The sequence below is a fragment of the Tachypleus tridentatus genome, chromosome 8, assembly GCF_004210375.1.
Source record: "Tachypleus tridentatus isolate NWPU-2018 chromosome 8, ASM421037v1, whole genome shotgun sequence".
NCBI classification, from domain to species: Eukaryota; Metazoa; Arthropoda; class Merostomata; order Xiphosura; family Limulidae; genus Tachypleus; species Tachypleus tridentatus.
In genome coordinates, this window is record NC_134832.1 from 118,346,301 (window position 1) to 118,409,601 (window position 63,301).

The 63,301-nt window shown below is 33.4% G+C and overlaps 1 protein-coding gene across 1 annotated transcript; it reads right to left on the minus strand.

Moving 5' to 3' along the window:
* Positions 1–25,576: 25,576 nt before the first annotated feature.
* Positions 25,577–60,653, minus strand: LOC143223313 (protein phosphatase inhibitor 2-like). The gene is made up of 4 exons (XM_076451145.1): positions 60,496–60,653; positions 41,011–41,193; positions 30,882–30,982; positions 25,577–29,520 (listed from the first exon to the last, which is right to left on the minus strand). Exons 1-4 carry the CDS (start codon positions 60,576–60,578, stop codon positions 29,285–29,287), a joined length of 603 nt encoding a protein of 200 aa, XP_076307260.1. The 5' UTR covers positions 60,579–60,653; the 3' UTR covers positions 25,577–29,284.
* Positions 60,654–63,301: the final 2,648 nt, after the last annotated feature.

Sequence of the window (63,301 nt, forward strand, 5' to 3'; positions counted from 1 at the left end):
CACTTATTCGCCGTTCTGTATACTAGTGTTATTGTTAGTATTATATTATTAGTCAGGTTATCATGCCATCTTCACCGAATCTATAAATTAGTGATATTGTTGGTATTATTAGTCAAGTATCACACTTATTCGCCGTTCTGTATACTAGTGTTATTGTTAGTATTATATTATTAGTCAGGTTATCATGCCATCTTCACCGAATCTATAAATTAGTGATATTGTTGGTATTATTAGTCAAGTATCACACTTATTCGCCGTTCTGTATACTAGTGTTATTGTTAGTATTATATTATTAGTCAGGTTATCATGCCATCTTCACCGAATCTATAAATTAGTGATATTGTTGGTATTATTAGTCAAGTATCACACTTATTCGCCGTTCTGTATACTAGTGTTATTGTTAGTATTATATTATTAGTCAGGTTATCATGCCATCTTCACCGAATCTATAAATTAGTGATATTGTTGGTATTATTAGTCAAGTATCACACTTATTCGCCGTTCTGTATACTAGTGTTATTGTTAGTATTATATTATTAGTCAGGTTATCATGCCATCTATAAATTATTCGCCGTGTATACTAGTGTTATTGTTAGTATTATATTATTAGTCAGGTTATTGCCATCTTCACCGAATCTATAAATTAGTGATATTGTTGGTATTATTATCAAGTATCACACTTATTCGCCGTTCTGTATACTAGTGTTATTGTTAGTATTATATTATTAGTCAGGTTATCATGCCATCTTCACCGAATCTATAAATTAGTGATATTGTTGGTATTATTAGTCAAGTATCACACTTATTCGCCGTTCTGTATACTAGTGTTATTGTTAGTATTATATTATTAGTCAGGTTATCATGCCATCTTCACCGAATCTATAAATTAGTGATTATTGTTGCCATCTTCACCGAATCTATATTAGTGATAGTCAAGTATCACACTTATTCGCCGTTCTGTATACTAGTGTTATTGTTAGTATTATATTATTAGTCAGGTTATCATGCCATCTTCACCGAATTATCATGCCATCTTCACCGAATCTGTATCAACTTAGTGTATATTGTTGGTATTATATTATTAGTCAGGTTATCATGCCATCTTCACCGAATCTATAAATTAGTGATATTGTTGGTATTATTAGTCAAGTATCACACTTATTCGCCGTTCTGTATACTAGTGTTATTGTTAGTATTATATTATTAGTCAGGTTATCATGCCATCTTCACCGAATCTATAAATTAGTGATATTGTTGGTATTATTAGTCAAGTATCACACTTATTCGCCGTTCTGTATACTAGTGTTATTGTTAGTATTATATTATTAGTCAGGTTATCATGCCATCTTCACCGAATCTATAAATTAGTGATATTGTTGGTATTATTAGTCAAGTATCACACTTATTCGCCGTTCTGTATACTAGTGTTATTGTTAGTATTATATTATTAGTCAGGTTATCATGCCATCTTCACCGAATCTATAAATTAGTGATATTGTTGGTATTATTAGTCAAGTATCACACTTATTCGCCGTTCTGTATACTAGTGTTATTGTTAGTATTATATTATTAGTTAGTGATATTGTTGGTATTATTAGTCAAGTATCACACTTATTCACCGTTCTTATACTAGTGTTATTGCCATCTTCACCGAATCTATAAATTAGTGATATTGTTGGTATTATTAGTCAAGTATCACACTTATTCGCCGTTCTGTATACTAGTGTTATTGTTAGTATTATATTATTAGTCAGGTTATCATTTATTGTTAGTATTATATTATTAGTCAGGTTATCATGCCATCTTCACCGAATCTATAAATTAGTGATATTGTTGGTATTATTAGTCAAGTATCACACTTATTCGCCGTTCTGTATACTAGTGTTATTGTTAGTATTATATTATTAGTCAGGTTATCATGCCATCTTCACCGAATCTATAAATTAGTGATATTGTTGGTATTATTAGTCAATTATCATACTTATTCGCCGTTCTGTATACTAGTGTTATTGTTAGTATTATATTATTAGTCAGGTTATCATGCCATCTTCACCGAATCTATAAATTAGTGATATTGTTGGTATTATTAGTCAAGTATCACACTTATTCGCCGTTCTGTATACTAGTGTTATTGTTAGTATTATATTATTAGTCAGGTTATCATGCCATCTTCACCGAATCTATAAATTAGTGATATTGTTGGTATTATTAGTCAAGTATCACACTTATTCGCCGTTCTGTATACTAGTGTTATTGTTAGTATTATATTATTAGTCAGGTTATCATGCCATCTTCACCGAATCTATAAATTAGTGATATTGTTGGTATTATTAGTCAAGTATCACACTTATTCGCCGTTCTGTATACTAGTGTTATTGTTAGTATTATATTATTAGTCAGGTTATCATGCCATCTTCACCGAATCTATAAATTAGTGATATTGTTGGTATTATTAGTCAAGTATCACACTTATTCGCCGTTCTGTATACTAGTGTTATTGTTAGTATTATATTATTAGTCAGGTTATCATGCCATCTTCACCGAATCTATAAATTAGTGATATTGTTGGTATTATTAGTCAAGTATCACACTTATTCGCCGTTCTGTATACTAGTGTTATTGTTAGTATTATATTATTAGTCAGGTTATCATGCCATCTTCACCGAATCTATAAATTAGTGATATTGTTGGTATTATTAGTCAAGTATCACACTTATTCGCCGTTCTGTATACTAGTGTTATTGTTAGTATTATATTATTAGTCAGGTTATCATGCCATCTTCACCGAATCTATAAATTAGTGATATTGTTGGTATTATTAGTCAAGTATCACACTTATTCGCCGTTCTGTATACTAGTGTTATTGTTAGTATTATATTATTAGTCAGGTTATCATGCCATCTTCACCGAATCTATAAATTAGTGATATTGTTGGTATTATTAGTCAAGTATCACACTTATTCGCCGTTCTGTATACTAGTGTTATTGTTAGTATTATATTATTAGTCAGGTTATCATGCCATCTTCACCGAATCTATAAATTAGTGAAATTGTTGGTATTATTAGTCAAGTATCACACTTATTCGCCGTTCTGTATACTAGTGTTATTGTTAGTATTATATTATTAGTCAGGTTATCATGCCATCTTCACCGAATCTATAAATTAGTGATATTGTTGGTATTATTAGTCAAGTATCACACTTATTCGCCGTTCTGTATACTAGTGTTATTGTTAGTATTATATTATTAGTCAGGTTATCATGCCATCTTCACCGAATCTATAAATTAGTGATATTGTTGGTATTATTAGTCAAGTATCACACTTATTCGCCGTTCTGTATACTAGTGTTATTGTTAGTATTATATTATTAGTCAGGTTATCATGCCATCTTCACCGAATCTATAAATTAGTGATATTGTTGGTATAGTATATACTTATCTTCGCCGTCAAGTCACCGAATCAGTCACTTATTCGCCGTTCTGTATACTAGTGTTATTGTTAGTATTATATTATTAGTCAGGTTATCATGCCATCTTCACCGAATCTATAAATTAGTGATATTGTTGGTATTATTAGTCAAGTATCACACTTATTCGCCGTTCTGTATACTAGTGTTATTGTTAGTATTATATTATTAGTCAGGTTATCATGCCATCTTCACCGAATCTATAAATTAGTGATATTGTTGGTATTATTAGTCAAGTATCACACTTATTCGCCGTTCTGTATACTAGTGTTATTGTTAGTATTAGTGTTATTGTTAGTATAGTCAAGTATCACACTTATTCGCCGTTCTGTCTAGTGTTATTGGTTAGTCAGGTTATCATGCCATCTTCACCGAATCTATAAATTAGTGATATTGTTGGTATTATTAGTCAAGTATCACACTTATTCGCCGTTCTGTATACTAGTGTTATTGTTAGTATTATATTATTAGTCAGGTTATCATGCCATCTTCACCGAATCTATAAATTAGTGATATTGTTGGTATTATTAGTCAAGTATCACACTTATTCGCCGTTCTGTATACTAGTGTTATTGTTAGTATTATATTATTAGTCAGGTTATCATTGCCATCTTCACCGAATCTATAAATTAGTGATATTGTTGGTATTATTAGTCAAGTATCACACTTATTCGCCGTTCTGTATACTAGTGTTATTGTTAGTATTATATTATTAGTCAGGTTATCATGCCATCTTCACCGAATCTATAAATTAGTGATATTGTTGGTATTATTAGTCAAGTATCACACTTATTCACCGTTCTGTATACTAGTGTTACTCATTATATATATTATTATTATTAACACATTTCAAAATGTTCGTTGCACATTGAGTGCAATAAAAGTACACAAAGGCATCAATAGTGGAAAGACAAACATACCCCTTTTCTCGAATTCTGTCAATATAAAATTAGATGAGGTTCTAACTCCTACTTCTTCATGTCATTCTCAATCGCTGTGTCAAGTTTGGCGCTGATTGATACGTTTGTATAAGGAACAGATAAACACACATAACGGCATTTATTTATATGGATTCAAACAGTCACAGTGTTCACAAACACGCAAGACGCTCGTGATGTTGTATGAATAATAATACTTGTCTCCAGCAGGGACAGCGACAAGACTACGGATGTACATCGCAGAATTCAGGGATTCGAATCCTCTCGGTAGACACAGCATGCATTCCGATGTGGCTTTGCTATAAGAAAAACACACGTGGTAATAATTTGTATTTCAATCGTCTCCTACTGGAATGTAGACCAAGTTTTGGAGCTCAACGAGACGATCAGCGAATGCAGATAACATGGTTCATTTGCCTTTCAGCCTTCATCTTCCAGTCTTATTTAAATAACAGTCTGAGACCTGGGGCATGATCTGTTGATAAGCTGATTTATTGTCAACACATTTAAAACAATCAGTGTGTATTTGAAACTATTCATATGATTTATAAATTTAGTTGATTAATGGCATACTACTGTATTACGTGAACATCAAAGACACTCACACCTGATAGAAGAAGTGTCACTGTCCTCTCACTTTCAAGTAATCTCAATAAAAAGAGACCAATAAACAAACAAATAAAATAGCTACAGCTCCTTTCCCATCCCTTAACCAGAACAACAACTATTCACTTTTTACCTGTCAAATGTTGAATTATATAATCCACTCATGAGGCAGTAATGCCTTTCTTTCTTATTTTAACTGAGCATGAATAATCATCCAAGCATAAAACTGGAGTAAAGCCATTTCATTAGCGCTACCTTTAATTCTCGCTCCGTCACTGGGACCGAACCTCTTATAAAGATAACTGGGAGAAGTTATTGACCATGGTCAACGTCCAGTAGGCAGGTTGTCTGGTGATCAGGCATGATGCCAATAGACAAACGTTTACAGTGACGTCTGGCTGGTAACAGGTGGAGGAGACAATAAGTTTGAGCTATAGGACGCCGATCCTTAGTAAATATAAACTCTCTAACTTTCTGTGAATCAGGATTTCCTCCAGAGCTTAACTAGTTAACCAGGAAGTTACTTCTGACACTTGTGGAATACCTAATCCAAATATGATAAGAAGAAATAACCACAGTCATAACAGAAATAACCTATTTAACAATTTAATTTCACACCTAAGGACAGGAACCATCCAAATGATGAAATCCCAAAGAAAGGCACTTATTTACAATAAACTGTCCAACTTCTTCTCTTTACGTCAAAACTTTTCTTCTCAGTACTTGGTTTACTATCCTCGAAAAAGGCTGAAGAAAAGAAGAAAAAGAAAACTATGAGAAATCATCAAATATCTTTCAACAAAGAAACAAGAATCAAAAACTGGTCGAGTGCCACTCGCACCAAGGATAACTATGTCCCTGCCTTACTCTCATCCTCAGATATCCACTTTCAGATATTTTACCGATATATCATGGCGGTGGTGATATAATTAGTAAAAGAAAAGTCAGGAAACTCCTACTTCTTTCATTAATCTGAATGAAGTGTGATGCTCGAGTTACCAGTAGGAACATTGGATATTGTCAAAGCTTCACACCGAAATCTCTAAAAAGCTGAGAAGAAAGTCCAATGATGGAAGAAAACGTTGTGTCAGATCATAACAGAGAACACCCAATAAGTGTATTTAAAATATACCATAAATGATTGCTAATGTTGCATTTTCACAATTAAAAACAGGGAAAGCTGTGTAGAATTCATACAATGACGAGGCTTAGGACAGTGCTTTGTGATAAAGAACGTATTATTGGATGTTACTTTGGTGTAATTTTTTTTTAACACAGCTTTTAATATACCTTATAGTTAACAATATAGATGCTTATTCGTAGGCTTTATTTTTCATGAGTTACATTAAGGAGGTGACATATAGTTTATTTGGTCCAGTTCGGTTACACAAAGGCTCCGAGTCGTTTCAATCTCTGTACATTTATTTTAAGCTCAGTTTCATTTCTCTGTCTTTTTCTTGACTATTATATTATATATCAGAGTGAAGCTAACCTAGGAGTTGGTCTGATAATCGAAACACCACAAGCTCGAAATGGAAATGTATTTGAGGATTTTACTCTTAAAAGATTCTCCATAAGAAACTATTAAATATGTTTTTCTAATTATTAAGGAAATTTTAAGACCCGTTTTTATTGAAACACCGTTAATATTTATTTCCCTATCATGTTACATTAGTTAAAGTTAGGACATTATAAAATTTAAATTGTTATTGAAATAAATACAACGCTCTGAAAATTGCTTGGTTCGAAATAAAACAATAACGTAGCTAGCCAAATAATGTAATATTTCAGACTTCTGACGATTCGATGTAAATTATTTAACAAACACCTAATTTCTACATAAAAATATAATTATATAGTATATGTTCTAAACAAAAGAATATTTCCTCATTTCTTTCCAACAATTTTAAAATTCAATTATTTTAGAAATAATAGGATATTCAGTTTCTATATCTTCGTGAGACGCTCATGTAAAAATGGGGAAACCCAAACATTTGTAAATTATAACCTTTGCATCCGTTTGAGATTCCGCAGAAATTACAGTGGTTGTTATCTAAACTAGAAACCTTTACATTAATTTTAAAACAAAGATAAAGTATGATTAAACCATCCTGAAGAACAGTCTCCTACGTCTACATAATTAAAATTCTGAGTTACTGAATTCAATGCTATTTTCGCCGTCTATCCTTTCCCAAAACAAACATTTACTCAGGACAAGAAGGTCATGGACCCAGTAGTTACGTTTTCAGGACTAATACAGAGTTTCTAAAAGCGAGGTAAATTATCGTTTTTCAACTATTTGGTGTTTATTTTTCTTTCACAAACATGCCACAAACGACAAGAATGTGTTATTGAAAGGAGCACAGTAAGTGTGGGCATATCGTATCACCGTTTTGTATGTTTTTAGTTCATTTAGAAACAAATACCTTTCATTTACTCTGCAACGAATGGTTTTTGTTTTCAATTCACTTTTTTTTTTTTGTTCGCGTAGCAACAGCTGTTGTGTTTATTCGGTTCATTAAGAAAAAAACGTTTTTCACTCACATAGTGTGAATCGTTATAGTTTTTACGCAATCTTGTGACGGTTCCGCTTACTTATAAACAACTTTCGTGTTTAATCATTGAATTAAACAAGCAAAGTATATAATTCACTTAAAAACAATTTACATGGTTTCTCAAAGATGGCTCGGCGTGGCCTGGTGGGTTAAGGCGTTCGACTCATAATCTGACGGTCGCAGGTTCGAATCCCCATCACACCAAACACGCTCGCCCTTTCAGCCGTGGGGCGTTATAATGTGACGATAAATCCCACTATTCGTTGGTAGAAGAGTAGCCCAAGAGTTGGCAGTTGGTGGTGAGGACTAGCTGCCTTTCTTCTAGTCTTACACTGCTAAATTAGGGACGGCTAGCGCAGATGGCTCTCTAGTAGCTTTGCGCGAAATTCAAAAACAAATAAATATTCTAATTCAGAAACATGTTTATGTTCTAATGATTGAAGGAGAAGCCTAAACACATAGATCAGCACTGTATAACTAGGAAAACAAACAATAAATAATGAAATGACGGTCAAGTAATACAGAGGGTTAATTCAATTTATTCGAACAACTGTATGTTTATATAACCTTCATGCCTCGGGCAACGAGAATAACTTGTGCAGAGAAGTACCTAGGGTAGTAAAAGTTCCAAAACTACACTCTAAACTGAAGTAAAAGAAATAGTAGTAAAATAGAACCGCAAAATGAAAGTTATGGTAACAAAATGGAACCGCCATGTGAGGATCATAGTAGTAAAATGGAACTGGAAAGCGAAGGTTATGGTAGTAAAATCGAACTGAAAAATAAAGGTTGTAGTAGTACGATGGAACTCTTCGACCCAAAAAGCCATTGCGATAAACCTGACTATATCTGTTGGTACTGTTACAAAATACAAACAAGAATTTGTAATCGGTGGAAGTTCAGAATCCAAAAGTTCGCAATCTTGCCGTCAAAATTCGAAATACGTGGAGTCTTCATAAGAAATATGATGGAAAATATTGGAATCAGAACGATTCTTTCAGACCACGTACCTGCTAAACCCTTTGATGCAGTTACAGTGGACTTTGATGCATTTCGTTAACTTAGACGTGGTTTTGTTGATGTCCACGTGCAGATGAGAGTACGTAGAAGATGGGTAATTTGAAATTGACCTCACAAAAGTTTTTTTGCAACAGGAAACACTACGTCGAGCAATGGTGCTCAGCAACTAGCACTGCACTGGCTGCGTTCAACAATGGAAGAAGTAATTCCAAGAACATCTGGAATATACGCATAAGTACGATTAACTGTTTGTTTGTTTTGCAATTTCGCACAAAGCTACTCGAGGGCTATCTGTGCTAGCCGCCCCTAATTTAGCAGTGTAAGACTAGAGGGAAGGCAGCTAGTCATCACCACCCACCGCCAACTCTTGGGCTTTTCTTTTACCAACGAATAGTGGGATTGACCGACACTTTAGGGCTTTTCTTTTACCAACGAATAGTGGGATTGACCGACACTTTATAACGCCCCCACGGCTGAAAGGGCGAGCATGTTTGGCGCAACCGGGATGCGAACTCGCGACCTTCAGATTACGAGTCGCACGCCTTAACACGCTTGGCCATGCCGGGCCGAGTACGATTAACCTCAGTAAGAGAAATAATGTTCGTCCAGTGTCAACATTTCGACCTTGTGCATTTCCTCGACTCTTGCACTGGATTACACTATATTTAAAATAAAATACATAAGCACTTCAACGAGGTCTGAAAATTCAAATAACTGTATATTTCTTTCTTAAAATGAGCCAAAATATATATGAGTTTCGAAATGTATATGTATTTATATATATGTTCATAGATGTGGTGCAAACCTGAACAAAATAAATACTCTGTATTTAACAAAATTATGTTTGACGCACAGTGAGATTGTAAGATACATTTTAGGTGGTGGACAATGATTTATTTTGTGAAGCTTAACGTTTCGAACTACTAAACCAGTTTAAACGTCGTATCTAAATATACCGTAGCAGACAGATAAAGCTGCGATTTTATTTATTATTACACTTCTGAGAAAGTTTCTTGTTTATTTATTATTACATCCATACATAACTTCTTGGGAAGTGTTTTTAGTGTTTATTTATTATTACACCTATATATAACTTCTAGGGAAGTTTTGTTAATGTTTATTTATCACTAGATCTGTATATAACTTCTGGGGAAGTGTTTTTAGTGTTTATTTATTACTACATCTATATATAACTTCTAGGGAAGTGTTGTTAGTGATTATTTATCACTACATCTATATATAACTTCTAGGGAAGTGTTGTTCGTGTTTATTTATTACTACACTTGTATATAACTTCTAGGGAAGTGTTGTTAGTGATTATTTATCACTACATCTATATATAACTTCTAGGGAAGTGTTGTTCGTGTTTATTTATTACTACACTTGTATATAACTTCTAGGGAAGTGTTGTTAGTGTTTATTTATCACTACATCTATATATAACTTTTAGGGAAGTGTTGTTCGTGTTTATTTATCACTACATCTGTATATAACTTCTAGGAAAGTGTTGTTAGTGTTTAGTTATCACTACATCTGTATATAACTTCTAGGAAAGTGTTGTTAGTGTTTATTTATCACTACATCTATATATAACTTCTAAGGAAGTGTTGTTCGTGTTTATATATCACTACATCTGTATATAACTTCTAGGGAAGTGTTGTTAGTGTTTAGTTATCACTACATCTGTATATAACTTCTAGGGAAGTGTTGTTAGTGTTTAGTTATCACTACATCTGTATATAACTTCTAGGGAAGTGTTTTTGTTGTTTATTTAACACTACACCTGTATATAACTTCTGAGGAACTGCTGTTTATTTTCATCTTTCTTCACATAAGTGTAATACTGTTTCAAATTGCCGAATGATTTTTGACTAATTAATTATTCAGTAAGTTAGTTTATGTATTCTGTAATGTTTAAGACACACATTTTCAAAAATGCTTTTTCACACCAAAATTCAATTATAACTATGATAAATAGATTAGAATATTTTATTACCACCCTTACTAGACTCGACGCGACTTTTTTCAACACTGTAAAAAACAAAACAACTCAAAATTCATCATTACAATCAGATAACCTTAGCCAGTAAATCTAATGCTACGAAGTCGAAAATTGTTAAAAATTATTCACTGTCAACATGCTATTATTTTTATATCAATACTTTTATTAGTGAACAGTTCGAAACATATAAAGTGTATAAACTCACCGAATCAACTGAGGGCCGGCATGGCCAGGTGTGTCTCACAATCTGGGGGTCGTGGGTTCAGATCTCACTACCACTAATCATGCTCGTTCATTCAGCTGTTGTGGAGTTATAATGTAACCATCAATCACACAATTCGTTGGTAAAAAAGTAATTGGCGATAAGTGGTGGCGACTAGTTGCCTTCCCTTTAGTCCTTCACTGATAGCCCTTCTGTAGCTTTCGGCGAAATTCAAACCAAACCAACTGCATACCTCTTTACAGAAATTGTGTAATCCAGGAAATATTATGAAAAACTAACAAAACGAAAGTTAGTAATTATGTTTTTTTATCTATGTTTCTTTTCAAGTGCTGATATTTTCTTGTGACATAATCTCTCCAAAAATCTTTCTTGTTTGTCGAAATTGAAATTTCAGTCACTCGTAGACCGCTGAATTTTTATCGCACTGTCAGAACAGAAACAATGTCCCTCTGTGATTTATTTTTAATTAATTTGCTTTCTCTTATAAATATAAACCCTTCCGTAGATGGTAACGCCATCTGTTGACTTTTTCCACAAGATGATTTCAACTTGAATAGAACATAATTACACAGATATTTCTGCTATTTGTTCTTTTGTGATAAAGTACAAATCTTCACAAAGTGCTATCTATGCTCTTTTTACAACGGGTATCAAACCCGGTATTTAGCTGCAGACAAACCGCTGAGGGGGCAGAGACAATAGTTCAGTGGTAAAGTCGGAGGATTTGTGAGGTTAAAAATCGAGTTTCAATACCAGTGTTGAGCAGAACACAGATAGCCCATTGAGTAGCTTTGCACTTAATAACAAACAAAATTATCGAATTTATAAAAGAATGTTTAAGATTATTATAATTAAAGACATTTTTAATCAATGATGTGAAAATAGAAAATCAAATTTCTTGACTATATATATCGTCGAGTTGTTTATTTGCAGTTTGTGCTGAAGCGAAAATCTGGAAACAATGTTTACAGTTGTTTTACAAGCGTCAAGTTAATAAATTGCTGTTATGTAGAACTGATGTAAAACAAAATAAACCTGGAACAAATTTCACCCTTTCCAGCTAGGTGTCTCCGAGTTTCACAGAAGTAAATGTCTTCATTACGATTCGAAAAAAATGCTGTGTGATATTGTTCCCTCATATTTGTCTGTTCTAATGTCTATCGTATCAAGATGTACGTCAAATAAAGTGATAAAAATCTAAACTGTTAGCCCTATTTTTGATTTTGCCCCTACCTCTCCGATTATATATTTTTCACATTAGGAGAGTATAAAAGTTTAAATAAATTGCAATCATTCAGATAGCATGACCATAGTTAACATATTTAAGTAACGATATTTAAAACAACATTAATCTGTGACGTAGCGCCAGCTTAAAACATGGTGTTCTCGCGGTGATTTTATCGAAAGCAAAAATGGCTTATGGTATCTTGAATGAATTTAATTGTTGGCACCAGTATTTACAATCACATTGTTGTTAGAGAATTTAGAAAATTACTACAAATAATCAAACAGTTGTTTAATATTCATTTATACTGATATGACTGGTTAAATATAAAATAAAAAAAGAGTATGGTAAATTTTATGAGTGCCATATTGTACAACTTTTGTCTTCCTGACAGGATAACACGAACAAATGAAGTGCTCCAAGACATTTGTTAGTAATAAGGATCAGTGGCGTACTTAGGGACCAGAAGGGACTCATCGTCTTAACGGGAGCCCATTGATAATTTTATTCTATGTAAAATTACATGGTATGTAGAGTTCACAAAAATTATTAGCCCTAGGACTACACAGCCTTAAATACTCCACTCATAAGGATATCATAACTTTTTACACATTACAAAGTTTCATGAATACTGTGAGTTTAATGTTCTCATTATGAAAATATTTAATCGTGACGCTTGTTGTTATAATATTATTTATGGAGTAATATTTTTGTTTTGTTAAATAAGTAGCTAATAGATGTCTCTTTGCGTGATTTAAAGAAAAATACGTATATAAGTGATTAAAACTAAAAGTTTATTCACGTATCAGTTTTTAATGTTTATAGAAATGGAAAAAGACTGTTACTTGCCATGAAATACGATAACAAAAATGTCGTGAGTAGCGCGTGATTAGTTATATAAAGTATCAACATCTTCGGTTTGTTATTCTGTTAAATGTTTGCTGTTCTTTAGTTTCCAGTAGCTCAATAATTACGTCAAGAAAGAGTCTTGATTAAGTGGGATTTTGGCAACCTGTGGGTCATAGTTTCGAATTCCGTTATCGAACATGCTCGTCTTTTTAGTGGTGAGAGCGTTATAATGTGTTAATCAATCTCACTATTCGTTGATAAAAGACCACCCCAAGAGTTGAAAGTTTTCAATTTGTAAATTATAAAATGATCTATTCCTGTCTAACTAAGATCTTATCAGTTGTTTATAGAAAGTTTAAATGATTAAGTGTTAATCAATCTCACTATTCGTTGATAAAAGACCACCCCAAGAGTTGAAAGTTTTCAATTTGTAAATTATAAAATGATCTATTCCTGTCTAACTAAGATCTTATCAGTTGTTTATAGAAAGTTTAAATGAAATTTATTAGCAATTTGTTGTTACTATAAACAACGATCTTTTATTTTTCTCCCGAAAACCTTCTTTTAAAGATTAGAAATAATAACATGTATCTTCTAAGACTCGACAGTAAAGACAATGTCAGACAGTGTTTGTTTTTCTTGTTTTTTTTAGCAAAGTTACTTTGAACTAACTGTTGTGTCCGTTAAGGATTTTAGAGTTGCGTGTGTATAGACTAAGTACTGTCAGACCGAGACACCAGCGACGGTGAAAGGAATAAAATCAGTTAGTGTGTCTTAAGAATTACATTAATGTTCCGCTTTTGTTTTTCAGAGCAAAATACGCTCTGCGAAGGACTGATAACACTGTATAACAAAATTTTTACTTTTTCTTGTTCCTGGGCAGAAAGTATTATTTCCCAATTGCTTATGCCTAAAGTAAATGGAAAAGACATATCTTTCTCTTCAAACTTTGCTTTTCTGACCTAGGTAATGAAATTTTCAAATTTACCCATTTTTCAGAACATTCGAGGTAGACTTAGTGCTGAGTAGCTGATAGAGAATTTTCTCGAACTTACAAGAATTTTCAAGAACTTCCTAGAATGTTGTAGAACTTACGAGAATTTTTAAGAACCTTTTAAAATTTTCTAGAACTTTCCACAGTAATATATATACAGGGGCTCACCACTCACCACTTCAGTTTAGTTCTAGCTGCCTAAGTGAACACATAGACCTATCTGATTTTATCAGAGATGGCATCAAGAAGCTGCAAACATTCTCCAGACGCATTCTACTATGTATGTGGCCAATTTATCGAGACAAGAGCGAGAAAGTACTCTGCATCTGCTAAAATGTGTAAAATCTACAAGACACATTTCGGCATGTCGGGGATCAAGACAAACCCTGGGCACCTCATTTTACCTGAGAGCGCTGCAAAAACACTCTAGAAGGTAAGATGGACAATTTTTACTTGCTTGAATAGTAAGATTTTATATTATACAAATTTTAGACCTTTTAAAATTTAAATATCTTTTAATTTATTTTTTCAACTTCTAATAACATAGAAAAAATATCACATATAAAATATTTTACATGAACCTCTTACACATTAGTTGTGATTGAAATAAATTTATTCTTCATAATAACAATTTTATTTTGCTCTTTTGCAGGATGGTACAGAGGGGAAAAGAGAGCCATGAAGTTCGCTATTCCAAGAATTTGGCGTGAACCCACTGACCTCTCAAGCAATTGTTACTTCTGCATGGTGGACCCTTCCAAACGTCAGGGGGCAAGAATGCATCTGTTATCATGTATCTGGACTTTCCATCAACCATCGCCCCAATGCCACACTGCCCTGAGCTCCCTGTACCCACTCTACCAGAGAGAAAATAGTCATCCTCAGAAGAGAGCAGCACATCAGAGGAGGAGGTAGACGTTGATGATCCAAATTACAATTTCAGAGGTGCAGCTGGTGAGAGAAACACATACTACCCCAACCAAAGAGACCTCAATAACTTGATCAGAGATCTTGGTCTAACAAAGTTAAATGCCGAGCTTTTGACATCTAGACTCAAGGAGTGGGATTTGTTAGATGAAAGTGTGCAAGTTGCAAGTCAGAGGAAGCGTCAGTCATTGACATTTTTCAAGCTTCTTCACTCGTTAAGATGGGCTCTTCTTCTGCCACAATGTATCCGGTCTGTGCGAGGCAATTGGAATTACATGTAACCCGAACAAGTGGCGCTTCCTCATTGATAGCTCATCCAGAAGCCTCAAAGCCGTGCTGCTCCATAATAGGAATAAGTATCCTTATAAGGTCAAGAAGCCTTACTAGAAGCCTTGATGTATGATGAGTATGGAGGGGAGGTTATCGGAGACTTTAACATTGTGGCATTCCTGATGGGTCTCCAAGGAGGCTTTACCAAGTTTTCCCGTTATCTTTGCCTTTGGTACACTGTAACGCACTATAACAGGAAGCACTAGCCACAACGGACCGAGTTTTCTGTGGGGAGGCACAATGTCAAGTGTGAGCCACTAGTGGACCTCCAGAGGGTGTTGTTCCCACCAGTGCACATAAAATTGGGTCTTATGAAACAATTTATCACAGCTCTTGATAAGGAGTCTGCAACCTTCGAGTCTTTTTCCCTAAGCTGTCTGAGGCAAAGGTCAAAGCTGTTGTCTTCGTTGGACCACAAATAAAGAAGATCTTGGATTGCACAGAATTCCACAAGAAGCTGAGTAGGAAGAGGAAAAAAGCTTGGGACAGCTTTGTTGCAGTGGTTCTGGTCTTCTTGGGCAATCACAAGGCTACAAATTATGTGGAACTGGTTGAAGCTCTGGTGAAGAACTACGGTAAAATGGGCTGCAGGATGTCCCTGAAAGTCCATATCCTTGAGGCTCATTTTGATAAATTCAAGGAGAGCATGGGAGCATACTCAGAAGAGCAAGGCGAGCGCTTCTACCAATAAATATTGGACTTTGTACACCGCTATCAAGAAGGGGCGTAAAACAAAAACATGATGGGAAACTATATTTGGGAAATGATACGTGAAAGTGATTTACATTACACTTACAAATCTCTAAAACTACTCACTTCTAAACAATCTCACTATTCGTTGGTAAAAGAGTAGCTAAAGAGTTGGGGGTAAGTGGTGATGACTAGCTGCCTTCCCTCTAATCTTGCAGTGGTAAATCAGGGACGGCTAGCGCAGATAGCCCTCGTATAGCTTTGCGCGAAATTCAAAAACAAACAATCTTTCTTTCAGTTTTTGAATAAATGCTGCTAAAAGAAACAGGCAATGTGTGAAAAACTTAAAAGAGATGGAAAAATAATTATATGAATAAAAACAATAAGTGATAGACTATACAACAGCTTGAGAAAAGTGTTTTTACTTTACAAATATTGCTATAAATGTTATTGTTATCTAATCTTACTCGAAGCAGAAAGTATTTCCTTCTCCTATGGCTCAACATGGACAGGTGATTAGGGCGCTCGACTCGCAATATGAGGGTCGCGGATTCGAATCCCCGTCTTATCAAATATGCTCGCCCTTTCGGTCCTGGATGCGTTATGATATGACGATTGATCCCACTATCAGTTGGTAAAACAATAGCCCAAGCGAATGGTTATCTTCCCTCTGGTCTTACACTGTTAAATTGAGGACAGCAAGCGTGTAGCTTTGCACGAAATTCCAATCAAAGTTTCTTTCAAACCGTTTCGTGTTTAAAATAACCCAACAGCTAACTTATCAATGTACTATTTAAACAATATATAAATAATATTACGAAACATTGCTTAGTTGATTTCTTGGTTCAGATTTATATAAAGACGTAATTGTTTATTCAAACTTTTAAAATTGAGAAGTTATCCAGCTTACTGTGAAAGATAAATGTTTCTATATAAAAAAATCAATAAACATTTCAAAGGAATCCAGAGCCTCTAATTTGCACAGTTACAGACTTCTAACAAAAGCCACTGATGATATTTTTGTAACTATAGAAATTTTGTGGTATTTTGCTCATTACAACGATCCTATGTTTATATTTGATTTTAAGAATAGATAACATTGATTTCATAAGGATGCCAAACGTAAGTAGAGTAATTATAGTCCTCATTATTACGTTTATTTTTACCGTGATGTAATTACGTCAAAACATTCACTTCAGACTCAGTCTTATTTCCATCTCTTTGAACTTCTTTTAATCGTCGATTTTAAATTATATTTTCTTCAGAGGCTACTACTTTCCACTTTTCCATAAACATTCATCACGATTTTATAAGTTATATTAAACGTAAGTGAGTGGTGGAGCTGGTTGTTGTTTTACATATTTTAGTAAAATAATTAATACTGAAATCATTGGTTGTCATAATCCTACGTCGCTATCATTACAACTATATACCCTGATTTTGTTTCTTAGCGTAGTACAACTAGTAAGCCCGTTTAACAAAACAATTGTTAGAGGGATGAACTAGAAGGTTATTGATTCGTTTGCGTCATTCTGCCTCATCAAATCAAATTCCTAGAGTCGAGGTGTAGATAAATCTTTAACATTTAAATTTGTTCTTTTTTAACACGTAGAGCTCATATCTTGCAAATATTCGACCAGGAAACCATACTTTTATTGTATTTAAGAGGAAATATAATTATATATGTTAAAAACTGCCTACAGAAAGAGTCAACAAAGCGATACAAAAATTTAGACTCAATTTCTTTCTTTCTTAAGATAGAGACCATTGTTTCTTCTATATGTAATGTTACAACAGCACTACATATGATACATAATGTATACATCAAAATATAAAAGAAAAACAATTAATATTGTGTGAAAAAATTATCAAATTAATATTCCACAAGCCCATATGTTGTTAGGCAAGTGTGTCTTGCTATTTTCCATATGTAACATGCTGTGGAAATATTTAATTAATTTGATCGTTTGCTGCTTTGGTGAAATCTTCAGTTTTGGTTTTTGTTGCCAATTGTTAGAAGAAACACATATTATCAGGTATATTCGAAAAAAGTAGGTAGCAGCTTATTTTGATAAATTTAGGTCTAAAGTAGAAATGTTCTGAACACGCTGCCAGACAATTGGTCTATATATTAGACAACAGCACAAGTTGGTAAAATGCAAGCTGAACCACACGGTGATCACAATCCATCTGTATAACACGACTGCAAAAAACAGTCAAACCACTACCATATGAACCTAATATCGACAGCAATATGTGTTCTCATCAGTTACTGAAAGGTTGTAACAGAGTTCAACTTTCGTAGATTGCAGCACTTAAAGTTTCGTTGTCATCGTCAACACTGATAGCCCCATATCAGATGTTTTCACTCTTCAAAGCAAACTCAAGGTTTTAAATATATACCAATAAATAAAAATTCCATGTCTGGAGAGCTAGAGCTGAACGATTCACTCATTATATTATCGTTGCAATGACCGTTTCATCGGTGGTCCATTTATGAGAAGGGTAGTTATTCATCTAGACAGGTATTTTTTCTTTTTGTTTTTGAATTTCGCGCAAAGCTACACGAGGTGTGTGCGCTAGCTGTTCCTAATTTAGCAGTGTAAGGCTAGAGGGGGGGGGCAGCTAAGTATCGCCACCCAGCACCAACTTTTGGGGAACTTTTTCACCAAATAATAGTGTTATTGACTGGAATATAACGCCCCCACTGCTGAAAGAGCGAGTATGTTTGGGACGGGGACTCGAACTCGCGACCCTTAGATTACGAGTCGAGCGCCCTAATCACCTGGCCACGCTGGGCCAGAACAGGTCTTGTTGTATTTCAATGACGTATTCGATGTATGCTGGTCGTATGAAACGTCGTTGTACAACCCTACGCAGGACGGTCAGACCAAACTTTGTCCTAATGCAGAATAATTCCCCTTGTCATACATTCAGAATCAGGATGGAAGACTTTGAACAAGAAAACACAAAGGTCCTAAAATAAAGTCCACCCGACCCTTCCTTGTACGCCGTGTACATACCGATGTTTTAACCCTCTATGCAACTTCATGGAAGTTTCTGTTTTGCTGAGAAAGCAAAAGAACAAGAACCCGTATAAAATCATCCATCAACTGATCAGACCTAAGATCCACAGATCCAAAAGTTACACTAACAGTAGTAAAGCAGTTCTAATTACTGCTTTTCCAAGCAAAAATTCAGCACTTTGAATTTTAAAATGCTCATGTTCTATTGGCCATAACGAAGGATATATATTCCCAATGAAACTGATTCGTTAACTGTACACAGTAGCCACAAGGAGCTACTTTAATCCTAGCTATGATGCACATATTGCTGAAAAACAAACGAAATAAAATGTTCTGCTTATTTAGATGTTTGGTATAATTACATATACATCTACAGTTTCAATCAGAAAAGAGGTTATAAAAAACACTTTCAATTATAATGAGTTGCAGTCTTTAAAGCTATTGTGACTAAACATAAAAAGCGTTGACTCCCACAATGACGGTTAAGAATTCTCCTCAGAATCTATGTGTAATTTATTATATTATCTGAACTTCAAGCTGTTGGCCTGGACGTCATAAGTATTTTTTGAAAATTCAAGGGAGTTCTGTTATATTTTTCCATAGCAGGTATTTTGGTTTACACTTCTCCACCTTAATAATAGGTGTGGTTGAAAACTAACTAGAGATTCTTAGAAAATATAATTTCCCTTCATCCCGCACACGTATTTATTTAATTAACCAAGTAAGTAAGATAAAAACCCATTGCTTGTTAGAGAATAGCAAAAATGCTCGCTCTTTCAGCCGTGAGAGCGCTATATGTACCGTCAATCCCACTAGTCGTTGGTAAAATAGTAGCCCAAGAGTTGGTAGTGGGTGGTGATGACTAGCTGCCTTCCCTCTAGTCTTACAGTGGTAAATTAGGGATGGCTAGCACAGATAGCCCTCGTGTGGCTTTGAGTGTAATTCAAAACAAACAAACATTAGAGAATAGAGAATTTCAAAAAAATTTCTAATGTGTGGGAGTGTCCAAACGAAGCCCATTTTCGTCTCTCAGCCTCTGCTGGATTTTTCGTTGGAAATGCGTAAGTTTCAATTCATTACTCTTAGATTGTATTTATCTTCTCAATGTCACAAAAGGACCCATATAAGGCTTATGGTTCACCAGGAAGACGGGGATCCGTAAACCCCATGCTTTGGCCGAAATTTTAAAAAATTCTAATGCTCGAAAATTTGTTGTTGGGGTTGGGAGAACTTGAGCACCAAATACTCTATTTGACCAGTGACCGAAATACCCTGAAAAACAGAGAAAAGGGCACAGTTGATAAGCATGCGTGAGTATTGTGATTTTAGGTTATCTTAAGTGGATATAGAAAACGGATGTCTCGTTGGCGAGGTCGTGGGGCGCAGGCTTGAAAAGACGTCTAGTCAGGTGAGTTCTTCTGGTTGGCACTTCATGTGACGCTGCTTCGGGATGAATGCCTGCTTGACTTTCTTTACTCTTAGCGATAAGTCGTGTCTGGATCCGCTGGTCTAGTACTGGTAGATTTCCAAGAAATGTTTCTGTTACCCGCGTTTTTTGAACTGTGTCTGCTTCTCACGAATTGTCTTCTTGTCGTTGGCTGTGGTTTGAGTATTTCGATCTTTTCTTGCTTCAGTTTCATCTATGGGTGTCTGGATTTGTTGGTCTGAAGTGCATCTTTCGTTTTCCTGAAAGTGTTTAGGTTAGTCGCTGGTATTCATGGTTTTCTGTATGGTCTTTCGGCTCTAAAATGAAAAGTAAAATAAAAGAAGCATCATCATAAATAATGTATCCTGCTGTTTGTCACGACTTTCATGAATTGTATTGTTTTTCCTGTTTCCTTTGAAGTGATTCTGTGTACTACGTGGATTCTGGTGTGTGTGTTTTTCTTTACTGCTTATTATATTTCTTGACTGGATATGGATTGGTCCACATTCGTCAGAAAAATAACTGTGTAGATTGGAACTGCTCTTAGAAGGGGCTGAAGTTTCATTGATGGACTGAAGTTCCAGAGCTGACATATATATATCATAAGTCTTCTAGAGCCTTAAGTTTTAAAGTAATTCTCCTCCTTTTCGTAGTCTCCTTGCTGCTTTAGGAATCAGATATACTTTAGTTTTGTTCCTAAGGGTACAGTCTGGGACTTCTCCGAGTAAATAACTGGCGTTATCATCAGAGTTGAGCAAAAGGCTTGTCTGAAAAATATTTTCGCCTCTCTGTCTCATCTCTCTCAGTTACGGGAGATATCCAAGACGCGCTAGTGATTAGTTAACGCACCGAGCTTGACGTTTGTAGTTGTCTAGAAACTTATAGTTAAAACAGTACAATAGGCCTAACTTTCTCCTAGGAATTCTTGATAATTTGCGAACACGTTACGTTAACATTACAACACATAATCTTTTTTTTTTTCTGTTCATCAAGTGTGTTGCAGAGTGATATCACACATATACATTACACACAGTTGAATCCACATAACTAATTACATAAATACAAATATTCGTCAAAGTCAAACAAATATTTTCTTCCAGTAACCGCAGGTAATTCCTCTCCTGTAACTAAAACATTTTCTTTAACTAAGTGCTCATGGTTCTTTTTTGAAACAAGGGTACAACTTTTAGTGAATAACATACTGATTACAATAAACGAGTCAAGGTTGGTTACTTACAGATGATTAAAAAATACAGTATTAATACTCTTATAAATTTACCAGCCTATGTTAAGAAGAAATACACACACAAAACCTATTAAAAATACAGTATTAATACTCTTACAAATTTACCAGCCGATGTTAAGAAGAAATACACACACAAAACCTGTAACGGTAAATTGTTTCAAAACTCTTAAATGCAATGAGAGAGACAGAGAAAAATATACTACAATCTTTCGTTACCATGCGTTGCTACTATCTTCGCGAGGAAAAGCACCGCACTTTTCAGAAATAATTTTGCAGTTTGTACAGTTTAAAAATCATTAATTTAACGTTTCGAATAATTGTAAAGTTTCAACACTACAGAACGTACAATAATTATTGAAATAGATTTAGAATTTCAGTTAAGTTTCACACAGTATTAATTAGTTAATAGCTCAGCGTCGATATTATAAATGTAGTTATTGCAACAATATGTTTTGTTATGGTATCCATACAACATGCAAGCGTTTGTCTGTTTAGAATTAAGTACAAAGCTACACAATGGAATATTTGTGGTCTGCCCTCCACGGGTATTGAAATCCGGTGTGAGTTCGAAAACATACAACTGTGCCACTGGGGAACCCTTCACAAGCCTTTCAAGTGATATAGCTCAAAGAAGAAAGACTTGCTGCTGTAAGAGTTCATGAGTTACATTTACATGTTTCCCAAACCAATTGTTGATGAAAAGCAAAATATCTCCCTTGAAAAACAAAAAGGTGATTTTCTTATCTATTTAATAATCTACTCTCGTCAACAGTGCATAAAATAATTGTTGTAGTGTGTACGCCTTTTACAAGCTTGGGAATTTTATAACAATTGCATTTGTCACAAGACAGCAGTATTAAGCCTATTACATTATTAAATGCTATACTCTTTATATAGTCTCATAGTTTTATATAATATTCAAGAATTAGAAGAATGTATCATGATCACAGTAATGGTTCATAATAGGGATCGCCCCTTTGTTATTCTTTATTGTTATTATTGAATATTTTCTACCAGCCTACAGCAAGCACGACTGTGAGTATTCTAATGAACATTTATTTATTTAATAGTGTAGCGAATTTACTATCACGTCTTTATTTTAATATTGCTATTTGTTTTAGTTAAATATATATATTTACAAATGCATATAAATTATAGTGTTAAATATGTGTTGCGAAATTCCCGCCTTTTCTTTAAATTTGTGTAAAATTCTCGAGGGTAAGATTCAACAATATGTGTTTTACACTGTTGCCAACTGAAATTTTTACTACTTCGCCTTAACTTCTATAAACCAACATACGGAGAGTCAGTTTGACGTTGATGGTTTGCTACAGTTGGTATACTATAAACCGCGGAAGCTATAACTGTGATTAACGCTTATTAATCGGGAACCTATAAATATTTGACCAGAAACTGTTATAGATTTTAAACAGTACAAACCATTTAACTTCAGTGAATTAGCCTCGGACTTAGTATTTCTATGAGGATGTTAGATATATTTTTCGGAGAAAAGTCAGCTTGTAAGTAGTATGGAGCTAGCTAGCTCAAGCGAAGTGTAAAAATATCAACTTAGAATTAATTCGCTCATCGTGAACTGTCGATAAAATATTCAGTTCCATATCAGTTATAAGATTCAGTACTGTTTGAACGTTTGTAAAACTTTTGTACATAAATCATTATTTGTAATAATTGTTACTATAAATTGTATTGCTATTTGTATATTAAAATATATTTGTGTTAAGAAAGAAAATTGTGTATGTTAATCTTGTTGGAAAATATAAATTTGATACATATTGACATTCAATTAACTTCTAAATTAAAATTTCAGCCTATTTGAAATCGTAATATGTAACACCGAACATAACATAATAAATAGGAATCTGGTCCAGGATGAACTTTAGTATGTAACAATAGTTTTAGTTTAGTTTAGAGGATTGGACAGCCGAAATGGACCAACAGAACTCTTGTTGTCCCTGAACGTTGTTATAAAACCTGAGCAATACTACTATAACGGATCATTACGCACTCTGTAGGGTAGATTTCAATCTGTTTGTTAAATCAGAGATAAAAAAATCACTATTGAGATGGATGCAATAACCCCACAACTGAACTAACAAGAAAAATTGGGGTAAAATAAAAAAATTCACATACTGATTTATCAGAGAAGCAAAAGACAAAGATAAGGTTGCCTGATTACTCATCTGAGATGGAAGAAGTAAAGGCATGCTGTAGGAAGAGCTGAAAAGAATCACCCACAGAAACAACAAGACTGTCAGAAGTTACAGGTCCTGAATTTTAGATGTATAATAGTGATAACATCATTCACTGTACCTTCAAATTGCCACTGAAGTAAAATAAATCAACCTGTTGAGGAGTGTCCTTCCAAATTTGTGCTTTGGTTACATAAATAAATAAAATACTAAGGAGATATTTTTTATCAGAAACTTTAACTGAAAGCATTTTTAATTTAAAAGTTAGGTACAATGTAAAAATATTCTTCATTTAATCAAAAGATCAAGAAAAATAACCTATAAACAGTGTAATACTGAGGAAAGGTATCAGGTATTGGTTTACACACTGTTCAGGATATCACTGTACAAGGAAACTGTGTCACCTTCCTACTGGTGAAAAGGTGTTGTCCAATGTTGCTAGCAGTAGACTAGCACAGTACACATTACTATAAACAGGGGAAAGAGTTAATTTAACAACTGGTGCATGTAAAGAAAGTTTTTGATAGTAATATGTGATGATGAAAAAACCCACTTTTTGAGAAAATTGTATATGTCCAAGGATCTTAAAGAGCTTCTGTATTCTATGAAGGTCAAAACGTTTTTCACCCCTCTACATAGTGCTTTCTTTACCATACCAACTGTTTTTACATATATAATTTTGACAGTAATGCTCTGGGCCTCAGCTAACTGTTCTGTATAAAGGCAAACAGTACAGTTTGCATTAAAATTCCATTGTTTTTACACACTAGCAGGGAATTTAAATCCAGAAAGATCAGACTGAAAAAAAGCTCATTTTATGAAATTATACTTAAACAGATTAAAAATGAAAAGACTACCATAGAATACAGTAGCTCTTTAAGGTCCTCAGATTAATATGTGTTGATAACAATGGGATTGAAATACATGCACGTACAAAGACACCATTGGATTTATTCTATTTTAGAGACAAATAAATAGAGTAAACAACAAATTATTCACAATGACCAATTATAAAGAACCTTTTCCTGCTTATTATCAGGTACAAATAAAGTAAATATCCATGTTAAACTTGATGGACAAGCCAAAACTCTACAAAACCACAATAATTAAAAAACAATTTAATTTTTAAGTTATGTATGATGTTCACCTGATAGGTATAGTCACATAGATTATAACTTTACACTTTTATCAGACAAGATTAATTCATTAAGCCTAGAACTTTCAATCAATCCTTATACAAGAAATAGTTTATCAGTATTTCTCAAGTACCTGTCTACAAATTGACACTGGTTCATAAATTCACTCAAACTGGCAGAATTTATTTTTCTTGTTGTACTTGAATTGTAATTGTCCACAGCAGTTTAGCGAGACAGCAAGTCAGCTCCTGGTGTTAAAAAGTTTGAGAAGCAATGGTTTATCAAATAGAAATGGTATCATAAATTTTAAAGGCATTAGATCTCATCTACAACTAGATGAGAACTATCTGCAATAACCACCTATAGAAGAAGCAGTTACCCAACACTACCCACCACAAAATCTCATCACACTATATAGTAGGATTTGACTGTCATTCTTGTAATGCACCTATGGCCTACAAGTTCAAAGTTTTTTTTCTTTTCTTTAGCTGATAAATATGATATCAACCATAAAACTCAGTTAACAAGTATGGCATGCTAACTACTAAGCCACCCTCAGCCCAAATGTTAAAGAGTCACAGATTCAATTGATAACAAAGTTTAAAATTATAACACATTTTACTAGTTTAGCTGTTGTAGGAATTAATATCATAGTGTTGAGATATTACCCACATTTGCTTTGAGAACTCAGATAAATAACAATCTCTTTGACTGTTCTCATTGTTTATTTACTGGATATGTAGGATGCTTTTACATTTAATTTATCTAAGTATTTAATTAAAACAACAACAAATAAAAATAAGAGAGCAATACAAGACATTTATTAATTTTATAATTTACTCTTCTTATGATCACCATAATTGCCTATTACAAGCTGTAAACCAATAAAATAGTTTTAACAAAATTAATATTGAATTTCTATAAACTTACAAAAAGAGACAAAAAATTCAAACTAGAATTACAATTTTTTTGTTCAACTTTTTTCTTATTTCATAAACTGGTCATCGTTTATTAGCAAACAATTTTCTTAACTGTAAACATTTAACAGAAAGATGTAAAACAACCTTTTACACACTTCCAAGATCACTGTGAGAGTCATAAAAAAGTTAATATTGATTTGTTTCTGACTCATCATAAAATTATGTATGCCCAAAAGCCCAATTTTGCAGACTTAGTAATACATTGTTTTGAAGCTACAAAATAACGATCATGTGAACTACAAGGTTTTGATAATACAACAAATGTATCATTTTGTAACTGGAAGACAGTTTTCAGAAAATGTGGAAGAGAACATTCTAGAAATATTTACCAGTAAAACAAATCAGGAAGGAAACAATAGATCTGCATGGTTTTGACATAACACCAATAATATAAAATTTATTTAATACTACATAACACTGTTCAAACTTCCCAAACATATCTTGAAAAATACACAATTCCTTTTGAATGACAATAAAGTTGAACAAAATGAACTGTAACATTCCTTAGGGTCTATGAAACATCTCCAGAACCTTCTCAGGCTGTACAATGTTCAGCATATAATCAATCAATGTAAAAGTGAAAATTGTGTAACATTTTTTAAAGATTTCAAAATTACTTGTAATATCAATGAATTAATACAAGTTTGTGTAAGAGTGACGTAAATTAAAGCAAATCAATGAGAAAATATGCTGAACCCAGTTTGAATTAAATTACATAACATCCAGTTTGAAACATTCTAGAAATATCTCCTCAACACTTAGTATTTAGTCATTTATGTTCCAATGCAACACTGACAGTTTTAATACCTTTCCAACTGGCTTGTTTGGTACTGTTATCAAATATCTTGTGAAAACCATTAGTTGTGGTGTTTATGTGCACTTGTTTACCTTAATCTGTGAATAACCCTGATGTCTATTTATGGAACTTGAATATATGCATACATACACATATACAACATATACACAGAACAGGATTTCTGTTAACTACAAAAAGTCTTGATGTAATCAATTCAAAACACACACACACACACACTTAATTTGATATTCTAAACACAGATTGACTTACCAGAAGAAACATGTAACCTAATATGTCAAAGTAATTACAAAATCACATTTCTATGTTATAATGTGAAATTTGTATTTCTGATTAATAAACTAGTTAATAAAACTGTATCAAGTAATTTACAAAATTAACAACTTGCTGCTCAAAAAATAAATCATCTATATCTTTAAAAACCAAACAAATAACATCTCTATTAATTTTCTATTTCAAATACAAAGTCAAGATATATTTTTTTTTAATTAAAGGACTTCACATTCAACATATCTTAAGGTAATACTTTAATAAATATTATAAGGGAAGTACAGCTTCCAGTGAACAATAACAGCATTCTTTAATGAATGTTTTTGTTTGTTTTATTGCTGTATATGAAATAACAAACAGAAGCAATTCCTTAATTTACATATATCTTCACACAATCATCAACAATGTTAAAACCAACTGCAACTCAAATTCAAAGGATAAACATTTTTGGTTACAAAATATACAGCAGTTTCATTTAGAGTTTCCTTATTGATTAAGTATTACAAGTTACAGCTTTTACAGTATAGAATATTATTTGTTAGAACAGGTTTTATGATTTAATCATTACTACAATTGTTACCAAGTGCAAAAGTTTTAATGATAAAGTATGTTGAATTTTGATTTAGGTACTAAAATCGTCTAACATTAAAACTTGTGTATTTAAGAGTGATTGCCCCAGCGATTGAAATGTTACACCTATTCCAAAACATAATCTTCCTTACTGTAAAATGTGCAACTTGTAATAAGTTAAAAGAAATAATGATGAATTTTCCTTTTTTTTCCCCTTCGACAGGAGTTAAGTACATCATTACCCAACACATTTGCAACCACTATTAGTTACTCACAAGACAAAACTAATTTTATTAAACCACTTGGAAAAATAACCTTCTATGATCTTACTTCTTGAAATTGTGTTTAAAAATTGTTATTCCAACCTTTTGGGTATTTCATGTACTTGTTAAAAAATGTTTTTAAAAACATAAATAACAATACCAAATTTTTTGCAGTTCAACATTAACTTTAAAAATTCCATAAATATATTCTTAATACAAGTCAAAAGGGGATACAATACAATAAACTAGCTTTTTGAGAAGCCCTGTCATTTTTTATTACTGGTTAAGTTTTTTTTCTAAATCTTCCTTCCTGTAAGCACCACAAGAACATATACTGAAAGTCTGCACAATCAAATCCAGAATCAAACAAGGTTGCACACCTAAACACACCCAATTACCAAGCTAATAATCTGAACAAAATATTTGTTTCTCTTGAAAAGTTTAACCTGTGTTTCATAGCTTAATGACTAAAATACCTTTCAATGCTCCTTCGTTTCTAAACCTACAAATAATACTTACTACACAAAGCTTTAGATTTAGTTTACAAATTAATTTTGTTGTTAACCTAAATAAAAATATTAAGCTACCTTTATTGTTTTATAGAATTAGGACAAGAACAGCCAAACATATGTATAAAGATTATTATATACCTCAGAAACTCTCTCATGTGGAATGAATATTCTTAAACAATTGTGACTAATAAATAGAAAGATATATGAAAAAATATCATACTGTTAATTCTAGTTTTGTTGGTCTAAATAATTTATCAGCTTGTAAAGTACATAAAGCTTTTTAATGTTCATCAATGAAAGTGTTAAACCTTTCTTACAATAAAAATACAATTTATCATCTTTTTTGTTTATACTGAAACAACTTTCAGTTATACAACTTCTAATAAAATTAAGTTAGCTTCATTACTTAAGATTTAAAAAAGGTATGAAAAAAGCCATTTTACCCCACTGTTAACTATCATGTTAAAACCTTTCAGTAGACTCCCTGATAAATTCCTCAGCATTAACATTTATTTTGTAAGTTAATAACTAGTATGTAACTGTGAACCAAATAATTTTACAATGGACTACTGACAGTTATTGTAGGAACAATAACTGAGATGGGCACAAAGATACAAAACTTCAGTTGATATGTTTGTGTGTGTGTGAGTGTATAACACTAACCATTAATGGTGACTGCACACAAAAAAGGAGGAATTATTCAAAATTAGCAGTTCTTTTTTCAATATTATTAACATCTAAGCAAACAAGCATAAAAGAGAGAGTGTACATAATATATACATCTCTCTCAAATTAAAGAATGAACAAGTAACACTGTAATCATTCAATAAAACAGTTTGTTAGGCTTTACTGTTCAGAAGCAAAAAATATCACACAACTCTGTGTCTCCCTTCTGTAGCTCTTCACTTAAAATCTCATATCCAGCTCATAAACATGGCAACTCAGGAAAACTAATGACTGTAGACAGTATTGTACATTATTTTACATCTGTTGTAATTCAGTTCATCACAATGAGGTTTCTGTGTTTTCACTAGGATGGAACAGTTCTTCTTCAGAACTTCCTCCATTTGTTTTTGTTGTTTTGGTTTGTGACTCTTCCGTAGCGTCTCTTTTGATATTCTCATCATCATTATCATCTTCATCTTCAAACTCATCTTGGACCATCAACTTTCTTGCTAGCTTTACAGCATAAAACTCATTGTAGTGGATTTTTCTCTTGTATTCAAATGCTTTTCTTTTTGCTGAAAATACAAAAATGAACCAAATTTAGTTCCGATGTTTCAAACACATTCTGAGGAGTGTCATTATATTGTAATAGAAATAAATTTTCTTCAGCTTTTTTTTCTTCTTCTTCTTCCATAATTACATGGAAGATTTTTCAAACTCAATGTTTAATGTCAGTTTCCAAGTGAATTATGACCAAGCTTTTCTGCTTTTCAGTAACTTAATAAAGTAAAGAAAAGCTCCAACTCTAATACAGTATCAATCTAATAATAAACAAATACTGGGTGAACATTTCAAGATGTGGCAATAACGTTAACAAAATTAGAAAGCTTTGATATTATGACAGCAAAGAAACTGTTCAGTATTCAATTACTTTTATATGTTTATGCCACAAATGTGAGTGATAAACGACATCTGACTGAAAGTAAAGTTTGAATCTTTATAATAAGACTATGAATATCTTGTCTCATCATCATCAAGGATGAAGCTAGAATAAATCTGAGTAACACATGTGAGGCAGGTATGTGAGGGGGGTGGACTCTTCACCTCCTACTGTCAGTAATCTAGAAAAGTTTTGAAATTTAAACCTGAAATATCATGTCCTGATGACCATTTTTGTATACATAATTCATAAAAATTAGCCATACAGAAAAAATAAAAAACTTACATTTTGATCACTGCCATTTTTTCTAACTTTTGTTGAGAGAAAAATAGACAGATTAAGGTTTTATATCAAAGAAAATTTGTATTTTCAATTTTTAAAGTAAACACGTGTATCCTAACTACATCTTAGTAACAAGTTTGGATTTCCTTTGCCTGTGCCATCTAATTTTAAGCCTGTTACTTCTTGAAAGATTTTAATATAAAATCAACCGTATAGATAATATAATCCATAGTCTAAAATTCTTATGTAAAATAAACTGCAATTTAAAAATCACAGCCTCTTAAGTGCATATTATTACAAAGTTATTCACACCCTATATCTACCAGTGCTCTAAAGTTGTTAGGAAACATATTTTATTGAACAATTTTATCTTGACTGGATGCACTTCTAGTTGTTTATATTCTTCCCCTGATACTAAAATAAACATACTGTAGACTGTTAAACATGTTTAATATAAAACACCTTAACTATAAATTACTGATCTAACTACAGACACAGAAGCTTGTTTTTACACTGATAAATAGTATCCCCTGATACTAAAATAAACATACTGTAGACTGTTAAACATGTTTAATATAAAACACCTTAACCATAAATTACTGATCTAACTACAGACACAGAAGCTTGTTTTTACACTGATAAAAACAATTATGCATTAAAAGTGACCTTTTATCATTAACTGTTAAACTTTTGAAAATTACACGAACCACTAACCTCTTTCTTCTTCCGTTTCATCTCCATATTCATCTTCATCGTCATCATCTTCATCAGGTTGCATCATGGCTTTTGGCAATTTCTCAGACCCAAGATTAATTCTGTTATACATAATAAAAAGATTTAATAGTATTTTATTCCAGTTTATTTGATTATAATAATGGAGAGAAATATTTTTGATAGAACATTCAAAGTCACATGAGGGTAGAAGTTTTTAGAAACTGACAAGTATGGAAGATATTTATAGCCAAAATATAAACAATAAAGAAATTTAAATTCTTACATTGTTTGTAGTCTCATATGTTCATGTATAACATTATATTAATTTCTTATTATAAACATTCATACATAACATTCCTTCATTCAATGCTATAAGTATCTATATTTCTATTACATGATATTTTTGCTATTACTGCATGCATATGCTGTAAACATATAGCATTCAGTACACAATGCTAAATTTTAATCCTGTGTTAGTTTTTAGGGTCTTCAAGTACATTATGTAAATCATTAGTGTTTACAGATAAATATGTTCCTTTGTTATTTTCAGTAGTTTCAATATTTGGCTAGTTTGTGTTAAACTTAGTTTAAGTGGTAGAAAAGAAAAAAGTTGTAATATTCAATGTTCACTTATTGATTAATAAAAGATTTTGATTTAGTGTTTTTTGTTTTCAAAGTCATAATTTTCCTACACTAAAAAATATATTTCTGATAGGTACTTACCTCCTCTCATACAAAAAGCTATATTTGTTCAGTGCTGCCCTCTATATGTAAAAGACGTTTTTATTCATGCCACAAATCTTCTAGTTCCTCTCCATTGGAACCGACTGATTCCAATGTGTCTCTCATGCAAATCACCATGCTTGAGCCTCCACCAATAAGAGTATAACATACTCTCTTGATAAATGTTGATCTCTCTATTCAATTCTTCCAAATCATTCCTTCAAGTATTGGCAGAGAATGGAAGCACTGGTTTTCAGTGGGGAGGAATGATGGGAAGTGTGAGAGGAGGTTAGTACCCATCAGAAATATTTTCAGTATGTTAAAATGATAACTTTCAATATGGTACATTACCTCCTCTTGCATAAAAACCTAAAATTTCACCTTGAATAGATGGAGGGGCCCTTGCAAGGGAAAGAAGCATCCTTCAAAAGCATCCAAAAGACACTCCCTAATGTGAGACAGATTCAAAGATTAGATGTGGAGGAAAAATGCAACACTTCTGAACCAACTATACTCTTTGCCTATCACAGAAAGAAGTTTTATAAATGGGCAGAAAACAGAGGAGCACATCCAACTGGGAGAAAATTATGACTGGACAGTGGTTTAAACCATGCAATATTCAGGAAGAATGACAACACTTGAGAAAATACATTGGGTGACAATAAAACCCTATTTTTAAAAGCAGACCATACTAATTTATTTGATACAAGGCATAGCAGGGATGAACAACTATTCCCTTCTGCTTCACTAATATAGTCCACGGATGGGTACAGTTGGAAACAGGCAAAATTATGAAGCAGTTATATCACAGGATAACTCTACAAGCTACTTTACAGAACACCCCATCTCTACAGTGTACACTGCATGGCCATGGAAATATAAATTGTAAGTTTACAGGGCTTGATAGTGCAGATTTGAACAGCTAAAGAATACCTGATCAGAGTGGGATTCAAACAATGAACATTAATAAAAGGAAAATTGGCCCTTGAGAAGAAAAGAAAAAAATATTACCTTATCAAGGCCTCACTAAATTCTGATATTCTAGAATGGCTAAAAGTGGAAGACAATAAAAGTAAGAAAACTGCAATATAAGACAATAGTGAGAAATTAATATATCATTGGTAGGCCACATGTTCGATTGAAAAAGTATTTTCAAAGCACAATTAACTGGAAATTACAATGAAAAGTTACAGTATCTAACTGGGTTAGAAGACATTCGGAATAAAGTAAAGGAGAAAGACAAAGACTAAGAGGCCAAATCCAACTGGTAAAAGAGAAAGAACACAAACAAATGACAGTTGCCAAGGAAGAAAGAGGTGAGAATGAACATCACAGGAGGAAGCTGTGCAGGCCAAAAGAGAAGAACACATACAGAACATAAAAGTCTATTCAGATCAAGACAAAAATAAAGATGTGGAATGAAAGGAAGGGACAACAGAGCTGCTGAACTGTGACAAAGGAAAGTCTGGAGAAAGAAAAAACATGTAGAAAAATAAAAAGTACATGAAACATCAATGACAACTAAACAGACCATCAACATCCACAGGTGAATAAGAGAAGGAAGAAAGACATAAGAGAGTGGTTAGAATGTAGGCAAAGTGAGACAGTGCCGGATTACATTAACATCCCCACTCAAAAAGGCAGCCCACCAAAGTGGATGAAAAATCCAGAAGGAAACAACCATGTAAAGTGTAAGAGAGTGAAATACCTGCAGGAATAAGAATAATGAAATCTGAAACCAAGAAGACAGTTCCAGATAAAAGAAAAAGATGAGTTAAAAACTGTGACCAATGCAAAGTCTAGTTAGAACAACTTCCTCTTTCTGATCCTTATGGAAGCAAGATGACCAAAGTCCAATATAGGGTTTTATTTGGAAAAGCTTGATCACTGCCTTGTGGATTATTGTCAACCCTCCATGAAAAGTGGGAGAAAAGTGAAGGGAAGCAAATTGAGAGATCAATAGCAGTAAAGGACTGACTAGGTGCATGACAGTAAGTAGAAGAACCAGTATTGAAAAGAGAAAGGTTTTGATCAGAGAGCATACACTCTACAGAGCAACCCCTCTTACCAATATCAGCTCTTCCCTAAAGGAAACGATGTCCATTAAAGTCCCCCCAGGATTAAAAAGGGAGATGGCAACTGTTCAATGAAAGCATCAATGTCTGATTGATCGTATGTCTCTTCAGGCAAAGGAGAGAACAAACAGTGATGGTATGATCCAAGGAAACATGGGTAGCTACAGCCTCCAAAGATGTTTTGAGTGGCAAAGACAGGGCAGGCACATGCTGATCAATCAACAGTGTCATTCCTCCATGCACTCGTCCATTACACAGCCTGTCATATCTGTACAAAGAAAACTGCCAAAAGGTGACTGTATCAGCAAGTTTCAGAAATGTTTCCTGTAAGGAAAGACATACAGGATGGTAGGAAGCAATCAGTGTTTTGATGTCATCCAGATCAGAATGTAAACCTCGACAGTTCCATTGTATCAAGGTGGCCATTTTTATTTACATGTAGGTGAATTAGGTGGAGAACATTTTTGTTTACAACCACCTCTTTTTTTCCTTTACTGTCCTTATTCGAGGGAGGTCTATAGACCTCCATGGATCCTGCTCTGGGTCAATTGGGCAGGTCTTTGTTGTTGGAAGGGGATTCCAGTGACTGAGGATGTGAACAAATGATTGTTTTGCATCTTGGGGTGGGAGAAGATGTATCCAAAAAAATGCCTGTATCCAGAACCAAAGGATGTGGATCTTGGGGTTTGTTGTATGGAAGGGACAGAGATGGGTGTTGAAGTTGATTCATCAAATTTTTTTTTAATCATGGAGGTCAAAAGACTTTTCATTGTTTTAAGAATGATTCTTTGGGAAGCACAGAAAGATCTGTCTACATTCCCACTGTAGTTGTGGAACAGAGTACAGCAACATAGTCCAAGATGGAGTGATGAACAACAATTTTTGAGCCTCAGGATAAGTAACATTATGAATCATTTTCAAATGCTGCACCTCTTTTTCGTCCAACCATTTAGGGCAAGAATAAAAGTAGGAGAGGTGAAAGCCATTGCAATTGATGTAACAATGGTCTGTTTCACACTCATAGGCATCGTGGTCCTTGTCACCACAAAGAGCACACGTCAAGGAACCATGACATGAAGTCTTTGAGTGACTGAACCACTGACACTGGAAACATCAGAAAGGGTTTGGAATGTATGGCCATACCCTGCAATTAAGATAACGTGCCTTGATGGTGGCAGGTGGGCATGGTGATGTAAATGTCAGAATGAGGATATTGCTCAGCATCATAATTCCATCCTTGCAAGTGGAGACACGCATCACTGCAGAAACTCCTTGAGTGGAGAAACCAGCGAGAATCTCCGACTCAGGAATGTTCTTAAAATCCCTCTCAACAATAACTCCTCATGATGAATTCACAGTTGCATGAGGTGTAACCTCAATAAGTATATTCCCAATTGCCTTTGAATGCAAGAAGAGTTCAATGTGTTAAGATGTGGATGTTTCCACCAATATGTCACCAGATTGAAGCTTCTTTATTGACTTTAGAGAGCCAGCAGGTCCCTTCTGAATGAAAAAGGGAGATATTTGCCCTAAAGGTTTGTCTGAAAGAGAATGTAGGATAAGAAAATGAGATACAACAGGTGTTACAGATGTTGAAGATTGCTGTTCAGAATCTTCAAGATGTGGTCATTTACCTATGGACTGTTTTCATTACTTTATTTAAGTTTCTATTTGGAGTATCCATAATAAAAAAAGGGAAATTTTGGTGCCCACTGACCCCACCCCTCATGGAGCCCTATGAGGGGATGCACTACAATGTCAAACAAGGACACTGCAGCAATGCTAGGGTTTTGTGAGCACTATACCCAAACACCAGCATCAGATACAATGTTCACAACACCTGTTGAGAACATCCAACACTGATACTTGGTTAACCCTAGCCCAAGTGGACTAGCCAATTGACCCAAGAGAGCCACCCCAAGGCTACCTGTCTACAGGAATTCAAGGCTAAAGTGGAGTGTTAGGGTTGGAACCCTCGACCACCAGGATCCTTTCCTCCCCTTCATGGACTGCCATGCATAGCAAACACATGGGTGGATGTTTAGATCTCAGAGGAGGTAAACTGAAAGAACAGAACCTTCTCTGGGAGGTCCCCTCACTATGCATGGGAATCCACACCGAGGGGCTGCAAAAGAGGAACAATGTAATATAGTCAAGTTTCCACTAGATCAAAATCCTTTGATTAGTCTCCAGTACTGTTGGCAACATGTCCATAAACAATGAATAAACATGGGACAATAAGAAAATAAAAACCAGAAAAAAAAAGGAACAAATGTAAGTTGTGGCTCCAACTGTGGCAAACATACAAAGAAAAAAGGGTTGATGTTAATGCACATATTACACAAAAGGTTCCAATGTCACAGATACATGATCAAAGACATATCAAAGAAATTCCAAAAAGAGGGAGATAGTAAACATTCCCTGGGCAAGTTTGCATCACGACCCAGAAAACCTCAATTATAGTGAAATCAATTAGGCATGTTATGGCTCCAACTGCAACAAACTTCCAACCAAAGAGGGAAGGATTGAGTGTTGATGCAAAAATTACACCTGGAGTTTCTGAAGGCAAAGATACACGATTAAAAAAAATAATAAAAAAAAAATCAGAAATCCCAAAAAGATAGGTAGGAAAAGAAAACCGAGCAAAATCCAATGGTGTAAAAAGACTATCAAGTCTTCATTGGCCTTAACAAGTTTGGCTTGTTCAGGAAGATTAATGGTTCATCCATATAACAATAAATCTCAAAATGATTGTTTAGTAGGTTGATTTGGTGGTTTATGGTACAAAGCAGCTAGGCTATCTGCACCAAACATTTGGTAAAAAGTTAAAATTAAAGTAAATTTAGTAAAATTCATAAAAGAAAATCAAGGTGAAACAAAACAAAGTTAAAAAAAAACATTAAATACATCAAAACCAATGTTTACATCTAGTCTACAGTAGTAGGAGAAAAACTACAGTAAGAGAAGTCATAAAGGACTTTTTGTAGCATAATTGTAATTATCATAACTCACCAGGAAGACAAACAGGTAAGTACAAAAACCACCATCAGTCAGCCTTTCCAGTCTTGGTTCCGAGTTATTTGATGCTATGGCCATTTTCAAAAAGTAGCATAATAAATGTTTTAAAAGACTTATAGCAAAATTTTAATAATAACTCACCAGGATGATGAACAGGTAGTTTAAACAGCAGCATTAGTCACCTGAAGTTAGTCTTTCCAGTCCTGGTTTTGAGTTATTTGACAATCTCACAATGAATAAGAGCAGAAAAATCCAACAACAGGTCTGCATCACCTGCTGCCTGTGAAAACACTGATACAGGTATAATGCCCAAACTGGGAATATGAACCTTGGAATTTATTGTAGAAATATGTAAATCAAACAAAAGTGGTTGGTGTAAAATATGAGTGCAAGAAAAAGTTTAAAGAGTAATGAATGAAGTTAAAAGATTTTTTCAATGTAAAAAAAAAGAAAGAAGAAATCCCTCATGAGTAAATAAACTATAACAATCATGATTCACATGAAAAGCACCAAAAGAAAATGTCTGAACATGAGTACTGCTAAACAAGAAGTGACAGTTCATTGGAACTGAATGCATGCATTATGATAGTATATGTAGCATTTTTATTGGTAGATGGTTGATAAATGATTTATGTGAAAGATGCAATGGAATCAGTGACTTCCAATAGTAAAAAGCTGAAAGGTTTGTGGCATGCATAAAAACGATGTTTGCAAATAGAGAGCAGCACTGAATGAGAATAGTATTTATGCAAGTTGAAGTAATGTAACATATCAGAAACTATATTGTTTTTTTGTTATGGGGTCTGCTTTGATACTGAAAGATTGACTATTCTAGCATATCAAGCTATGTTAAGTAAATTAACAGTAGAAGAGTTTGTTACTGAAATAGTATGATAATTACAAAAACAAATGAAAGATTGACTATTCTAGCGTATCAAGCTATGTTAAGTAAATTAACAGTAGAAGAGTTTGTTACTGAAATAGTATGATAATTACAAAAACAAAAGATATAATATTTATATAAAAAAGATGTATGGCTTATAAAAACATTACACCACAGATTAACTGCATTACATGGATCATCTGGACCAATGTTTTCAAACAGTTTTATCAGACAACCAGATTTTTTTTTCCCCCATTTCAGTAAACCTCATGAAATCTATACTATGCTTCCACTTTCTTTTTATAATTACCTAAACCTTTCAGAAGACCACCTGAAGAAAACCTGCAGCTCCCAGATTGAGAACTGACTTAAACTGAAAAAATAGCTGTGAGTAAAACACAGTCTTTTACATTCTAACTTGTCAAGGCTAGTGCTAAAAGAAGTTTATCAGTTATCCTTTTTATTTTATTCATGATCTTTGTATACAATAAATAAAGATTCAAAACTGTTTATATTTCTCAGAGATACTCTAAAGTTTTGGTGTAACAACATGTTTATTTGGACATCCCACTACTTTTTTTTTTAAGGTTATGCTTCATAAAAATAAAAGGACTATTAGCAATGCAAATTTGAATTAAAAACTTCAAAAAGCACATTTTGCAAAGCTTATTTGGTATCACACTTAATATTTTTCAAGTTTAAATTACATTCATCATGTTTGAAGATAAACAATAAGTATGTTTTACTCTGAAGAATTAATTGTATGTAGTAGCTGTAGAAGTGTTCTGAAACCACTATTGCTGGCTTAACTTTAACAAGAATCGAGGCTATTTACTCTCCTAGCAAAAGAAAATTAAAATTTAACGAAATAACCAGTTTCATTCATTCTCTACAGAGAACTACATTATTTATCTGACAGCCAAAAACTTAGGCATGATTTTAACAACAAAACAGCATGTGCTTTCTAATACTTTCTCCCTCTTAAGGAGCTTTTAGCATGAATCTTTGAAATTTATGGTTATAAGAGACAAGCTGTTAACACTGAACCATTAAGGCAGTTTACAATGTATCATTGTGTACATATGTTAACAAGCCAAATGATTGTGATTTTTCTTACTTACAGAACGAGTGCCTGGGAGCTTATTACTGTGACATTCTAAAACAGATGTATGTTGTTAAACTATGTAAAGTTATTTGAAATATAGCAACATTTTTATTTTTTACCCACAGTTGATGGATGTTGTTATAGGTTACTCCTTCAAACATGAAAACTGAGCATTGGTAAACTACAAGTAAAAAAGATGGTTTGAAGTTCAAATTCTCAACTAAAGTTATCTGTAGCATAGAAGAATTAATGTAATGAAAAGGATGACAAGATAATATGCATCACCTAAAATAAAGAAAAGCATCAAAACTAAGGCTAACCTATTATATCTATATCTAGATATAACATTTATTATACCAAGGGGGATGGGGGGGTAAGATTTGGCCCAAGTATCAAGCTCAAAAGATGCCTCACATTTAGACACTTTTTTTGTTGTTTTATTAAGTTACATGACTTATTCTTATGTGGCTTCCACTCAGGCCAATATGTAACAAGCACTCTCAGCTTAGAACTGCAAATTATATACATGTATACAAATTAAATGCTCAATTTGTTTCAAATTTCTTTTGCACTTTAGGCTAATGATTGTCTTATTTTATTTTCATGTATTAGTCCTCTTTTATAATTATTATTATTATTATAGACAAGAGCCTCAAAACACAGAAGTGGTCTAAGTCTCTGAGAAGGTCCAATTAGATCTAGCCAACAGTTTTCTGTGTTTAAAATAATCTGAACTAACAGCATAAACTAAATCATCTGCATCTAAAATTCCAACCTTTAAATACACTATCCCCAATATTCATGTTAGCATTTCAATTTTTTTTTCTAATAAATCAACCACAGGTTAATTATCCAAGTCATAAAAATTTACTTATGGAAATCAAATTATTTCTGGTTCTTCACATTTCAAAGAAAACATGTCTAAACCTTACTCATTACTTTTCAGCTCAACATTTTAAACCAAAATCTATTCTTGCATGTTTTTCAGCACAAGTTCTATATCTTTTGTATCTGTTAAAATTAACCAAACTCTATACATATTATACATAAAACTTATATTCTTTATAACAATGCAGCCTTTTACTTTCTTAAATCCAAAATTTCTCTACCTAGATACCCTTGCTATTAATGTTGCTCACTTCACCATGGCTAAACAATCAGATGAAAGCTTTAAGCTTTTTTTCCACTAATCATACTTAAATTTTTTTGTTTTATTTAACAATATTGACACCTATGTCATGTAGGAAGTTAGTCCTTCTTATAAACCCTCATCTTAAATGCATCACCTTAGACCTGTTAGCACAAAAATTTATACTAAACCTGTCCAGGTTATTCTGACATATAAAACACTTTCAACAGCATCATTCCTTCCATAAAACTTAGTATTAACACAAAATTTAGGAATATTTTCAATCCAAAAAAATTATACAATCTAGAAATGCAATATTCCACTGAAAAGGAAAAGCTTTTATTCACAAAATTTTGACAAAATGTTTGGATGTTAATTCAAATAATAAGAGCCCAGAAAACACAGTTATCACTATTTTATGGATTATTAGGTACTTTACAAAATATGTGGTGTGAGAAAAGAAAAAGCTTAATATTTTTTAAAATCACAAATATGGGTTAATTTATTTCTGCTAAGGCTAAGCCAAAAATGTTAATAAAAAGGTCTCTTGAATACAGGCTTTTTGGACTATAAAACTGATTATTTAGATAAAATTAGATTTATTCTCAAAACCAGAAGAGCAGAGATTATCCTTAATGCATGTTTAATATAATTTCATGAAGACGAAAGATAACTTTCTTATCATAATTAAACATGGTGAAAATAAAAAGTTTGTGAATTTTTGTTTTATAGTACATATTTTACAAAGTGATTGATCCTTGTATTTGACATGACCTACAAGCCACAACTATATACATAATGAAAGTATCACCACTGTCCATATATCAACTGCTAATGTCAAATCATTAAGGATAAGAACACAGAAATGTTTGAAGTTTTTGTAACATTTTTAATAACTTTAAATTTTTAACTTCTTTAAGCACATGTTTTTAGTAATTCAGTGGAAATACAGTTTAACAAACAATAACTAGATATGCAATATGCAGTTGTTCACGCTCATTGATGTGCATTACACAAAATGGAATGATAAATACAGATTAACAATACAGTAAGTGAAAAGCTTCTATTAAATGACCACCACTCTGAAAGTTACCCAACCATAAAAATAGTTGATTAATTTTACAGTATAAAGCTCGATGACTACACCCACATAAAAGCTATTATCTACTACAGCCTTATAAACATCTATGTCTTACTTCTTAGTTAAAAGTGCTGCATCTAGAGCATCTTTCTCATTGTCCTGGTTAACTTCTACACCCTCTTCATCTATGTAGTAGTTAAATGGAGTCTTAGGCTCATTCACTTTCATGTGTCCATAATCTTTATCTGGAGGATGTAGGGTCTGAAGAATGTTCATTTCATCCCACTGAATGTCCTGACTGGTAATATAAAACTAACCAGTTATATACAAGTAAAATAAAACAACAATCAGAAATGTCAATCTGAAAGAAATATAAATCAATTCTATATGGAGAAACAATTAAATCATTAATGATATTAAACACGTGTCTAGTAGTATAAAAATGTATTATCAGGAAGATTTTATTACTAACAAGGAAAGTATTACATGTAAATAAACTTATACAACTAAATACATCAAAAAACAAACCTACACAATCTCTTTACTTATGAATAGTAATACCATACCACTCCCATTAAGAATCAGTTCACACTCTTCACTAACAGTAGCCCTTCCATAAATGTTACTCTGATACACATTCTTACAAAATGCCTCAAATATAAAATTTTATTCCAATACTACATATTTATAATAAAAATGTAATTTATATATCTTAATTAGTAAATTAACAATAAAAAGTAATGTCATATGAAACTATCAATGACTCTTAAGTTTCTGAACATATTGTAATAATGATCTGTTTTGCAGTTTAACCAATACTCACTAAGTCACTACAATTACTCTTTGATTTTCTTTAAAATCCTGCAAGCATTTAAATCATTATAAGAATACTGAAAGGGCTCTCTGTAGATCTAATAAATTACAAGACTAATATGGAGTATCACATATATGTTATACACAGAAAATGCCTTATTATTTAATATACTCTGGCAACCTGGACAAAAAAAGTTAGCCTCAATAGTTTGTACTTAGAATCTTAATTAATAGCATTACATTATCAGAAGTAGTAGCTGTAAAAGGAAACCGAAGTACTAGTGATAAATGAAAGTTTACGTTTTACTGTATATGCTGTGTCGAACAGCTTCCATAACAAAACAAACTTGTAGCAATCTACAGTTTTATTAAGACTAAACATCACCATTACTGTACTGACTTTAAATTTTGTTTTTAGTAACAAGTGAAATATGTATTTCAATGTTATTTCTGTTCATCACTTCTATAATGTGACACAATGTTACAGAATCTGTTGTAGCTCCTCTACACTGTCAAGTAGATTTTTTAAAAGTAAACTAGTTATAAACCATGGTATAAAACCCAATAATGCACAAAGGGAAATGCCTTTAAACTTTGGATTTAAATTAAAGATCATCAAAAGTACTACCCAACACAAATATCATGATACAAGCCTACACCATACAAAAATGTTACACCACATGTTTCTTAACACACACACACATACGTATTATAGTAACTTGCACAGTGAGTGAATCATGACAGAGATAAAAATTATGAAAAAACAAACTACTGGCATTAAGAAACATTAAACCAATACTGCTAAATTTCCCCAAATAAGATTATATGTTTTTTTTGTCCATACTCGTCAGATAAGATGCTGCATTAAACATCAATACAAAACAGCTACGAAGAACTTGAAACTAAATATTGTGATTAACCCTTCAGTTCTTTAAAATAACAGTTACAGCTTTCAATTGACTCTGATGCTAATAACACTCTGCCAAAAGAGTTAGCAGGAATCAATTTCTAGGTACACACACTTCCCTACTCCCAAATCACAGTATCAGATTCTGTATGCATGTAAAAGACAGAAAGTTGTTACAAAACTACATGAAGCCTACGTGCACTTAAGCAATAGTGACAAGAAACAGGTACCTCACTACTGAAACCAAAGTGACAGAGGGTTGGTTGATTAGCTGATTTATTGTTTTATGGTACAAAACAGCTAGGCTATTTGCGACAAACATCTGGTAAAAAGTTAAAATTAAAGTAAATTGAGTAAAATTCATAAAAGGAAATTAAGGTAAAACAAAACAGAGTTTAAAAAAAAACATAAATAGCATAAAACCAATGTTTACATCTAGTCTACAATGTTAAGAGAAAAACTACAGTAAGAGAAGTTGTAAAGGACTTTCTGTAGCATAATGGTAATTATCATAACCCGCCAGGAAAACTAACAGGTATGTACAAAAACCACCATCAGTCACCTGTTATTTAATGTTACAGCTGTTTTATAATTTCAAATTGAACTAAAGAGACTGTGATTCTTAAAAGGGAACCATATTAAAAAAGATTTAATGTATAAATTAAAAACTTAAAAGGCATTAAAAAGATTAATGCCCTTTAAAAAATTAAACTAAAAACTTTACCAAGGTAGACAGTGTCACCATCACCAATAACACTGTCTAACATTATGGATAAACCTTGGGACAGAACAAGTTTAAAATGGTGCCGTCATTGAGAGTTGTAATGATGGCAAGAAAGTAAAATGTGGCTTATTGTGATCTGAGTGTTACATAGACTACGCACTGGTGTATCAGTTCCAGATAAAAGAAAATAATGAGTTAAAAAACTGTGACCAATGCATAATCTAGTTAGAACAACTTTCTCCTTCTGATCCTGAAGGAAGCAAGACAGCCAAAGTCCAATATAGGGTTTTATTTGGAAAAGCTTGTTTTCGCATTGCTCACTCCAAGTCGACTGCCAACTGACATGGAGCCGAGCCTTGAATACAGGACCACAGTTCATGTATGGAATAGGCACAGCAGTGTGTGTTTCCTTATAGCAAAGCCACATGGGGCTATCTGCTGAGCCCAGTGAGGGAAATCAAACCCCTGATTTTAGCATTGGAAATCCAGAGACATACCACTGTACTAGCGAGGGGCGGCAGCAGTGATAGTGCCAAAGCAGGCAGATTTAGCTGCCGTGTCTACGAGCTCCTTCCTGTGAATACCAATGTGGCCTGGTATCCAGAAAAACTGGATAGAAGTAGATGTTAAAGAGAAATGGGCCAGTCGGTTTTGAATATTGGCGAGAACATGGTGTGAACCAACGTGAAGCGATTCCAGGGCCAGTAGAAAACAAAGTGAGTCAGTATAAGTAGTGCAATAGTGCAGTTGGAGTACTACTTAGCTTCAATATGATCCAGGCCAAGAGAAATGGCATACAGTTCAACAGTGAACACAGAAGCTGTAGAGGGAATTCTGTGCACAACCACCAAACTGCAACAAATCATGGCAGAGCCCAGTGTCACCTGATTTTGAACCATCCATATAAATAGGAATGGAAAGATTGTTCAAATGATGTTCAGTAAACAAAAGACGATACTTCCAATCAGAAGTATCTGCTTTTCTCAGATAACTTAAAGAAATGTCACATTTGGGGACTGTAATAATGGGATGGGCTGACCAGTGAATAATGCAATGTTATCCAAGGACAGACCCAACTCATCCAACTGCGCCTGGATACGAAAGCCAAAAGAAGCAATGGCAGATCATCTGTTATGAAAAAGTATGGCTCACCAAGGAAGAAAAACACAACACCAGGTGGGATGCTTTGATAAGGAACAAAGTTTCGAAGCATATAGTAAAGACAGTTGCGAACTGCGGAGGTGCAAAGAAGGTTCAAGAGATTATGTATAAGCTCTGAACTGGGAAGGTGCAGAAAACCCCAATGCAGAGCTGAAGTCCTTGATGATGAATGGAGTCCAGCATCTTTAAGGTCGAGGGTCTGGCAGAGCCATAGACCAGTGATCTATGGTCGTATTTTGATCAAGTACGAGTACGATATATCTTTAGCATAGAACATCGATCCACTCTCAAAGTGGTGGTAGAGAGGACCCGGAGGATGTTCAGTGCTCTTGCACATTTGACCCGTAGCTGCTTGATGTGTGGTATAAAGGTCAGCTTATGGTCAAAGATAAGCCCAAGAACTTGGTCTCAGGGACCACAGGCAGCACAACTTTACTGATACGGAGTTCAGGATCAGGGTAAATACCCCATTGGCAGCAAAAGTGCATGCAAATGGTTTTAGAGGGAGAGAAATTAATGCTGTTTATTGAGGTCTGCTTCAGTAAATGATTGAGGGCAGTCTGTAGCTGCCGCTCAATATATCTCATGTTTGACGATGTGAAAGTCATTGACACAGAGCCTGTTTGCAACAGCAAGAGGGAGTTGTTCAGTGATGGCATTAATTTTTATACTGAAAAGTGTGACACTCAGGACACAGCCCTGAGAGACTCCAAGTTCCTGTAGAAAAGAATGGGAAGGTGTCGAACCCTCACAAACTTGGAATATCCTGTCCATTAAAAAATTGTAAATAAAATGGGCAAATGACCACATAACCCATATATATGGAGGTCTCACAAAATTCCATACCTCCATGTCATGTCATAAGCCTTCTCATTGTCAAAAATATTGATACAAGGTGTTATCATTTGAGAAAGGCATGACAGAGGGAATGAAAATAGTTTCTAATTAGGTTTGTGGTTGCCACAAGTTTCTTGTACAATAAAAAACAAACTTTAAAAAGTATACATAGTTTCTATCAGAAAGATGTACTGAAACCAATTACGCAAGGTGAAGTGCCTGCACTATAAGGCTAGGATATCAAGAAAGTATGGATATACGAGGATGAAGCTTAATATCAGATAACTAAATTCAAAGAAAGGAAGAATGAAACATATAGTTATGTCACCCTTCTCTAATACTTGTGAAGACATCAGTGAAATCCTGTGCACTTGGTTTGCTTATGTTCGATCTTTGAAGCCGTGTTCAGTATAAAACCCAAAATAACTTGAGATACAAGTCCTAAGATTGATCTTATGAATCTTCACAAATGCATGTTAATAGAGAAGTTGTTGCATTAGCTAAATGTATATAATTATCATCATTAGACTGAACACTGATAGAGGATGAGAACAGTTCAAATAGTAAATAATCTTCTGCACACTAACTGGTTAATTTTGATATCTATATGCAAACACACTCCATTGTAGAACACCCACTTTTGCATATGCAATACACATTCGAAAAACTGAATGACAGTGATGTGTCATAAATACTTACATGTAGTTATATTATTGTTAGTATACAATAAATTCTCCTTTCTAAAGGAATGACAGTGGATTCTTGTCAGAAAGATGCATGTTTATGAAAGGTCATTTCTTTGATGTACCAAAACAGACATTTATGTCACACTACTACATTAACAGTTGCAATTCAAAAGAAAAATTTTGTTTGCCATTAGTGAAAACTGTGGTCACCAGTCACTCATGAATACATGATTGAAAAAGATGAATAAAATGAAACATAAAAGACTGTGTGATAAATGACTAAATACTTCTAAGGTAGACAGGATTTACTCTTTGCAACAGTACTGTTCAAATACAATTAAAAAACCATATGGAAGCTAACAATCACTCCAAAAATTGCTTATTTCAAGTCTAAATAGGAAAGCAAGTTTGCAGTGTTGTTTATAATGTAAACGAGAGGAGCACTTAGTACAGCACATACCTCTGCCACATAGTCTCGATCATATTCAGCTCTCAAAAAATAAGAAAATGTGTTTTTGTTTGTTTATTTATTGACAATTAAGTACAATACAAAGTAACCACCAGAAGGAACTCTAAATTTTTTGGTATTGTTTCAATAGTGCAAACTGCTAGAAGTAATGCAACAGTGTGGGGATTGTATTCCTGTTAAGGACTTGAGCTTGATGATTTTGTTACACACACACACACACATCTGAACTTTATTTTTCCATCCAACAATGCCACATTTACATAATAAACCACATATGAATTATAAACCTCAACAAACAAGTTATAATTTAATAGGACACCTGGGTCTTAAGCCTGTACCATGCTGAGACCATACTATATTCTTTATGGAGTACATATAAAGTTATAGCACCAAGATACCCTGTATAAAGCACAAGAGTATAAATTATAGAGTAAACTCACACCTTGTACAAATATGTTAAAGGTTGTCATACAATGGTTTCCATATAGAAATTTTGGACATTTTTTTCACACTCATTATTAATAAACCAGTTACAAAGGTTATGTAAGCATGCTACTTCAGAGATGCCAATTATTTCAAATGGCTGAGTGTAATTTTGTAGACACAGTCCTTTATCATTTGTAGCTACTAGGTCTGACCAATGTCTCTAAGCTGTTTATTATTATATTATTATTATTTATTACTGCTATAGATTGCTCAGTTATGACTGTGTTTTGTGTATTTAATAAATCTTAAAAAAATTTTGAAATTCTTTTTCATATTCTGAATTCTTACTCATAAATCTTGTTATCTGCATCATTTTTGTCTTTGCCTCAGCCTTTTTTTAGTGAGATGCCGATTTTGTATACCTGAAACAATCGTTTATCCTGCCATGCACCACAGAAAAATCGATGTGACAAACTGTACAAAACGCATGACTGTCACTGACTTTTGATGCAATTACCAGATATTTTGCACTATACTCTTTCCCAAATTTTTGATTCACACTTTTAGTCCTTTCAGATTTGACAGAAACAAGACAATCAGGTGAACGAGGCCTCTTTTTTTCCATCTTGTGAACAATCGCATTGGTGTTTCTATGCTGCTTAGAAAACGAGAAATACCCATCTACGTGAGCACTGATTGGCTGATAAGCACTGATGACGTAACTATGGATTCCCCCACGTACCCAATATGGAGAAGCACCGCACTCAAACTATGGGTAGGCGTCGGAGATACAAATATTTTATTATTTCAAGCACAAACATGATTATCCCAAGTAGCCATTTGGATTATGTCTTTTATTTATTATCAAAATTTATTTGTATCTCACTAGAACATTTCTTTTCACCCCTTTCAAGCCCTGGGGGAACAATTTATCACTTTATTGTATAGGCCTATATAATATATAATGATTTGGGAGTTGCAACAAGTCATAATATTCGTCTGTATGAGCGTTAGTCGTAATGTATACACCAAAATCATAATAATTAAGCTCAAATCGTTATGGTTGGCATCTTTGCTACTTTATAAAACTCATCACATTTTATACCATCAAAAATGCTCATTACTTTCTTAGAATAAAGATATGTTTCAATTTACTTATTTAGCAGAATGTACTGAGCTAGTCATCTTAGGTGTGCAAACTTTATAGTGATATGTAACTATTATGAAAAATGAAATGTTAACTTCCACAGATGAGGTTTATTTACCTTCTCCTGTAGCGTTGTTTTTTTTTAACTTGTTTAACAATGTTTCCGATTTCTTTTCTGCTTAATAGCATTTTAATTGTGCTTTGCAAGATGATTAAATCTGCTTCCTATATATCCCCAAGGGCATGTGAATCCTACATTTGTTTGTGTGTGTGCATGATACATGTATAATCTGATCCAAAAATCACTGCAAATATAGAGCTGGATTAAACCTAAAGCAAGTCCAAGAGCAAATGTATTATATAAGCATATCAATGTAACCAAAAATATTTCACATAAGAACTTTTGCCAAAACATCTTTTCTTTTTTAAAGCAAGTACTTATAGTTTAATTTTTCTACATTATTTTGAAACAGCATTCAATTCCTTTTGTGATACCTGAGTGACATAGAAGTGCTCATTGTCAAGCAATGTGTACCTGGAAGTAGAAGGGATATAGGATGTTCTAGGTATGTAAAAGTTTAAACTGCCTGTTAAAATTTTTAACTAACTCAACATAATCTAGTGTCCTTAATCAAGGCTAAACATTTCTTCAAGATTAATGGAGTTTCCAAAGCCTTTGGGCACCAGAGGCTACAGTCCAATAAGAGTTGTATTAATCCAGCATTGCAAATATGTAAGATAAATACCCATATCTACTAAAATCCAAAATAACTCAGTAATATTTTTAAGTGAAATGTATAAATGTACTTCAACTGTACAAAAACTCGTAGGTTCAACAAAAATTGTCTTCTCATTAAAGCACAACACCTGAAAGTTCCTAAACCTTTAAAACACACATTCAAATACAGAAATATTTTTGTACATGTACTACAAAAGTGAAAACAAAAATTCAGTCTACATTCCACACAATCAGTGCCAATTCTTTTTTACACTCTAAGCCTATTTATTTATACCACTCCCTGGTTTTGTTGCACTATACAAGTACACTTAAACCAAAATTTTTAACTGCTCTGAGAGAACTTTTATATGAGTGGATAATTATATGCTAACAGTATTTACATTTGTAACACTATAACTCAAACATAATGTTTGAGACAAAAAGAAATTCATCATGAATAAATAAGGTTTTCAAACTATGTTGTTGAAACACACACATATAACAATTGTTCATGTGTGAATGCCTTTGCTGGCAAAATGTGGGAGTATAATTACCTTTGTCACAAGATAATAGTATTACACATTACTTTTAACACTACATTCTTTATTTGTTCCCTTACATTTTTTCCCTGTAAGTACGTATACTAGTACTTCAATCACACCACACATCTCATATCCATTGTTAAAGACACCTAATATGGAAGTCTAATGACAAATATAATTAATTACAAGCATGCATATACCTATGATACTTCCTTTTAAGAGTGAGTATACAGTTTTATTGAATTGGTTAATACAAATGTACATAAATTTTAACTTGATTTGTTTATTTATCTTAAGTTTGTATACTGTATCTATATTAAAAGTGATTAAGATTTGTTAGACTAATCAAAACTATTCAACACTTCTTTAAAACCAAAGTTTACAAATAACTGCCACTTGAAAAACAAAATGCAGATGAATAAAATTGAAAAGATTTATAGATATAAAGTAGAAAATTTCATTTACTTTCCCATACATCAGGATAAAAATTAACAATTGCTATGTTATAGCACAAAAAAACAGAGAATTGGAAATATGTTATTTGACTCAACAAAATACTTGGTACTTTAGTTTCAAACATTGTAAAATTGTTGTAAAAATCTTTTTAATGCTAATTTTAATTTTATATTATACAAGTATTAAAAACCAATATTATAGAATTCTTGCATATTATTTTAAAAAAACAACTTACCTTTTGTGTCTCCAACTAAGTGAAGCATTAAAAATACAGTTCAATAAGTACACTGTGTAAATAACATAAACTACTTATTGTGTGTGTGTGTGTATTGAAATATATACAAGATTATTCATATAACACTGAAAGGAAGGGAAATAGAAGTAAAGGTTATGTTCCCTTTATGAACAACCAAGGTCTTGGTAGAAAAAAATACTACAATCTAGATAAAGAACACAGGAGATGTCAACTGCACCAATATCAGACCAACAACCACTACATGTAAAAAGAAATAAGAAATGTGTCTTGAGGGTGAGGTGGTACATAGAGCATGAGGCTATAGGTTCAAAGGGCATGAGAAACAACACTGAAAATCCAATCTGGTAAGAGAACAGGGCAAAACAGACAAATCATGCAAAAGAAGCAAAACAGAAGGGAGAAGAAAAAATAAAATGTGAGAAGGAAGGTTATAATTTTCCTAAGTGAAAATATTTCTGTTAGGTACTTCCTTCAGCTCTCAAGGTTAGCTTTCTCGTTTTGTGCTGTTATCTATTTATGAACTTTTTTGAATGCATACCACACACCTTCAACCCTACTGTTGGAATCCAAAGTTTCTCTCATGTGACTCCCTCTATGCACCAACACTCAGCTATCATTTCAAAGTTTGGCATAAGATGCAAACACCTGAAGATAGTGGGGAGGAAGAATGGAAAGCATGAGAGGAGGGAAGTATCCCATTGGAAATACATTTTCATTCAAGAAAATTATAACTTCAGATACACTACTCTCCCTATTCTCACAAGATGTGTGAGGAAAGCAAAGGCATATCCCCCAAAAGTGTCTGAATGACATCCTTTAACTGAGAAGAACAGATTAGAAGATTTGAGGAGAAACACAGCACCACATCTGAACAAATTTCTCTTCACCACGAAAAGTGATAACATCAGAAGGGCATAGCAGAACAAGAAAGCACATTGTGTGGGAACTGATGGTACAACAAAGAGACATAAAAAAGTAGAATCACCCAATCCCACATCAGAAAGTGGGTAAAAGATCATATACCCCAAGGTGTAGAGTGGCTAGGGTGCAACAAACCCCATTCAACAAGTCAACAACATCCAAAATCTCACTCACCAGGTGTCAACATTTTCGAGAGGGTAGGATGAGAACTTATACCATTTCCACCTCAAGTGCAACAGTCTAGAAGAAACCTATCAGAAGATTCCAGGAATACACAGGGTGGCCTAATACCAGAGACCTGAGACTGTATTAACCCAAAATCTGAAGTTCATTGCATGCACTCTACCTCTATGACCATGAACTTGTTTGAAATGATGCAGGTTGTCAACAACCTCAAAATGAAGCAAAAACTCAGGACAGAAGCAAAAACATGCTACAAAGACCTTCTGTAACCAACTATGTAAAAGAGCAAGCAAGAGGGAAAGAAGAATAACCAAAAACATGAGTGAGGACTGATGTAATTAGTTCACTAGATCTCCAAAACCTAAGTCTCTCTGGGTACTGACATCAACATGAAGGTAGGAGGATAGCACCCAATCAGAGGTGTGAACTGCACTTTGGCATCTCAACTGAACAAAAAAAAATAACCCATCTGGAGGATCTTGTAACTCCTACTACACCAGCATAACCCACTGCCCTACTCTGACCTGAATGGTTGCATCCATGGTCAACCATCCTAGTGGCTTGAAACTGGTAAGTGGAAAAGGCTCCACCACACTACATTGGAAGAAAGGGAGAAAAAGTATTCTGGGGAGTCTACAGAAACTGCAACAGCTAAGATAATGCAATGAGTGATCATAAAACACTGTTTTTAAAAGCAGACCACACTGATTTATTCAATCGAAGAATGAGCATCAACCCATTTTTATTTTACCCATGTTGTCCATTGGTGGTGTGATCCAGGACAGACAAATTATAAAGCAGGTTTCACAAGGAATTTACATGTGGTCTTGTAAAACACCCATCTCAAAGATGAATGTTGCATAGCCAAGAAAATATAGGAATCAACATGGCATAAGAACAAATTTGATGGAAGGATGTCTGCAAATGGTTACAGCCATCTAAGTGGAATAAATTCAGAGTACAGGAAAATACTTGGTCAGACAACACATGCCATAGAGTGGAATCCATATGCATCAATAAGGGATATACCCAAGTGCAAATAGAGCCATCAAAAATGGCAGGATGCAGGGATCACACCTGGGATAAACAAATTCCAAAGAGGAAAAAAGACTGACTAAGAGAGGGAAAGCAACCATGATGCAGCAAGTCATTAACAGAATTAAATATATATGGAGTGCAGATATCCCTCATGTAGTTTTGTGCAAAATTCAAAAAACAAATATACATGGGTATAAGAAAGAAGATCCATAGTGCAAGAACACATGGAACAGGGCCTTGTGCTCCCCGAGGGATTTATAAAAACCATATGGTAGAAATGTCTGACAAACAGTCTGAAGTTTGAGGGCAATGATGTGAAGAGTAATCTCCTCCACAAACCAATGGCCTGAAACCTCTCATCAATCAACCCATGCATCTCCAGCTCTAAATGGAAACATCCATAAATAGATGTAACGAAGGCCACAGTGGAGGAAATGGGACTTTCACCAGTGTATGGGCCTTCTCCAACACAAACAAAGACTGAAGAGTAAGGGAACCCATCCTCTCAATTTGGTAAATTGAACCACAACTGATTGTCCAGTATGTGGGAGCCTGCCTGAAAAGTTACAAGGACAAACTGACCTGAAACCCACTGGAGATAGGCATATCAATGCCATCTCCAAAAACCTGAATAAAATGGAGAAGAAACAAAATACAACAGCATAAAACAACACATATGTGAGACATAAGCTCTGAGAAAACTGACAATGGCTGAATAAAATCCTCAGGGAGATATAGGAAGGCACAGTGAACTTCAAAGTAGGGAGACCAAAATTATAGTCAGCATATGGCTGCAAAAGGTTTGAAAAGCACAGGAAGAATAAGGGCACAAACAGAAGACAACAGACATTTCATATAGTGTTTCACTGAACAAAGGGGATCACCTGATTAGTCACCCATGCCTATGGCCAAAAATGTAGGAACAGATAAGTGACATGCACCCAAAGTGGTAACAGTGACTTCAGAATGCATGCACAATACGAATCTAGCATACAATTTACAGCAAATACAGATAAATCAAATGCTCTCCTAGAAAACTGAAAGGAAGTTAAACAAACTTGAATGAAGTTAATTTGAACTAAGTTAAAGAAAGTTAAACCACTTCTGAGGTAATAACTGTCTGAAAGAAAAATATCTGCACTTCAGCACTACCAAACTAGACTGACAGTTTGGTGGTGGAGCATAGAAGGAATAGCCTGATAGTAGTTCTCTCCTATTGATGTAGAGGTGAAGCATAGTGATTTATGTAAAACACATATTGGAACTTTGAATTCAAACACAGGAAGAGTTAAAGATGTGGTATACATTCAAAAAAGTTCACAAATAGACAGCAGCACAAAACAAGAAAAGCTAATCTTGTGAGTGGAAAGAGTACCACATAAAAAAACAGTAGGTAATGATCAAGACCACCCTATAACCTGCAATGGTAAAAACAGATAAACCATTGTCTAAAAGAGAAAAACATCTGAGAGATGAGGAACACTTTGTTGTGAAAGTTAAAAACTCCATTTATGCTGGTAAACCACCAAAGAAGAGCAGACGAGCATGAAACAAGGAAGGCTACATGTGCAAAAAGTCTGGATTATCTAACAAGTGGCATGGCAAAATTCACTTACAAAGACAGTATAAAAATATAGCTTGATGAAAGAAGACTGAGGCTATCATAGAAGGAATTGGAAAAGTGGACGAGATGATCAAAGAAGGTTCAACAATGGAAATCATGTTTGTGCAGGTAAGAATGGGGAGATGAGAAGGACTCAACACAGAGCAGTTTGTATAAGAGAAAGCATGAAATGAAGATGGATGGGAGAATAAGTATACAAGTAAATATTGCTCCAATCTTGACTGAAGGCATCCATCACTAAAGTTGAAGGATACAGAATTAGAAGAGAAGTTCTGTATTGAGGTGAGTGGCAAAATTCATCCAGAAGAAAGGCTACCAGCTGGGAAAATAACTACCAGAACACTTCAGGAGTAAGAGACCACTCCATTGGAGAATTCTGTCAAGATAGCCAATTTGCCAAAAGATTCAGAATGCCCAAAATGTGACAAAAGAAGATAAACCTGCTGAGAATGTACCAAGAAAAGGAAATCCAGTATTCAAAAACAAGTGACAAGGCCAAGGAAAATAGGCAAGCCAATGTAGAAAAAAAAATGAGTACATGTATCTGCTGAAAACCCTTCAATCCCATCTAGATTTGTGGTTGAATAAAAATTTTTACAGTCAGGTGGCTGGCCCTGACACAACCCTAAAGAGCAAATAGGTTTGATGATGGGGATTTGAACCCATAAAATACAAATTGCAAGTCAAGCAGCCTGGCCAACAGGTCATGCCATGCCAGGCTTTTTGCTCTGAAAATAATCATTTTCTTCAAATGTTGAAACTATTCATGATTACATCAAGTCTCAAATAAGATACAAAACGACAGACAACAGAAATAACATATGTAGTTTTTCCATATTTGAATAATTGTTTTTTCTTATAAAAGTAAAATAGATCTTTTAAAATGAAAGTTCATTAACAATCATTCCTGATTACACAGCAGAAAGTAAGTTATTATAATCAAAATATTCACTGTACATCTATAAAAAATCTAAAAAAAAGCAATAATAATATGTCAATAAATAAATAACTGCTTAGAAATTCCAATTTTAATGTACTGAAAAGTTCAATATTATTAACATAACTCATTTCAATAAAATTATAACTGTGCTGTGATTACTTGTGTAATAAAATTCAAATATATATTTCTTATTTAATTACACATACTTGCTATCTTTTTCCAGAGATGCCAACCATTTCAAATGACTGAGCGTAATGATTGTAGACAGAGCCCTTTATCATTTGTGGCTACTTGGCCTGACCAATGTCTTTAAGCTGTTTCTTATTATATTATTATTATAACTATTATTATTTATTACTGGGTTTTGTGTATTTGGTAAATAAATTTTAAAAAATTATTTTGAAATTATGTCTTTTATTAGTTCAGAGTAACAAACATACCATATTTTTTCACTATATCAGAGTCTGGGAACATTTTTCTGAATAGATGTCCTGCACAATCGGCTACAGCTAGGGGTAAATTATGAGCAATGACGAATTGCGTGAACACCACTTCTGCATTTATGGTTTCATATTCTGAATTCTTACTTATAAATGTCGTTATCTACATCGTTTTTGTCTTCGCCTCAGCCTTTTGCTGGTGAAATGCTGATTTTGTATTTCTGGAACAACAGTTTATCCCGCCATGTGCCACAGAAAAATCGATGTGACAAACTGTACAAAACGCATGACTGTCACTGACTTTTGATGCAATTACCAGATATTTTGCACTATACTCTTTCCCAAATTTTTGATTCACACTTTTAGTCCTTTCAGATTTGACAGAAACAAGACAATCTGGTGAACGAGGCCTCTTTTTTTCCATCTTGTGAACAATCGCATTGGTGTTTCTATGCTGCTTAGAAAACGAGAAATACCCATCTACGTGAGCACTGATTGGCTGATAAGCACTGATGACGTAACTATGGATTCCCCCACGTACCCAATATGGAGAAGCACCGCACTCAAACTATGGGTAGGCGTCGGTGATACAAATATTTTATTATTTCAAGCACAAACATGATTATCCCAAGTAGCCATTTGGATTATGTCTTTTATTTATTATCAAAATTTATTTGTATCTCACTATAACATTTCTTTTCACCCCTTTGAAGCCCTGGGGGAACAATTTATCACTTTATTTATAGGCCTATATAATATATAATGATTTGGGAGTTGCAACAAGTCATAATATTTGTCTGTATGAGTGTATAGTCGTAACATATACACCAAAATCGTAATGCTTACGCTCAAATCATAATGGTTGGCATCTGTTTTTCTCATAGTCATCAAAAAGTATCAATTTGCTTTAATTAATATTCTAACAACTGTGACACAATTCAATATATCAAATTTAAAAACATGGCGTGCTGTAACTGACAAACAGTTGAAATTCTATAAAAAAAAAACTAACACATTCAAACTCTGAAACTGCCTATAATCACTTTACCTTCTTTCTAATCTTTAGATTTCTTATATTATTTATAACAAATTAATTTGATTATGAAATGATAATGAATATTAAAAAAAGGTTTCCATTATAATATAGCACATATATATGTTACAACTTATAAAATACACTTCTTGCAAAATGATACTGTTGCTACTTTGAAAAAGCAAACAAAAACATTTACACAACAATACTGGCAACATATAATGAGAATAACAAACACAGTTAAATGCAAATGATTCTGATAACAAATGTCTTTGAGATACAGGGTTAAAGGTTATCTAATAAGGACAGAGTACTAAAGAGAGATACAGGAGTGGCTTTATATCTAAAACGTTGAAGTTAAGGATATCAAGTGGAGATAACGGATAATGATATTTTGATTACAAATAGATGCAACAAGAAATATCATTATCCATTTTCTCCACAAGAAATATCTGTTATGAATTGGGAAGCTGAGCTATTTTAAATATCCAGAGTAAATGTATTTCTTATAGAAAGAAATGGTTAGCTGCAAGTTAAAACAGACTGACTGACAAAAAGTATGAGATAAAATTAAAGAAAAGCAGCATAAATTTAAGAAATTTAATATGACTGGTATAACAGATTTAGAAGTTATAGAACATCAAAAAAGTTAATGAAACAGGACATTAGGACATCAAAAAGAATGTACGAGAAAATGTGGCTCCAAGTGTAAAAATCAACAGTAATGATTTCTTTAAATACGTTAAGGGTAAACAAAATAATAAAATTGGGGTAGGGATGATAAAGGGAGGCTCATATCTGATCATTATGAGATGGCTGGATCTTTAAATTTTTTTTTTATTAAAGAAAATTTAAGCAGTATACCACATCTTGGATGTTGAACAGTTAATAGATGAAAACAAAACTGAACTAGATTACTGCATTAATTTCCAGCTGGTTAAGAAAAAAATTTGGAAATATAAAAAACTTGTAAACAAGTCTTCTGGGCCAATAATATTTCCTCAATGGTTTTGAAGTGATACAGAGCCACTTGCTACTCTTTTTCTTTTCTTTTTTTAAATCAGCTCTTGAATAGTGGGATACCAGATACCAGAGGAATTAAAGTCAGCTAATGTCATTTCTCTTTTCAAGGGAGGTGATAAAAATTGTCCAAGTAACTATAGACCCATTAGTCTTACATCAGCTGTGAGAAAAGTTTTGAAAAGTCTGACAGAAGATGCTTTGCACAATCATTTAACCAAGTTTGGAATTTTATTGAATAGTCAACATAGCTTCACTAAGAGAAAATCTTGACTTACAAGTCTTTTAAACTTCTTGGAAAAGGTTACTGCTTATGTATATGATAAGAGTGTGGAATTGATGTATCTGGATTTTCAGGAAGCATTTAACAAAGTGCCACATAAAAGAAATTATCTCTATAGGTATGGAGTGTAAATTAGCAAATTGGATAGAAGAGTGACTGGATGCAAGAAAGCTGAAGATTGTCATAAATGAACTTCTATCAAAGCAGATTAATGTCACAAGTGGATAACCTCAGGGTTCAGACTTAGGACCTTTGCTCTTCTTGATTTACATCAATCATACAAGTGAAAGAATGGTCAATAAATTACTTAAATGTGCAGATTATATTAAGGTCTTGGGTGCTGCTAATTGTGAAAAGAATGCTGCTGATTCACAAAGTTATTTAGACCATTTAGTGAGTTGGGCAAATAAATGGCAGATGGGTTTTAATTATAATAAATGAAACAATGTACGTGGGTTATCATAATTTAAATAATAAAAGTATAATTCGGATATAAATAACCCTAACAGTGTTATGAAAGAAGGGACCTTTGTGTAATAGTTCATCAGACTCCAAATATCATCCAAGCAGTGTACTGTTGCTCATGGTAAGGCAAATAGGATTTTGGGTTGTATCTACAGAAATACTGAATAAAGTCTAAAGAAGTTATAATTTCCTTATACACGTCACTGGTTACACCACATCTGAAATACTGTTTAATCTTGAAATCCTACTTTAGAAAGACACTGAATTTAATGTTAGAAATGGTTACTCATGGTGCCAGGAATGGAGGAATTGTAATAGGAGGAGAGGTTGAAATTTCTCAAATTGTTTTCTCTTGAAGAAAGAAGAATTAAGAGGGATATGACTAAGGTGTTCAAAAGTGTAAATGAAATTGACAATATTGATGTAGCATTTTTTTCCCTTACTTAACAGTGAAAATACCAGGATTAGGGGACATAAGTATAAATTTTGGAAAGGTAGGAGTCACCTACAGTTAAGTTTGATTTTTCGAACAGGGTGGTTGGCATTTGGAATGGATTGCCTTCGGATATTGTGGAGGCAGTAAATTTAAGAGCTTATATAAAAAAAAGCTTTATTTATCTAGTTTTCCTTTGGCTCAGAGGATGGAACTGCAAAAATGGATCAACAGGTCCTGAAACATTATGTTAACATCAATTGTTCATTAAAGGTCTTTCTATATTTGTTTCACATAAATTGTGATAAAGCAGAAAATATATTTCAGATTACTACCTAGATAGTAACTAATATTTAATTTATTTCAGTAAATGTTTGATTCTTCACAATATTACCTATAAGTTATTAGTAGTACACATTACAATAACATCCAACTGAAATGTTTCATAATCATTTATAATGCCCATAAGATAAAATTAATCTTTAATTGTACTATTACTTTTCAAGTAGAAATTTCCAAAAGTGATTATGTCTTAAACATAACTGTCAATCTTTACCAGAGTTCTTGAGAACATTAATATTTACATTACAATTACACTCCAATTTTACACATGATCCAAATACTCAAAATAATCCACATATAAAACTCAAAATTTGTTTTCTTGCTTGTTTGTCCATTGCATTCACTGCACACCTCACACTTCCCTCATGTGAAGGCATATAAGATGACAATTTTACATTGATATACACAATTATCACCTGTTAACCAAATCAGTAATTTTATCAGTAACATATACAGTACAGTAATAAATTCCATACAAATGTATTATTTTTAATAAGTTTAAGATAACATTTAATTTAGAATATAGCATTGGAGTCTTAATTAGTTATAGATCATTAATTATACATTACTAATAAATCATATATTTAATCTAACACACAAAATAAATGTATGCAGAATTATAATGTCACGTATTAAAAAACAAACAGTATACCTAGCCTAAAAAAAAACTACATAAAAAGAGTAAGGCATTATAAATTGGTCCAGCATGGCCAGATGGTTAGGGCACTTGACTTGTAATCTGAGGGTTGTAGGTTCAAATCCCCATCGCAACAAACATGCTTGCCCTTTCAGCCATAGGAACATTATAATATTACAATCAATCCCACTATTCATTGCTAAAAGAGTAGCCCAAGAGTTTGCAGTGGATAGTGATGACTAGCTACCTACCTTCTAGTCTTACAATGCTAAATTAGGGATTGCTTGTGCAAATATCCCTCATGTAGCTTTGTGCAAAATTAAAAAAATAAACAAGCATTATAAATTACAACACTGCATTTTGTTTGTAGTATATTTCATACATCAAACTGATATTAAAGCAAATTCAACATAATATTACATACACATACGTTTCAAATTTTAATATTTGAGGATGGCTGAGAGAAATAGAGTTAAGCTTATTCTGTTCACCACAACAGATACTCATACAGGCATAACTATAAAGATAATGTAAATATTCTCCAAAAAAGCCTATTTATCCTTGTCAGTGAAGGAAAACAACACGCATAAAGCCCCAATTTAAAACAGGTTAGTATTTTATTTTCAAAATAAGGCGTTTTTTTTTCACAAATCATAAAATATATTTTTAACCTATCGAAACATGGAACGGGAAAAAAGAGAAAGTACGTATTTTTCGAAAATCAGGGCAACTGTGCTAGAAGCAGTATAGTATATTTAATTTTATAGTACACACGATGAGAGTTAATGACACAAATATTTAAAATGTCAAGAAATTTGTTTTCCAAAACTGATAGACTTTTGATCCTCTCTTGCACATAACCACTGCATCATTAACGTACCAGTAAAAACTAGTGATGTTTAAGGACTACATTTGAACTTTCACTACTTCAGTGTGTAGGCTTAGTGATTCAATATTAATACTATTATTACTAACACTAATGTTTAATGATGCAACAGTACAAGCACAAGCGGTATCATACCAAATAAATTGGTAATAGCAAAAGGTAAAAAATAAAAGAAGCTAATTAAAATACTTTTAAAATATATATGTTACATACAGTTTCTGAGTTTCTGGCTGCTCGAAACTAGTAGAACTTTTTAAAATGCTCTTCGCAGGTTTCTTCGACAATAACTCCGCCATCACGATTTCTCAAGATAACCATTTAACCCCACCCTGTGGTGAAATTTCAAACGTTAGTAGTTATGGCGTTCTTTAATTTTGATCTGAGATCGTGTTTGTAGTGTAATTACTCAGTATCAAAATAAGAATATATATCAAGACTGCTTAAAGGCACAATACCTTCAAACACCATTTTGTGTGTATGTTTCCTTTGTAAGATATTTACAAAACAGGGTGAGAAATTTAATAATTCATAATACGAAATTTGCTAAACCATTTGGGAAAAAGAAAGTCGGCGAACATCAGGGAAGCAAAACAAATTAGTTTTTAATGGGAATATTACATTATGTTTGTTATTAACCTTTTATCAGTTATAAGATATGGCAGTTGGGTAAGTGACTAAAGTAACCTTGCATCAAGGTCACTAACTCTGAGTAATTTTTATCACTAACATAATACCTCCCCTCCCCCTAATAATAAAATTGATCTGGATTAAATGATGACTTTTTCAGGTATGCTTTTGTTTTCGCCGCATTAAAGCAAACAGAAACATTCAGGAAAGTGAAATAGTTTATTTCAGGTTTATTATAATAATTATTATAATATTATAATAATATTGCAATAGTTTATTACAGGTCTTTCCTATAATGAAAAGTCAAACATCTTAGTTTGTCATTGTTTTTCATCTCTTATGGACCAAAACTCGAACATCAGTCTGATTTGAGAGTTCATACGAGTTATTACTGTTTAATAAACGAGCGTAATCTATTAAGAGGCACAAAACGTCGACACTCTGAGTAATAAAAGCATTCAGTGTGTTAAAGACATTGAAATTTCGAAATTAGAACTTTATCTATAGATTTTCTTCTGATTAATTATTTGACTTCCAAAGTATATACATTATTATTTGCACTCGTGAAATGTTTACTTATGCAAGTGAACAGTTAGTCTCGATAAATAGTACTTTGAAACGGTGGAAGTTAGAAAGTTACTAGGATTTACCAACTAGTACAGTTTATATTTGTTTCTTTGAATTTCGCGCAAAACTACATGAGGGCTATCTGCACTAACCGTCCCTAATTTAGCAGTGTAAGACTAGAGGGAAGGCAGGTAGTCATCACCACTCACCGCCAACTCTTGGGCTACTCTTTTACCAACGAATAGTGGGATTGACCATCACATTATAATGTCCCCACGGTTGAAAGGGCAAGCATGTTTGATGTGACGGAGATTCAAACCCACGACCCTCAGATTATGAGTCGAACGCCCTAACCCACCAGGCCATTGCCGAGATATAGTTTAAGACTGACCTCGTCTGTTTTTTGTTGGGTTTTTTTACGTGAGTGACTTCACATGGAGCTTTGATTTGTTTAAACACAATTATGTTTGTTTGAAGTTTCGACCAGTGTTAACGTAGTTGGCTTTGTATTGCGTTTATAGTACTTATAACACAGCTGACTTTATATAAAGGTTAGAGCAGTGATAAAAAAGACTGCTTCGTATACGAAATTATAGAAGTGTTAACATAGCTAGGTTCGTATTAATATAAGAAAGAGGTTAGCATAGTTTAATTCTTATGGAGTCTAAAGCAACTGTAACATAGCTGGCTTATTACTGAGTTTAGAGCAGTTATAACATAGCTGTCTTCCTATAGAGGAAAGAGCAATATGAAAGAGCTGGCTTCGTATGGAAAATTGGAGAAGTGATAAGATAGCTATGTTCTTACAACTATTAGAGCAGCTTCAATGTAGTTGTATTTCTACGGAGTCTAAAGTAATATAACTGGCAATCACAAATCCTCACGTTGAGATAATTCATGCACAGTCATGATAATTTAATTAGTATAATATGATTTACAAAATATAAAAAAACTGAGTGTTGTCATAATTTAATATATATTAAAACACTTTTGATACTGCATATTTACAGAAGCATCTGTAGAGTTTAGGACTTGGCATTAACAACAAAATATCAATGAATGAATGTCAGACTTGGTTGTTAACTAGTATTTTTATTTGTCATTATGCAAGTTAGTAAAAAAAACCTTATAATAGAAATATGTATACGTACTGTAAACAAATATTTATTCCGTTTCTTTTATGAAACTAGAAAAAAATTAGTTGTTTAAAGGACATATTTAGCAGACTGGTTAACAAATTTTCGTATTTAAATAACCTGCTGCTGAAACGGGTAAGTGACGACGACGTTTCGAAACGCTAACTCAAAAGTTCCTCACATCACTAACTGATGACAACATCTTACATCTCTACGTCAGTATAGAAGAACAATGAAGTTGATTAGGTATATTATTATTATTGTTAATTATGCAAACTTAAATGTTGGTTTAACTATAACCAGAGAATTAATTATTGAATTGAATTACCTACTTAAAAAATCACTTACAGAAATAAATCTGTATTATTTTCAGTACCTAGTTTTGCATCACTCATTATATTCCACTGAGACCTTACAATATAGACTTTCCTTCTAATTGAAAGATGATAAAATGTTACGCGGTACGTTTAACTTTAGTTGTTGTTGTTGTTTTTTTTGTTAAACTTGTCTACAAACCTTTGGTGTTTTATTTTACATAGCGTTTCTAGCAATTTGCACCGACAGTCAACAGCATTGGTATTTTTCTTTATTGTCGAATTCGATACCTAAAGGTCCGGAACCTCTGAACAGGTTTTCTTAGGTTTCAATGATTATCTGGGTTTGATGGTTGGACGTAGAGCTTTGGCGAT

Bases quoted from the DNA above. Each gene is read 5' to 3' on its own strand.
- LOC143223313 (XM_076451145.1), bottom strand. From the start codon at position 60,578: ATGGCGGAGTTATTGTCGAAGAAACCTGCGAAGAGCATTTTAAAAAGT. The intron at 30,983-41,010 runs GTAAGACATAGA...TATGTATAACAG, and splicing joins GCAGCACTTTTAACTAAGAA to AATTAATCTTGGGTCTGAGA. The intron at 29,521-30,881 runs GTTAGTGGTTCG...TTGTATTTTCAG, and splicing joins TGAAACGGAAGAAGAAAGAG to CAAAAAGAAAAGCATTTGAA.